We start from the raw sequence: 72089 nt of genomic DNA, 5'->3' as shown, positions 1-72089 counted from the left end.
GCCAGCTACTTTGTATCATGTATATTTTCTGTAGTTTTCCATTTATTCAGCAACCAGTGTAATAGGTCTGTTGACAGTCACTTGGGGGCATGTGGGATTCCTATGAGTGAGCAGCTAAATAACGATGATCAGAAACCCCTGTATAGTTGAGTGAAACAGTTAACAACACCCATGGGGTGCCTCTTGTCCAATCGAATTACTTAGTCAGAACCAACTGTTGATGATATAAGTATATGATCCCATGAAATTAAGAATTGTTGTGTTTTTGTTAACTTTGAATGAACCCTATATCTACATAGCGAGCAAGTCCTTTTCCACGGAGCCTGCAATATTCACTGCGATCATTCCACAAACGTCTTAGTAAGCTATGACCCTTAGCTTTACAGATTAAATTAAAAAATATATATCAAGGATCCTCATCACTGCTAGATGCAACTAAATCCTAAACTTTAAAGATGAAGAAAATAGGATTCTATCTCTGAATTCAATTGAGAGCTTCCTCTAGTTGTAAAGGTGATTCAATATCATAAGACCAAGTGAAATATGACGAAGGGGACGTTTCTAACAAGGAACTTGTTGTTTATTCCGGAGAAAAACATTTGGAAATCCAATTACAGCATAATTTAGAGCATAGTAAGTGCATTCATCTGATGAGGCACAGTTGATTAGGCGTAGCATTACATTTGCATGACCTTCAGTGGGTATTTCCTAACATTATAAAGAAATGGCTCCTGCAATGAGTCGTCAAAGGGTTTTGCCAACACAACAGAGAAACACATCCATGGATAGTTATCCAAATTTCCGTTACCACCAGAATAGAAAAATAGTTTGGGGGGCAGTATATTCTAGTGGTCAGGGATGTTTGAGTGGTTCTTGGTTTGAAAACCAAATGTCAGCAGTGTAGTGTAGCATCCTGACAACAAAAGGTATATATACTAGGTCACCTTGGGTGTCTTGAAAGGCGCCTCTAAATTAAATGTATTATTATTATTATTATTATTATTATTATTAATAAAAAAAATCACTGCAAAATCCCTTTGGATACAAGAGGCAACTTAAAGACTAAATAGTAGTAATAAAAAACTAAACCGATATACAATCAGTGGTTCTCATTGGAGGTCCCTCTGATTGAGGCACACCCACACACACACAAGCCAAGCATGAACAACAAAGGAAACAATAATGTGGTGTGGTGTACGCCATAGTATTCTGAGCCATGCCGTGCCAGCTCAGGGATAATCTGGATAAGCTGGGGATGAGCACTGAAGAAAGACAGAGCGCCCACCAACCCAACCCCCAACCCCTCAGCCCCCCCAGTACCCACATTCACCCCTGCAGCCTTGCCATGCATACCTAACCCCCTTCCCATAATGAGGATTGGACACATAACAAAAAAATAATCACCATTCTGTGACCCCCCCCTAGATGACAAACCCAAAAAGAGATTCTTATATTACAGAATCTTGACCTTGGTTCGCTGGTTTAAGATCATTAGTATAATCTCAGATGAGGCGGGCTCCTATGTCAGCTTGATGCACGACTTCACCGAATCAAACGTCCTTATCCGAGACACAGGACAGGCCATTACACAGGCATCACAGCCAAAGCTGTAAACCTGACGTGACTGTGTAACAGTAGCAGTAGTTCTCCATCTACTTATCAATCTTGTTGGATGGAGTACAAAGTTAGGTATAGACCTAGATTGACTTCCGCTGAATTGTGGTAGAATTTTGACTTATTTCGTTCACACCATGTGACCATAAGAAGATTTCAAGAAAATATCAGAAAATGCATCATTAATATTTATTTCGATACAGAATACATATTTGAAACGTAGTTTGCTCGATGCCTATTCTAGTGGTAAGCTTTGTTGGTCAAAACACATGAACAACAACACACACACATTATCGTTGCTTACTGCCCCTTAGACTGCATGAATGGCTGTCTTAGATATAACCGTATTTTGTATGCAGTACATTATCTTTATGTTGCTCCAACTAAATCAGGGAGAGTAGCAGTAAATAAACAACCATAAAGAATGAAAGGGTGTGTGTGTGTGTGTGTGTGTGTGTGTGTGTGTGTGTGTGTGTGTGTGTGTGTGTGTGTGTGTGTGTGTGTGTGTGTGTGTGTGTGTGTGTGTGTGTGTGTGTATGTGTGTGAGAGAGTCATAAGATAAGCAGATCCAAGACGTACCATCAACAACCTTTAATAGATCTCCACAAATGTTCATAAATAATGCAGGCAAGGAACATGCATTCTAGTGTTGCGAAGCTGTTATTCTAACATGCCACAAATAATTGTAACGCTCCGAGAGAAAGGGAGGATTGATGCAATGAAAAGCAGGGAGGGGGGTTGGTGGGGTATACTGGGTCATCCGCCGTGGTACACACTCAATCAGCGTGCAAAATCAGCATGTCAAATCAGCAGATTAAACAAATTAGGCCAGGGAGCGAGGCTACATTTCATAATGAAAAAGCAGTGGCTCTCCTTAAAAGAACCATCACCTTGTTCTTAATCAGGTGCTTCTGATCCTAATCGGCAACAGACATTGCTTCTCCTCCCCAGATAAAAAGAGCATTCATGACCTGAATCCAGATCATTCAACAACAACAACAAAAACCCACCTAAAACCCCAGTGAGCATAGGCCAACAGCTAATGTACCGCCCGTTACAGACGCACATTACAGATGCAGGAAGGCACCGGCGCCGAAAACCAAAGTGGATGATGTATGCGTCAGGTACCCGGAGATAAGGTCTGTCGTGGTTTGCTGTAAGCCTGTAATAGCCTTGGGAGTAATAGACCACACTTCTCCCCGTGTGCTTGGTAACGGTAGGCCAGGCAGAGTTGACTAAACAAACAGACCGTACAGCGGCGAAACAGGCACAGAAAAACCACACACACTGAGGCATCAGCAGAAAGGCTGTGACCTTTCGGGATGATGCATGGTGCGGAACAGCATGCATTAGTCATATGTTTCCCGTCTATAGGCAGGGGGGGCATTTCAATTAACTAGCGTAATTGAAAAGCAGAATTCCCCGCCCCCCTGCCCCCTCCTCCTCCTCTCTGTTGTGCACTGTAGTTACTCTTTTATTGTGCGCTGTGTTAACGGCCCTGAACTTCTCTTAGATACAAGGTCGTCCATCTCAAATCAGCAACACAGTTACCGGTTTATATACTCAAAGGAAGCCATTGTATGTTTGAGCCGAAGAACAAAAGGTAAAACCAAGATCATTCCAGTCTTTCAGGCCTATGGGGAAATCATTTGTTTTCCCATAGTTTTACTGCTGAATTACACAGGACACATCCACGACGCGTCGCGTAGGCCGCACAGACTCCGCCTTTGTAGTGTGCGGGGGATTATTGCGAGTACTTTTCGTTTTGCCAAGTGATATTGCAGTTGGTAAAGCAGGGTTTAAATGTGTCGGCTGTGTCAACCGGTACTGGAGTCATGAGCTAGATTGTTTTTTTAAGTACAGGCTCATGGAAACACATTGATTTGAGTGATTGATTTGAATGTGCGATCTAAAAACACCCGTGAGGTCGCTCTGCGCTGTGTTTATTGAATCATTTTTGGAAATCGATTTGCTCTTGTTCCTCTACACGCTTCAATGGAGTTGTAACCTGTCTGAGGGCCCGGACACATAGTCCGCGGGTGGACAGAAACAAAACATACCAACCCGCCGTGCGACCATGGCGCAGCTCGGCTGTATTCTGGAGACACAACGTCGGTGACACAGCTTCGGTTTGGTTTCAACAGACGCACTCTTGCCGCGGGCATTCTGCTGGAGACGTGCCACTGTGGAGCGTTTAGTGTAGGCGTACATAATCCAATTAAGGCTTCTCAATCTATGCCTGGAGGGCTTGGAACATGAGCCACAAAGCAAGGCCCTGATGGAGGCTGATAGAGCCAGTTTCATAGATGTCACAAAGTAATGGTTTAACTTCAGTATATATTTATATAAGTACAGACATGTGTCTCGTCAGTAATCATAAAATAATGATCATACACATTCACTTTTTTTTTCTGCACGAGATTGTGCCAGCACATTCAATTGGTGTAAAAAAAGGACCTTAACCCTGATCTTAATAAAACTGACCAAACAGTTCAATGAGACGATACAGTTGGTTGAATAAAACAGCCTCCAAGGACAGCATAATGTAATGTGATTGTTATGTTGCGACACACAATCTGTGGGCCTACATCTTAATATTATTGTTGAAATTCCATTGGTTGCTACCCCTGTTTTAAAAGGCCACTGCAGAGCTTCCACAGCCTTGGGTTTGGTCAAATAAAGAATATGTGTGCGTTTTTCCCCCATTTGGTCCTGTGTTACTTTTTCATAACAAAGAAGCCTGACCTTCCAACAAGTCTGATGTCGACCAATCGAATGTTTGACATCTTGGTCCTTTCCTGCTTTCTGAATAAATTACGTCAATAAATTAATTCTACAGATCAGAGAATTGTATTCGATTGAGGGCGTATTAATATATATAATACGCCTCAATCGGAATACGAATTCCATCCAAAATAGAAGAGGTGGTGTAGTCCGCTATAATCAACATGTTATTCCGATTGGTTTGGGGTGGGTGCGGCTACTTTTTAACTAAATGGCATCAGCCGCTGCAGTAGTTTGCAATTAGTCCGTCTGTACTTTTATGCACACCGAACTAGACCGCTGTCAAGGAAAGTGATTTTTTGGCCTGATGCACGTCTTTCTTATTACTCCGCAAGTAGTCTGGTAACTCATCAACCCCAGCGTGTCCGGTTGCTAAGCGACGTCAACGTCTTAGGCAGACTATTTCTCTGCTGATCAACACTACGAATGGTAATTGTAAAAAGACACACCATGTGAAGATATTGTTTCGTTTTGGCAAGGAGCCGTGTAATAAGCGGGATAATGTATATAACGTCGCCGGTCATTATCGTAAATAATACCCTTCAGGGTGATGCAAGACACCACCGCTTCCCGCCGGGGTCCGGTTCGCCCTGTCTGCGTTCTGTACCACATTATCCCTTACATCTATCATATAAGTCCAGACCAACATAACGGTTGTGCGTGAGAGTCATACGGACGTACGCTTACCTGTTTTGTTAACGCCACATGAACAGTACATTAGAAATCGAATCGGATCAGTGTCGACAGCCGCGTTTACATGCACATTCTGATCCGTTGTATACACTCATATTTCATTTCTCCCGTCTTTTCTCCACAAGCTGAGGACTGTCGGCCAGCGCTTCCGAACCTGTCGCCATCTCGTTGCGTCTCACTCTCACTCGCTCAGTGAACTGCCTGCTGAGCTGTGTGCGAGGGTCTGAGGGTCACGTCCTGGGGCAAGCCCACTGACTAGCCCCTGCGTGCAAGGAGTATGACTGAGAGTTGATGCTGCTTGTGTATGTGCAAGTCCTTTCGTTCAAAGTTTTTTTTCTTTCATATTTTCTCATTTCTTTTTAATAAAAGTATTCTTTTTTTTTTTTTATAGAAGTATAGATGCAAAGAAAATTGCGCATTGTATCGTTTTTTGCGTGAGGGTATCGTGATAACTTTCTAGTATCGGTATACCGTGCAACACTATTTTGAAGTACAGTTCAATGTGCTTAGTAAGGCACTTGGCTGCCGCTACCAAGATACTACAAGTCGTTAGCCCGGGAGAGGCGGTAGCCAGGGGCAAGGGTGGGCTCAGCCCACCCAAATGTGCGCCCTGCCCACCCAATCAAAATTTAAAAAAATGTTTTTATGTTTTATTTTTCAGGTGGTAGTCCAGACCCACTATCGGACGGACCTGTTCGTTCACTGTTCAAGAAAATGTCGAATAAAATTCAGCCAATTAATTAATATTATAGAATATACCATTACCATGCATTGCTTCTAATTGGGTGGGCAGGACAGCCTGCCTCCAAGTTACCCACCCGCTTATAGTGGTCACTGGTCAGCGTTGCCAGGTCCGCTTTTTATAAGCGACTTTGGGCTTGTTGTCACTTATGGTGATTGGTGACACGGTACTTTAAGCAGCAACGTTTTGCATTTCATGTTGGACGTGGACACACGCGCAGACACACACAGACACAGACACAGACACAGACACAGACACACACACACACACACACACACACACACACACACACACACACACACACACACACACACACACACACACACACACACACACACACACACACACACACACACAATGCATTGACTGTAAAGGAAATAGACCTATTTAAGTCACCATTTGAGGCATCAAATAAAATTTGCCAATCAAACACTTACATCACAATCATTTATTTTATATATATATATATATATATATATGCACACACTATATATCTAAATAGGCCTAGTGTGTATAGTATATATATAGCTCTGGATCTCCATCCAGGTTGCCCAGTCCCAAAGCTTTCTCTTCTATCAGCTCTGGCTGACTACTGATACGCATTTTCCGGTTGATATAAGGTGCGATTTAAAAAAAGAAGATAAATTATGAATGTATATTATGTATATTATATGTTATTCATGAACATTTTGGAAACAAAACATGCAAGAATTTTGGCCCATCTTGGCCCATATTGCCCAGCCCTATTCTACCGTATCTTTTTTTTTTAAACTTTTTTTTCGCCTTGCAATTTCACTACTTTTGTCTGGAAAATTCCTTAATATCAGTATTTCTCCCAGCAGAATTTCACGATTTTCATTGAGATACTGTGACATTTCGTCAAGTTCTGAGGTGTCTTTGTGAAGTTGTTATGCAATTTATTCTGTATATTTTATCTATATTCTTTTCTAAGAATTAGAAAATTAAATATGTAGCTTTTCATAGAAGGTGGCAGATGGTTGTAACACTGATGTGGAAAGCTGCTGGTAGCAGTGCTATCGCGGTAAACCCCTACGGCGACACATTAGTGCCATAATTCACTAATGTGATAAAAGATGCATTCGGGCGTATTATATTATTCCACACGCGTAGATATTAACTGCGCGCGCGCAAATTACCTCAGCGAGCGCAAAACCTCTCGCGAAAGATGTTTTTACGCTCTCGCTCAAATTTAATTTTGGCACTATGTGGGAGGGAACCAAGGCAGGGCGGGCTTTCCTATGATTGGCCGTTTCTGAAGCGCGATATTTGATTGACAGCCCTCCTCAGCCCTCCTCTCATTCAATTCTGAATTGTACAGTAAATGGCTGAAACGATAGTTACGTATTGTAACTCCAGATTCTATGAGTATAGGCGCAGCCTTTTAAGTGTCGGCCTCATTGTCCTTTAAATAGCTGAAGAAAAGCTGTTTATTGGGAGCAGAATCTCCACCGGCGCCCGACTATATCTGCGAAATGCGGACATCGTTGAGGCACGCCGCACGCGGACGTAATTGAGGCCCACGCTGTTGGTGGTGGGGGATTACAATTTTTTAGCCTAGGGATAACCCAATAGCGATAGCCTTAATAGGCTGCGCCTATACTCATAGAATCTAGAGTTACAATAAGTAACTATCGTTTCAGCCATTTACTGTGCAACTCAGAATTGAATGAGAGGAGGGCTGAGGAGGGCTGTCAATCAAATATCGCGCTTCAGAAACGGCCAATCATATGAAAGCCCGCCCTGCCTTGGTTCCCTCCCCCATAGTGCCAAAATTAAATTCGAGCGAGAGCGTAAAACATCTTTCGCGAGAGGTTTTGCGCGCGCTGAGGTAATTTGCGCGCGCGAGAGGCTGTTTTGCGCGCGCTGAGGTAATTTGCGCTCGCGAGAGGCTGTTTTGCGCGCGCTGAGGTAATTTGCGCGCGCGAGAGGCTGTTTTGTGCGCGCAGAGATCATTTGCGCGCTCGCAGTTAATATCTACGTGTGTGGAATAATATAATACGCCCGGATGCATCTTTTATCACATTAGTGAATTATGGCACTAATGTGTCGCCATAAACCCCCCCCATACAGCAGTGATGTGTCTAAAAGCTTACATTACAGTAAATGTGCCGAAAAGCAGGCACGGAGATCTTGCAAGGGCATAAAAAATTTGCGCGAGCATCACAGGTTTCTCTGCCCAGTGCCCACCTATTATTTCTATCTGCCCCCCCCTAATCAGCACACTTCTCTTCTGCTGTCCTTGCTTTATATTCTTTCGTCTTTATTATTGTCTGTCTGTGTCTGTCTGTCTGCCTGTCTGTCTCTGGAGTGGGCATTCTGTTGAGCTTATCATGTCAGGCCTACTGCCTAGAACCGGCCCTGCGTTAGCCTGAAATGATACAAACACTCAGACGGTATTTGTGTCATATTGTCATTGTATATCTATAGCCCTCTTAAAATGGCCAAAGGAGAGCTTCCCTTTCAGCGCATCAGCTTATTTTTTGCTTGTGTCACCATCAGTGCCCAGATAAAACACCACCAGCGCTTATCATGTGTCTCCCTGTTGAGATTGCATGGCCCTGTCCTGTCTTCCCCCCCCCCCCCCCCCCCCTCACTCAACAGAATGCCCACTCCAGAGAGACAGACAGGCAGACAGACACAGACAGACAATAATAAAGACGAAAGAATATAAAGCAAGGACAGCAGAAGAGAAGTGTGCTGATGATCCTTGGTTGACTACAGTGCACTAGTGATGTCAGAGAAGTTCAACGGGGCTGTTTGACAGATGGACCGCTCTGGTCATGTCCAGACTGAGCTCATGGTCATGTGACAGGTGGATTAGCATTAGCCTAACTGAAAGGGAAGGGGAGCAGCGACATGTGTTGGCGTGTGCGTATGCGTGTGCGTGTGTGTGTGTGTATGTATGTCAGTTTTTGTGTGTGTAGGACCACATGCTTCCTTCCAGTTTCCTTTAGAATAAAAATGTTTGTCCCTTACTAGAAATTACCTCCCCATTTCATCCCTCCACACGCACACACTAAAAAATACATCCATACATGGGTGCACACACACACACACACACACACACACACACACACACACACACACACACACACACACACACACACACACACACACACACACACACACACACACACACACACACACACACACACACACACCACAACTTCACCACACCTCAATACACCTCTATCTTCCTGTTTCCGTTAATTCTCTCATATGGCCCACATTCAAACATATGTCGCTTTACGAGACGGAGGGATACATCTGTGCTCCTCTGACACACACAAACAACCCCCCCCCCCCCCACACACACACACACACACACACACAGACACGCACATATCATGACAGAGTTCACTCTTTACACCTGAATGACACTCTTTCACATGGCTAGGCCTCTTCCTCTCAGGCGTCTCTGCGAGCCAGATCAGAACCATTTGTGTTTTCGCTATCACCACGACAACTTTGTGACACAGTGCGGCTGACACAGGAGCAAGATTTAATTCACTGCCTGGTTCAACACAATTCTCACGCCCCTCCCCCACTTTGTGCACACACGCGCAAACGCGCACACACACACACGTTAGGGGACTTGTAAAGGGTGTGTCCTTTTACAAGAAATCACCTCCCCATTTCATCCCTCCATGCAAACAAACACACAAACAAATTGGCCAACATGCGCCCACACACACACACACACACACACACACACACACACACACACACACACACACACACACACACACACACACACACACACACACACACACACACACACACACACACACACACACATAAACACATCTGCCGTATCAGTCCTCCTGAATTCTCTATCTGTGTGTGTGTGTGTGTGTGTGTGTGTGTGCATGTGCGTGTGTTGTTACATATGTTGTTGTTGTTGATTTCACTCTAGCTTGTCCACATCTACTGATTCCCTCCCCCTTCTCTCTCCCCCTCTCTATCTCCTCCCTCTCTGTCTCTCTGTCTCTCTGTTTAACAGAGAGACAGAGAGACAGAGACAGAGTCTGTTTCTCTGTCTCTCTCTGACTCTCGGTCACCCTCCCTCTCTCTCCCTCTGTGTCTCTCTGTCTCTCTGTCTCTCTCTCCCAAGTAGATTGACCTAATGTCAGAAGTCAGGAGAGTCCGAGCAAGCCAATCCCCGGCTGGCTAGCACACAGTGTTCCCGTGCCAGCCTCAAACATCCGTGCTTTCACAGACACGCAAGCGGCGCCATCTTGTCGGCAACAGCAATTTGTACCAAGTGAGGACAGAAGTGCGCAAACACACCTGCACGCACAAACACACACACACACACACATAACCACACACACACACACAGAAACACACACAAACCAAATGCGCGGACCAGTGAAGGGTTGACAGTATTCAGAGATACACACGGGTCACTATTTTTGTTTGATTCTTTTGAAATAATAAATAAGGGGTTTCCTACATAAAGAAATAAGTATTCATATATAATTTGATAGTAGCTGATTTATATTGTTTGGCTGGTAGCATTGCCCAGGCCCAGACCCATTATTACGTGCCACAAAACCAGAGGAGCTGCCCGAACCCTGGACCAGGGGCGGATCTAGCCATTTTGGGGCCCTAGGCAAAATATAGACATGGGGCCCTCATTTTTGAAACACGTACACAAAACAAATAACCATCCCAATACTCTTAGAATCGCAATAAACCCATAGTGCACTGCCACTCAACTCTCCACAGTAAAATCAGTTTCATATATATATTTTCTTTTTTTCAGTTTTTTTTTTTTTTTTTTTGGTTGGGGCCCTAGGCACTTGCCTAGGTTTGCCTAATGGAAGATCCGCCACTGCCCTGGACCTGCTGTGGGCTAATTCAGGCGGATGAAGACTCACTTTAGTCAATTTAGGGGGGCGGGGCTAATTTTACTGTCTTTAGGTCCTAAATAAACAACCCTCACAGCTAAATCCATGCCACCTAAACCTCTCTGACTGCCTCTGGGTCTCGCTTGTCCATCCGTCTGTCTTTCTCTCACCGTTCTGTCTGCATCTGTGTGTCTGTCTGCCAGTCAATCTGTGTGTCTGTCTCTCTCTCCTGTTTGTCTGCCTCTCTGTCTGATTGTCCGTCTGTGTGTGCAAATCGATTCAGACACTGTAACAAAACACAAATAAACAACAAGTGTCTCCTTTGGCTCTGAACACAGAAGCAAACCCATTCCCAAGTCATACTTGAACTGTGTGTGTGTGTGTGTGTGTGTGTGTGTGTGTGTGTGTGTGTGTGTGTGTGTGTGTGTGTGTGTGTGTGTGTGTGTGTGTGTGTGTGTGTGTGTGTGTGTGTGTGTGAGTCTGGGGGGGAGGGGATAAGGGAACAATCTCCGATGCGGGGGAGAAACATCAAATGCGCTGGTGACATTTAACGGCAGTTTGCGAGGAAGCAGGCATTAAGGTCTTGATTCGAGAGAGAGAAGGGGGTTTTATTTGGCCATGACATTAACATTTGTATTGACCTTTTACAAAACAAGGTCACCCCGTTCAAATCTTTCAATCCGAAAAATATAAATAAATATCCATTTCATCTTTCAGCAACATTACATTTGAGCTAAACAAATCATAAAACAACACTAACCATCAATAATTCCAAATATATGCCTGTCCCCTTGTAATAGACTGTTGCTAATTTCTGTGACGGACAGTAATAGAAAGTAATTGACATGGCGGTCTATTGAATGTCAAGTTTACCTGTTACTATGCGTTCTCTTAAAGTGCCACAACGTGCAAGCGCAACAATAACAACAAATAATATAAAAAAAAACGACGTCAGGCTTTCACCTGTCAAACTTTTTTTTCTTACGGATATATTGTAAGCGCACGGAACAACGAATAACGGTAAACCGCAGGTTGGTCCTACAAAACGCTTCTCTTCCCGCCCCGGTTATCTTCTTTTATGGCGCTATTTCTTCTGATAATGGTGAGACTTTGCCTCATGCACGCACGCTGCAATGATGTGTATGATAATGTACGTGCACATGCGCAGTAGGTTCTCTCGCCTTGACAGGCAAAGCCGAAAAGGTCGATTTACAGCCTGTTGCGTTATGTACAGAGCCCGTAAATTATATAACGGATCTAACACAAATGAATAAGAAGACAATTGCAACGTGTTGTTGTTGCTGCTGCCGCCCGCATTGAACACGTTTTATAAAACACAGCCCGTCATGAGAAACACAGTTTGATCGGGTTTGAGAGGGCAGCAGAAAACACCGACTGGAGAGCAGTTTGTTTACAAAGCGCATGCAGCTCGTAGTGCTGTCAGGACATTCTTGGGCAACATGACACATGATCATCACCAGCATATGAAAAGAACAACAACAAAATGAAAGGTCTTTCAAGTGTCCGATCTTACCTCTATGGACGTTGTAACGCTTTGTCCTTTATCCTAAAGTTGAGTGCAAGAGGGACTCTGTCAGGCGCTAGTTTCCAACAGTTTGCTACGCAGTTCTTCTCAACTAGCTCTCTCGCGCTCTCTCTCTCTCTCTCTCTCTCTGGCTGTCACTCGCCTTCTGTCGATCCTCCAAAAACCGCCCACTTCCGGCGTCTTGTCACTGATGGTGATATGAGAAATAACAAATATTTCTACTGATTTCTTCAATAGGTCAATTTAGAATAATTCTGGATTTAAATGATAGAGCTTATGGTGGTCTAATTGAGTTAAAAAAAACTGGTGAAAGCTACTAGTCGTGCACTTTTACTTCCAGTAAAAACATTTACTTCTATAGTCAAAGCCTACTATTAGTAGCCTATTACATATTTTAGAATAATATTAATGATAATTGTTGTTATAACAACAATAATAACTATAATGCTACTAATAATAAGAATAATATGATTATTCGTTATATTATGATTGCACTGGAATTAGAATTAGAATTATTATTACTAATCTGCTCACCCAATCAACTGTTTTACATCCATTTGCCTGGTCTTTCCTAAACCACTGACTAGAATGAAATGAAACAGTTCGTTTTTGTTATTTGTAGCATAGCGACACCTGCTGGCAGATGGATTGACAGAGACACCGTTACTATGGAGTGATAATGTTTGACAAAATAAACAGCGTATGGACCTTTGCATTGTTGATGTAAAATAATGAGGTAAAATAAAATATATCTATCCCTCTTGCTGTCTCAGTAGAGCAACCACAATACTGAAAGACCAATCCAACCTGTTATTCATCTCTCTGACATGCTGCCCTCAGGTAGACGCTTCAGGTACATCAAATTAGGAACAAACAGAGAGCTTCTATCCATACAAGCAATAAAATAACTGACCACTGCCAACAATGTATGGTACTTGTGTGTTCTAAAGTAACCCTTATAGAACAATGCATATACAGTACGTGTACGTTGCAACTGCTTCTTTGCACGTTTATATTCCTAACTGCACTACTTGCATATAGGGAACCTGCAATGTCATTTTAATTTCAGCAAATTACCACAAGTGCAATATCCCAGATGCTACCACATTGTTGTCATTTTTATATCTTACTGTTTTTATGAGTGAAAGTGACGATATTTTATTCGTATATAAGTACATTCAATAAGTCTACTTCTAACTTTTGGGCTATTTTAAATTGCTGTTTGATGGTTGTGAATTCGTGTTTAGGACTGCCACTAAATTTCACTGTACTCTCTGTAATGACAATGAAGGAATTACATTATATAATATTCTGTCATGTGGTAGGCAACCATAGAGCATTAGCTCACCCTTTAGCCTCTCCCTTACTTGTGTACACACACACACACACACACACACACACACACACACACACACACACACACACACACACACACACACACACACACACACACACACACACACTACACTTCGCTGCAGGCTGCAGTGCAATTGGGGCTGAATCAATCCTCACACCCCATTGGTTGCTGGCCACTACCAGAGGCTGCCAGTTGCTTCCTGAAACAGCTGAGTCAGCAGCTGACATTAAACACATTTCATCTCCACATCCCTTCCTCTCCGACCAAGAGGCCCTAACCCTGAGTGTGAGTGTAGATAGATAGATAGATCCTTTAATAATCCTTTACAGGAAATTACAGTGTCACAACAGCGTGGACAGACATTACAAACATAACAAACACACATTCCCTCATATGCTAAAATACTTAAATACTACAATAAATACAATAATAAATACTAAATACTATAAGGTGCAAAGAGTGTGAGTGTGAGCGTGAGCGTGAGCGTGAGCGTGAGCGTGAGCGTGAGCGTGAGCGAGGGAGAGAGATCAGAGTGACAAAGGCACTATAACAATTTAGTTTACTTGTCATCCTCAAGGTTCAGGATACATCTTCTCTAAATGCTAATTCAAACTGGAATTGGGTATCAATGCATTAAATCCACATCAACATCCACATCACCTTTAAGGTTGGTTAGGCTTAGGCATCTCTCCCCTTCTTCCAGTATTTACTGTAAAAAAATCCTGGGCAAAGTCCATGCACTTCAAATACCATGGCATAATTGATGTTCCGTTAGAGACGTAATGTTTATTTTCTTATTTGAAATACAATACAGTTAAAGCATAATTTACACAGTTAATTTCTGAACACACACAATGTAATTGCATGAATTGACGTCTCGTAAATGTGTTTCTTGCATGTTGTAAAAATGTAAATACATAAATTGATGTACTCATCACCGAGATCGCAAAGGAAAAATATCCATGATATCTATACTAATTGAGCATAAATTACAGACATTCTGACACATACAATTAAATGATTCGTATAACCGATCACATCCGATGAATTCAGGTGTTTGCGAAAAAACATACATTGGAAAACACCCTGGCATGTGCAATTCTATAACTGCGATAATGTCAATACATTTTCTGTTGCAGTCCTATTTATTGAATCAATAGGGCTATAAAACATTTAGTTATAGATTATGCTTGAACACTGTCCAATTACTTTTTGTCTGATAAAATGGGAGGGCTCAATCTGTGATCTTCAATCCAAATTGTGTTAACGGCCTTCCAAAGGGAAGGCTATTACATATCTAACATCCATGGTTAGGGAATAAGACCAAATATAGACATTAAGAAATGTACGTTTCTTGTCATAAATAATGTTTGAAAGAGAGAAAATCTGATCACACGAATAAGAAGATGGGGGGGCGGGGGGCAGGTTTACAGACTAACTATGGAAGGAATTCAATGCCACAGTGATCGATGCCTAGAGCCACAGTAAAAAAAGAATACGATTTGAATACATGTGCTACAGTTGCATAAAAAAGGAAAATCAAACAATTTTTTCAAACCAACCACTCAAAGAGACACTTTTGATTGGTCAAATACGAAACGAAACGGAATCCATTCAATTAAAAATCGACCAATGGGGAAGGAGGAAAAAGGACATAGCTTTGGTGAGCACGGTTAAAATGCTTCAGAAACACATTAGAAATCCCGAATGCAGAAACACGTTCCCTGTATAGTAATAAATTACTATAATGTGGGATGGTAATATCCTGCAAGTTTGGAATTGCAGTATTCTGTGCATTACCTTGCCATCAGTTTTACACAAGAGAAACTTCAAAACGGCCATTTTGAAAATCTATACATACTTTTTTAGAACCCCAAGTGTATATCTTAACAGTAAGGTAGACAACAAGGAGATGACCAACGGGGCGAGCAGGACCATGCAGAGGAAGATACAAACTCCAACATGAGCTCTCTGTCGCAACATTGGCTCAAACACTTGTAATTTAATACAAGAGATTCCCCTTTAAAAAGGGCAGAAAAAGCACGGGAAATCCACATGTTAAGCCAGAGTACAGGTGGCTTCACATCGGCGACGCCACATCAGAGCTCAGCTCCATGTCCAGAGTGAGGGAATCTGTGGAGGAAACACAGAAACCGGTTTATAGTTGGGACTTTAGGTTAAAAAATAGGCTTTGCCAGAGCCCGGACGGGCAAGGCAGTCCCTGACACATGTGCCAGTTTTATTACGACTTAAGTGTTAACCATTTAGCATACTCTATTATCCAGAGCCACTGAGAGTGGTGCTATAATGAACTGGGCACACATTTCAAGTGAACGTTTCTACACGGCCCCTCTCTGAACACTCATTCTCCCCGAGGGAGGACGGAGAGGTCAAGGAGGGGGAAGAGGAGGAGGAGGAGGAGGAGGAGGAGGAGGAGGAGGAGGAGGAGGAGGAGGAGGAACATCTGTGCTCTGGAAGACTCACCCAAGGGCCCTGGGTTGGACTCTGCTTCATTATGCATCAGGGAGTCCAAGGTACGAGGGGACATGGGAAACAGGTCGCTGGTGTTCCCCGAGTTGGTGCTATGGACAAAACAAGAACCCAGACACATCATTTCATGCATGTAAATCATACACAGACGGATAAGAAATGGTTTATGGTTAGCATCAACACCGGTTTATGTTAATGGCGTGATCTCCACACCAACGCGATTACAATCTCAGTTGTCTATCTGTTTTTTTTAACCAGAAGTGACAGCTGATTCAAACTGATAAGGTTGCTAGCATGCTAAATCTCCCATTGCTATGGGCTACACTTCTCTTGTTACCGTCCTCCACATGCATACATACAGACTGATAGTTAGCAATAGGGTTACATCTTCTATTCTGGTTCTCACAAGTGTGACGTGCCCTCATTTTAACAACGTGTGAGCTTCAAGTAATCAACTGCAAACTTCACTTTCACAAACACTCATTCATCTAGCTAGATGGAGGACAGGTTATGTGTGTAAAAGTGGCAAAAAGACAGTTGGGCAGTTAGTTTCAGGTAGAAGGCAGGACTTTGACAAACGTCAAGGCAAGTATATTTCAAATTCGACCCTTGTTAATGAATGGGCCATATGCCAGTGAAACTACAAACGTTTTGAGTAGTATATTTTAAAAGCTTGAATTAACTGAATAAATTAAATAAACTGCAATACATAGAAGCAATCACCAAAATGTCTGAGAATTTAGGCTGTTATTATAACGGGTTATTAAGCAAATAGGCCTCGAAGGGCATGTGGTTCAAGCCTCATGCATTTACATTTACGGCATATAGAAGACGCTTGTATCCAAAGCGACTTACATCGGTTAATACACACATTGACCGACGGGAGAGTCAACGGTGCAAGGCGACAGCCAGCTCGTCAGGAGCAGTTAGGGTTAAGTGTCTTGCTCAGGGACAGATCAACACTCAGCTAGGAGGAGCAGGGGATTGAACTAGCAACCTTTCGGTTACAAGACTACTGCTCTACCTCCTGAGCTAAGCCGACCCTATGCATGCTCATGCATCATCAAACACACAAACACATCAGTGCACAACAGTTCCCCCTCTTCATCTGGTTAACGCGGCCTAGGTCTAAGTGCAATGAGCCTGTGACGTGAAACTGGTAAAATAAAAAACAGTGACATTGGTAACCCTCTGTGAAAGACAATTCAGAAAACGAATAGAGAGAAAAGCACTGGTTTAAGAAGAGTGTGGATAAAGATTTGTAAAAAAGACAATTCTCCGTAATGGGAAGTCTCCATGCAAGCTTTCAATTGTTAGTTTGGGTGAATCCCTAATAGTAAATTCGGAAATATGCCGTAAAACGTATTCATTGATTGTCACGGTTTCATCGGTTTATATCATTGTGGGATTGTTGAGATTTATGATAGGGGAAATGAAAAGGGCAATGGCAAAAAAAAAGGGTGACTCGAGGAAGATGAAGAAGAAATCATCAGTGGAAAATGACATGGGGTACTCTGGGAGACTGTTTGGGTGAAAGGTTCCTGAAATGGGGTTGGGTAAGATCCAAAGAGACAGTAGGAGTAAGGAGGTGAGTAGGACACTGTGGTGTTGGTGAGAGTTGGGTGGTGAAAGGGAGTGCAACGACACCCTCACAAAACAGGGACACACACACACACACAAACACACACATACACACACACACACACACACACGCACAAACACGCCATCTACAGAAGCGCATACCCTGGGAATGCGTTCCCAAGCAGATCACTGTCCGGGAAGTCCATGAACACGGAGGGACACCTATGGAAACAGGTGAGGATCTCACTGAGGGGAACGTCGCAACACAACAAATAGCAATCAACCCCCCCCCCCCCCCTCCCCCCACCCCTCCACGCCAGCACTGCACGACACCCAGTTATCACCCCAAAAACGCCCGACGCAGACGGCCCTTGTGAGTGTGCACAACGCCATCGGCACCATTGCATTTAGACCTGGCTCACCCGAGGCAGGGGGCACCCCAAAAGGATAGATTTACTTATTTAAAAAAACAAGCGTTTACACCCAAATGTACATGTATTCCCAAGTCAAATGTCTTTAAAGTTCTAACAGTGGATTGCGGAGAAAGGTGGAAGAGGCTGTTGATTATAAAAACGATGAAACATTCCGTGAATGTGTTTCCAAGTGTTCTCTAGTCTCCATAATGGGGCCTTTGTCCTGTTCTCCCCTCCAAGATAGAACTGAACGCTAATGGTGAATGTCTCCATGCCACTTCGTCAAGGCTCCCTTCAAGTGTTCACACCATAAACTCCAGTCATGTAGACGCACGGGGGCATGACAGTGCTACACTGAGCAAAGCTCTTGTTCCCTTGAGGTCTTGCGTCATAGACCTGAGGGCAGTTGCAACCGTGACTCAGTCCAGATTGAAGTCAAACTTGTTTTTGCGTAACAAGTTTTTTGAATCCTTTCCAAGGCTAAATTACATGAATGTTTATTTTCATATGTTTGACATGAATTGAGAGAAACTAATCATTCTTTGTGTCGCTAACGCTTAAAATTAATACTTTGGAACCCTTGAGGGAGAAAATATTGAAATCATGTGTACATGTTAATTCCTTTCGTCTCTATCGGTTAAAATAAGATGAATAAGATGGGGGGAGGCCCCATTTAATGGACAATTATGTCTGCACTCAACACTGGACAATCATGTGGTTTTCGGTCGCCTAGCAACAATAAATGCCATCCCTTCAGCACGCATGGCGCTTCACCCAGCGGCGTGCTTGGTAAAGCACGCCCACCCGCCTGTACGGTACTCGCCACTCTCTTCCGCAAGACCAGAATAAAACACACTCACACGCACAATGATGGAAACCACAGAGCAGAGCTGAAATGCTTACTCAGGGAAAGGAGAACAGGAAGAACAACTACAAAAGAAGGATCGCCTCGTAACCGAAGGAGCTCACATGCTGTTCACAGAGGAAGAGCGTCATGCTTACGATTCATGTAAGCATCAGACTTTAAGGGGACGGGGTGGATTACTCACGGGGTAACGCAGATGAACTTGGTCTTCAGGTACGGCTGAATGGCTGGAATGACAAGGGGAGAGAGGCAGGCTTTGAAGAGTAGTTTCATTCGGGGGGAAGTAAATCAAAAACATAAAAGAAACCGCATGAAGGGTTTTTTATTCGGTTCTATAATGCACAACCCTAGGGAACCCACTCATGAACTACATGATATTCCATGCGGGGAAGGAGCAAAGGTATTTTAAGAGGTCGATTGTGTAGACTTGAGCAGCTCACCTGTAAAGTTTGTTTTGAATAGAAAAATACATATAGAGACAGTACAAAGGTATTTCTATACCCTGCTTTAATATTGTCAAGTCAAAATGCTTAACCCCAGGGAACCCACTCATACACTACATGATTAAATACATTTTCTCTGTGGGGAATGGATGATGCCAAGGCCAGGTATTTTAAAAGGTCCAGTGTGTAGAAATTGTAGCTTGTAGCTCACAAGTAAAGGTCATTTTAAATAGAATGCAATCACATGTCATCATGGTAAATAATACCCATCAATTTCCGTTTAGCGGAAATTTCTTAGACATTATTGTACTATTATTTTTGCATTATTTAGAATTTGTATTTTACTTTTCTTCAAGGGAGGGTATCTGTTCCCAGGTAAAGGCACTGTCTGCATTACGTTGATATAGAAATATAATAAACAGCCTTTCAATTAAAACAAAGTAAAAAAAAAAAAGGAGCTCACTGTTCATGGGGTCTCCTCCCACGTCCGGCTCCGGGACTGCCTCGGGCCGGCAGTACTTCCCGAAGGCGTCCTCCTTGGGGATCTCGGGGAAGAGGTAGACGAGCGGCGAGACCAGGATGTTGGTGGCGTCCATGATCTTGTAGCCCATGATGATCTCAGCGAAGGACATGCTGTTGAGCTGCTGCTTGGTGTACGGCTCCACTGATTGGATCTGGGTCTTCCCTGCGACACAAACCTCCGTTCCTTTAGTTGTTGTCTTTGGGGTGGTTTGCCGGTGTCACAAGGTGTTGTGGACTGTGTGTTGGATGATGTGCTGCTTTAAGCAGCCTCACCTGCCCCGCCCCCCCCCCCCCTCGAGTCTGGCAGATTGAGCTGTGCGATTGGGTGAGGCTGTACACACCATCCATGCACACAGGCTAGATCATGCCTCACCGCGCAAACACACACACACACACACTCAAGGAGCGCTCTGACATGGCAGGATGGAGCACTTGCTCTGTGTCTAATATTACTTCAAACTCTACAATAATGTGATTTACTCATCATCAAGCGGTGTGCTGGTGTGAGACGAGCCCAGTAAAGACCCGTGTTCGACAGGGATAACGACTACATGGGGGTTCACCACGCGGAGGTCAGGGTGGAGACAAAGGCCACAATGGAAAACAGAAACACTTTGTCAACGTGGCGGCATCTGAAGACGCTATAAACACACTTTTTAAATAAAGTAAGTGTCAAATAAGTGAGCAGTTAGGGTTAACTGCTCTACCTCCTGAGCTAAGCCGACCCATACTGTCTAGAGTATTTTTTAGAGTATGTTTTTCCCTTGGTTAGAGGGAATAGCGGGTATGTGTCTGTCTCTCTGTGTTACCTTTCTTGTTTAGCTGGAAAGACCTTACTCGTAACAAAAGGCAACTCTGCGGGCCGATGTCTTTTTGTTTAAAGTATTAAGAAGAAAGTGAATCTCATAACTGTTGATTGACTGGACTGTTGTATGAATGACTGATGACGATGAATCCCCTTATACGTCTTCTAAAAACTACTGATCGGCCTGAATGGTGCATGACTGATGGATCAATCATCTAATCCGCTCTCTAAAAAACAGATGATCGGCCTGACCTGTCCATCACTGTCGATCAATCATCTAATTGGCTCTCTAAAAACCGGATGGACGGATGACGGAGAGCCTCACCGTTGATGTCCTTCTCCACCCAGGTGAAGGTGATGCCGCCCTCCTTGCTGCTCTCACTGAAGCGGAGCAGGAAGGTGCCTGGGGGCTTGGGGCTCAGGATGGCCCTCTCCCTCTCTTTGCTGATGAAGCCCATGATGTACCTGCACGAGTGGAACACACCGAGAGTCTGGTCACGAGACGCAAGGGAGTCAAACGCCTAATCAGCAGCCACAGATGGGACCACGGGATGCTGGAGCTTACTCAAACAAACGCAATCAACGAGATTGTAAAACTAAGCTGAAACTGCACAAGGGAAATCTGCACTTTTCTACCTAAGACTGCAATATTGGGTATAAAATCATTGTATTATTGTATTCAAACATTGATGTAAAGTCTCATGTGTGTCACAGATAAGGCGACAGACTTACATTTTTGTTTGTAATAGGGATGGGTCAGAATATTCGATTATTCGTTCCCGAGGGTCAAAGTCGATTTTTAACATTTGGGCCGTTAACATTTTTTCCCATTCAAATAAACAAGAATTAACGGATGGAACTAATGTTGGACAGGTATTATCCCTCTCACTTGCCATAGAAAATAAATGAAGACCATTCATTTATAGGGGGACTATTTGTTTATCAACACGGTGGATGTGCGTGCAGAATTATCACCATAGGAAAATTTGTTTGGTTGCCAACCGATTGGCATGGTTATCTCCGTGTGTTTAATTTGCAGTTGCGTTGTTAACTAGCGATGTTGTCAGCTTACTGTTACATTCAACTGTAATCAGAAAACGTGGTTATATGCTATAGACCCTATAGTATCTGTGGTATAAAGGCTGGGACGAATTTCAAATGATAAATACGTACTCTTTATGTTGAAAGTATAGACCGTTGCGATTCAGCCTTTATACCGCAAATACAATAGCATCTTACTGCGTTTTTGGATTACAGTTTAATGCATTTTTCAAAATTTACCAGCTCTCGTTTTGACTACCTTAGCAAGTATTTGTTGTTTTGCGTTTAAGATATTAAATGATTTCTTGCCGATGATCCATGGCTGCCTTTGTGAATGTCGGCACACATCGAATAATCGATTATTCGTTCATACCACCCACCGATTATTCGACCACGAATAATTTGAGTTATTCCCATCCCTGGTTTGTAATAACATCATGTTCTGATCCATCTGGGATCAATACGAGTTTGAGGACACAAAAGGACCCCCAGCCGCGTCGTCTTACCCCTCGTTCCACAGAGCCAGGATGTACTTCTTCACCAGGTCGATGATGTTGTCCAACCACACCCAGAAGGAGAAGCCTTTCCCTGCCATGTTCTCCTAGAGGAGGGGGGGGGGGGGGGGAACCAAAAAGTCTGGTGAAACCTCAGGTCCACCTATACAGTCGTGTACCGATGAAAGACGGTCGACTCTTGGGTGAACTTCAGATAAATTACCTTACAGAACTTGGCCCAGGTGATCTGGCAGCCAGAGTAGTTAACGCACGGCCCTGAATCCGAAACAAACGCCGTGTCAACATTGTAATCATCTTCATCGCTACCGCGCGCACACTTTAAATCTTTTGATTTTCACACAGTTAACGATAAACAAAAACATGATTATGATTCCAGACATTCGCTGTGGGGTTCTTAGCTCTCGCTCCCTCGCGTCCTCTCACCTAGGAGCTTCTCTGCCAGGGTGGTGAGCTGCTCAATAGTCAGGCCTCTCTTGGTTGTGGAGGAGAACTGCCAGCTCAACACCTCTGCCACCTGGTCCCAGGTACCCACGGGGGGCTTGGTGAAAAAGTTGACGTTCTGGAGGGACACACACATATAAACACACACACACACACACACACACACACACACACACACACACACACACACACACACACACACACACACACACACACACACACACACACACACACACACACACACACACACACACAATCCAGAAATGAATGTAAAAATAAAACAAACAAACCTCTTTATGCTTGCTAGGAATCAAAGCAACAACATATTTGCAGTATTCACCAAATAATGCAAAGTAAAGAAATTTTTTTAAGCATGCTTTTGGTATGAGATACTGTTACTATAAATAGTGTTCTTTAGACAAATGTGAACAAAAAGTAAATTAACCAGAGTTCTCTTTATGTCGAGGAACACACTGAATAATAATAATTATTTTAAAGACATTCAAAATACACACATTTTCTATAAGGCCAGTTCAGCCCCCGCAACACAAGAGGGCGCTGTCGTACCTTGGGGTGATTGGTGAGCATGTTGTACCACAAGATGGAGGCCCAGGCGTTGGGCATCTGGCAGATGTTGGAGATGACCACAACTGGCAAGGAGTGGGTCTGCAATATCAAATCAATATCGATACAATTAGACATGAACAACTTAACCTCTAAAGATTGCGGTTACAGTTACAGTAAAATTGCCGAGGTGGACGAGTTATGTTACATCAATATAAAAAGGGGTTATCTCCTTCCCCTGGGTGTTAACTGCACCTTGTACGTTTTCCCATTAGCAGCCTCTAGTGGCTTGAATAGTAGCTACAGATCGAACACGGAGGTGGGACAAAAGTGGACCAGGATAAAACACGGTAAGGTAACAAGGAAAAAAAACTTCCCCGGATGGATTGGATGGCCACATTTCATTCTTGAGAAAAAATATTTGTGAAAGGAGTACATGGCTTCCCGCTTCAAAGCAGACAGCGCCTCTGACAAAAGCATGCACCCTGGGCTACAAAGCAGGTCATTCAGATAAGATTACACGCGCGATGAACAGTGCACTTCTCCCTTTACATCAAACAGAGACGCCCCCATGCAACACAGCAAGATGACACAACTGCTAGCTCAGTATTACCTTTCATTTCCTGTATGTAACGACGACTGCATTGACAACGTGTTCTTTGTAGTGTGGTGTGCCGGCGCACGCACGCATGCAAACACACACACACACACACACACACACACACACACACACACACACACACACACACACACACACACACACACACACACACACACACACACACACACACACACACACACACACACACACACACACACGCACGCACACACGTATACACACACAGCTCTAGATTCAGATCACGTGTCTTGCACGCAGGACTGTGCTAGAGCAGACATTCACTTGGTCACGGCAGCATGAACAGCACAGCCAGCGTGGGTGCACGGTTAAATAGACTGAAGCAGGTGGAGTCCGACCGTCAGCTCAGTAGGATGCTGTGTCGACACACGGTTGGATGCTTCAATTCACGGTTACTTTAAATACTGAATGACTTGTGAATACTTATTAGCATGTGGTTGATCAAACCAATCGTAGTAGTCGGTTCTGGCTATACTAAAACATCTGTTTCCAAAGTCATAAGTCAAAATGACTTGCTCGTAGGCAGAATCGGCACAACAAAGGGATTTGGACCAGTTCGATTGGCAACGGATGTTTGAGTGAAACCCGGAAAGAGGGTTACAATGGTTTAATCACCAAGACCGGTATTGTCTGCTACATAAGTGCTCTACCATTCTCTTATTTACCAATAAGAGCATACACAAAATGTTTGTACTTTCATTTCGAAGCAGCTAAGAACCCAGAGCACATTAGAATGAGTGGCACACCATTCAGTGGGAATCAATCCACCGCCTCCGGCATGGCGTGACCCTCTGTCAGGGTTAATGCCTTGCTCTACCAGTTGAGATAGGCAATGCAGTAGCATCGTCTATCTCTCACCAGTCGCCCATCGTAGCCTCATGGCTCGTAACAACCACTGGGGTGAATGTGATCCCTGGTCCCTTGTGTGGGTTGAAATGATATCAAAACGACTCCTTCACTACAAGGAGGCCCCAGCTGCCACTGAACCAAATACCCACAGTGTGTGGTCCTGACTCCACAATAGTGGAACAAGCTCCCCACTGACGTCATGACAGTATAAACACGACAATTTCCGCAGTAGCCTGAAAACTCATCTGCTCAGACTGCATCTGGAAAGATGCATCTGCCCATGGGAAAAAAACGATTATATATTATATATATATTATGATTATATATATATATATATATATATATATACCCTATGTCTATCTCTTCATTCTAAAATGTCATGAGTACTTGCAATTTATGTGCTGTCACTTTATGGTTAAATGCACTTCATTTAAGTCACTTTGGCTAAGAGGGTCAGCTTAATAAATGCATTGTAAAAAGAAGGAACCGAGTATGTATGGACCGCATGTTTCCACTATTCCGATACCGAGGGGTCCTCCCTTCTGCCCCTCGTCCTCACCTCCAGATCTATCTTCAGGCCCTGGTGGTAGACCTCTGTCTCGAAGGTGATGAGGTGGAGCTCCTCGGTGACGATCAGCGAAGCCTGCAGAGAGAATACAGTTCAGGTCAGAAGTTCAGGTCTGCATGTAAATGAGGCGTTTATATACAAGAAATTATAATAATCAACAAGAACATCCTTTTGTTCTTGCAGAGGATACAAGCTGGATTTACCAACAAAGAATTCACTGCTAGTCATGTCTCATTCTTTTTTTTCAAGGTCTTATAATGTCTCAATTGCCGGAAGTGTAAAGGGAGACGGAAGGAGTGGGTTGAAAGAGAGAGGACTCTGTATTAGGACAAGGTTGCTTTAGGGTTAACATGTACATGTCTGTATGTGTGTGTGTGTGTGTGCGCGCGCGTGTGTTCGTGTGCACTCACGTCGCTATTTGTCCGGCCGCCATTGCCGCACCTCTGCTCTCTTAACGTCTGCAAGGAAACGGAGAAGTCGTTAGTCATTAGAGGAGGAACACTATTAAAAACAGGCTCCCATTCCAGGCAGCTAATAATAGGTGCATTGGCCTCACCAAGTGTTTGAATTCGGCAGACAGGCTGCCATTGTTCGACTCTTCCATGTTCATGACTTTGGTGTTGGTGCCCAGGATGTTGAACTTCCTTGACCTGAAAAACAATAACTGAATAAAAATCTTTTTGCACACAATTTGTTCTCTAACCATGGAGTTAATGGAAGGTGACAAATATATTTGTAACATGTTCAATCCAAAAAAGAACAAAAATGTAGAATCTTACCCTCGAATTGCAGCCACATCCCCCGATTCCCTGAAAATGAATACAGGAGAAAAATATTATTGAAAATCGATTAGTTCTTGGTCCTACTTGTAATCATGATATCGAGTGTGATGTGTGTGAGGCTTAACTCACTTATCAATACAGACTTTGATCTTCAGCTGGTAATTCAGTTCAGGAAACTTTACCAGTAACCTGCACAAATAAATGTTGTATCATCAAACATTACCCTGTATTTTCTTAAATGTTTGGGATGGTAGAAACCGTCTATTATTGAAAAACAATACAACGCCTCCTCATGAATACCTGACTTTGTTGGTGAACTGCACTCCTGTTTTGATGACTAGCGGTCTGTCTGGATGCATTGGCATACAGGGCTGTCTTTCGACCACAAAGGCACTGGAACAGATGGTATAAATATTTGATTTAACCACACGCACAAGCACACACACACAAACCAGAGATAAAACAGAAGAACATCTTGAAAACAATCCAGGATCATACCAAAAAATATGGTACTATGTGTGGCAAAACTACACATAGTACCCCAATATAGGTTGTGAGACAATCCTGATCAGACAGGTCCACATCGTGTTCTATCATCAGTCTGGCCATAAGCCCCATTGAAAACCTCTCCTAAACACGTCAAACTGACGAGTTTAAGTTCATGAAGAACATTGCCGCACAGAATTTCAACAAACAATGTTGAACATTGTTTGTTGATCATTGGCAAGGCCGTCACTCGGTTATTTACAAAGATCGGCCTTGATTAAACAACGTAAGGCCGTACAAATATTTTGGAAATCAATTGCATAACCCTATCCCGAACCCTTGCATAAGGCTACAAACATTCACTCGGCCCCCTTTGCTAACCTCTTCATGAGGTTCCTGAACAGGTCGACGATCTTCTCCTCCAGGGCTGGCCGGTGCTGGATGATGGGGTCTCCCTTGTAGGAGACCTTCTGCTGCAGCTCCTCCAGCTTCTTGATCTGCTGGCGGATCTGGAGCTGGGACTCGGCAAGAGACGTAATCCTGCGGGGAAGTAGAGGGGGAAGAGATAAGATTCATGCCTTTGACATGTTGATCCACATTCTGCCACTCTGGTATAAGGAGGGGTCTGATTAATCGATTATGCGATTATGGGTGCCTGATGGTCAAAATCGATGTTTAACATTTGGAAGGTTACTTTTTTTTTTATTCACCTTGAAATAAACACTAAGTAACGGACGTAACTAATGTTGGTTCTGCGGCACTATTTTCTTTCGGCGATTCATGCATAGAAAAACAATGTCAATGTCAGCACACATTGAATAATGTATTTATAAAGGAGTATAAATAAATCCTGCCCCCTTACGGGGGCAGGATATTCCAGCAGTTGTTTATGAGTCACTTTGGAGCAAAGAGCCCGATAAAGTAAATTCCAAATTGTAAACAATCTTTTAGAAAATGCCCACACATTTCTATTTTTGACATTGTTCCATTCAAATAAATGTCAAAGCGGCAAATCATGTATTGTGGCTCCCCGACCGAAAAGCTTTGTCACCGTCTTGAACGGGTTCAGGGTTACCATGTCTCCAGGCGGTCCAGGCAGATGTTGGGCGGCCCGCCGATACAGGCGATCTGCTGCCTCCGCTTCCAGTCGGCCAGCTCCTCGTCCGTCAGGTTCTTCTGAACAAAGTCCATGGCCGTCAGCAGACCCCCCATCTCCGTCACGATTTGCTGGAAGAAGAACAGAGCGACGCCAGTCAGTCCACCCACCCTCAAGAGAGGACGTTTCTTTCTTCATGATCTCATTAGTCAATTATTGTTCTCAGTTCCTTGTAGTCTCATTTCCACCTTTTTTTTTTTTCACCTAATTGAAGGGATTTTTCAATTTTTTCTTCAATTTTTGAAGAAAAAATTTAACAATTATTGTATTGGCAGTACAGGAAAAAGCAACAGGGAAGCGGGTTGAAGAAGAGGGGGAATGAGATGTAGCAGTAGACAGATGGGAATCGAACCTGAGTCGGTATAATATTGCCTACGTGGTTAGCGCATTAAACCACCAAACTGACCCTTCACTACACACTTGGCTTACAACTTCTCCTTCTACTTATTTTCAGTTGTAAGGTTAACCAATAATTGAGTGCATTTCTGTAATTGTACGTCCCTTCAATAAGGTTTGATGCTGTTATTGCTTAATGTACATCAACCAAAGATGAATGGCTTTCACGACGACATTCTGCCTTCACACTAGCTGACTTGTCATCTGGAGAAACTCGAGCCTAGGATCTTTTCCCTCCCATCTCCCTCCCCTCATTAGAAGTCAGGTCAATACATTGACTTGGCTCTGGTTACACCCCAGCAGCCTTCCGGACTGAACGGCGTGGCTAATCGTACCCTCCTCAGCTGGTCCAGGGCACTCAGCATCTGCTCCAGCTGGGCCATCTTCTGCCTTGTGGCCGCAGCCTGGCTGTTGCCGTTCAGGTCCTGGGACAGCTCTGAAGAGCACGAGAGGGTGGAGACATTGTTTACTTTCTTTGAAAATCTATAGGCTGAAAATCTGTCCCCCAAGTCCGTTGTTTCATCAGGATTAAATTAAAACCCATTAAAGCAATGCACACCTCCTTGGCTTTTTAGGGTCTTGTAGTTAAAGTCAAAGTCGTCCTGTAGATTCTCAAGCATTTTCATCTTCTGCTCCATGTCCTGCAAACGACACATAGGCATTTCAAATCCATTATGTTCTCTGTTCAAACATGGGAGTCAATGTATGGGTGACACACTTTGATACACACAAATAAATAAATATAAATATCGGTTATATATTGATGGTCTTTTCAGCAAAATGGACAGGCCCTACCTGCACCCTCTTCCTGATGTCCTGGAGGTTGTGCTCTAGGATCTGCTGTTTCTCCGTAACCACGGTCCCGGAGGGATGCGCCGCCTGGCCGTCCTGCAGAGGCAATATCATCATCATCATCATCATCATCATCACCATCATCATCATCAACACCACCACCACCAGTTAATCCTTCACAATGATATACTATGTATATAAAGTAAATATATATACGGTCATAAAAGTATCAAAATGATCTCTAGACTATGTAAATAGAGCAAAGTGCGGTGCAGGATTATTTATATAAGACGTGTTTTCATACGAGTTGATATTTCTTTCTAATGATCTACCTTATCTACATCAAGGTCCAGGTGCTAACCTTGGGGATGCTTCTGTCCAAATCCAAAGATATGTGAAACATTATCCACACAAATGTACCTTTTCGCTATTATTTTGACTATAGCAATCGGATCTATGACTTATAACTGAAAATGTAACAGCTAATAACAGCCAACACGACACAAGTGTTGCACTTGGGTTTGCTATTTGTTCCCGTCTATTCTGAAATGCCCCTTTGTCTAAAATTAGGGAAACGTAACTAATTTCTCAGTTCAATAACTGGACCGATTTCCCCGATTAAAATACACTGCACGACTTCAGGCCTGGCATTGAACACTGGCATCTACAAATCCCTATGGGTCCAGATGACGACATCCCTATGGCTCCAGACGAACCCTACCCCCGTCCGTCCCATCACACACACCTGAGCCGCGGTGGTGGCCGTCTGCAGCAACCTCTGCTCCTCCCACAGGCAGCGCGCCACGATGCGCGCGATCTCCATGGGCTTCTCCAGGTACTTGCTCTGGAGGTGCTGCTTGATGCGGCGAAGGTTGTGCTGGTACAGGACGTTGTTCTCCTGCAGGAAGCGGCTGTACTGCTGGTCGATCTCGCCCAGCAGGTTGTGGAACACCAGGGTGGCGTGGGACTCCTTGTTGGCGGCGTAGGCCCTGGAGATCACAACACCACGGATGTGGTCAGGGTTTAACAAATGGGGTATTCTGAGTGCCATCCATTCTGGGTGGATTGGGGCCGAGATACAGCCAAATAGAATTACAAAAATAAAGCATTGTACAGCATATAGAATAAAGAAAGATTGATGAAGACATAAAAAAAAAGGATACAATATTTGTATATGTAAACATTTTTCAAATATATGGTGAAAGAAATGTGCGGTTGAGAAATTTTGTACAGTTGCATAAATGGCCAGGGGTGCCTATTTATTTAGTTGTAATTACGGCTAGTGGTGAAGGTTGCATTTGTTTGCCAATAAGCAAAACCTTTGGAGTAGTTCTACTGGCTGAGCATACAATTCCTTATCATGGTGCCTTTTGGCACTTTAGGGTTGTATGATGAATGTTGATAAACTTCCTGGGAACTTCCTGGCTCACTACCAGTAAAAGTGACCTATGTGAAACTCGAAAAAACACACCATGTACCGGAGAGAATGCCAAAGCATTGTTATTAATATGATAATTGACCACGACTATTTGGTCATATTGAGTAATTTAGCCGATACTTTCAGCAAAAGAAAAGAACAATGAAAACAGAAAAAAGTCAATAACGTTAAGGTAAGGGTGGTGATCAACTTCCAGGGAACTTCATGGTTCACTACCAGTAAATGTGACCTATGTGAAACCTGAAAAACACACCATGTACCGGAGAGAAGGCCAAAGCATTGTTATTGATATGATAATTGACCATGACCACTTGGTCATATTGAGTAATTTAGCCGATACTTTCAGCCAAAGAAAAGTACAATGAAAACAGAAACAAGTCAATAACGTTAAAGTAAGGTGTATGGTCTCTTTTACAGTCAAGGATGACTGCCTACAAGTTAGACTGCTGGGGACACTGAGGGATCGAACACAGTCCCTTTCGGCTGGGAGTCGTACACCCTAATCCCCATAACTGATCCCATATCTGGGGGCCAGTGGCACATATCTGAGGAACACCTACCAGTCCTGGCTCTCGATCCAGGGAGCGAGGAACTGCCGTAGCTCCATGGGGAAGCTGTCGCTGTACAGGTGGTAGAGCTGTTCCAGGTACCTGGTCTCCAGCTGCTGCAGCTGGTTCCACTGAGCCATCGTGACCCCTGGAGCCTCTTCAAACCACCACACGGCCAAAAGGAGGATTATTAAGTTGTTTTCTTCTTAAGAAACGCTGTGACTTTAAATGAGGTGGACCATTCATGCCAAACAGCATGTTTCGCACATGTGAAACAGACCCAATCAGACAGCTGCTCTTTCGTAAGAAACTACCGCTTGCCAAGAACCAAAAAAAAAGGACGCTTCTTGATTAGCAATGCTACTTCTACTTCCTTTTCACTGAAAGCTCCGCCTCCTCCAAGAAATACCGGCCTTCCCAGCTGTCAACTAGCCTACCTGATCGGCTGATGGATTAGATGTCATCCCCCTCCCCCAGATATCTTATATTACTCTCATAAAAAATCTATAGCAGCGAGACAAATACACAGTTTGTCGCTGTTGTCCTTAGTGACACGGTTGAGTGATGTATTCCAGAGAACAATGTTGCAATGTTTTTTTTTTTGTTACAACAGTTCACCTGTTTACATTAAAATATGTACTACTATTACAGGCGAGGGGTTATTCTACAAAATTGTTGCCAAAAAAAGGACTCTAATGCATTGCAACATTGGTACGATTACTAAGAGAAGCAATGAGTTGTTTTATACTTTTAGAAGACAAGGCATATCTAGGCCTACACACCCATCACACAAATAACTGAAAACATACAAGGCAGCTACAGATGTATCCTTCTTTTCCCATTACTACTAAAATTGACACTGAAGGTTCGACAGCACACGTGTTAAGAATATTTGAGCAAATAATAACAACAACACGGACACACAAATAAAAACACTACACTATTAAGCAGCAACAACACTGATATTACAGATTTGTAAATAGATTTGTAAACATAGTTTTCGCATCCTAATTTCGTTTCAAGAGGAACGTGTGTTGAATAAAAAAGGCCAAGAACAATAATTGAGGGACTTCAAGCCGGTTGCTTTTTAGTTGAACTTGTGACATGTTAAAATTTCACAGACTTCTTGTTGGATTCCCAGATCTGTTTTCTGCATCAATCTGTATCAATCTACAACACGCCGATCTAAGCATTTAAAACATTAGGTCCCGATGATTACTGCTAATTACGGTGGTTAAAACCTTGCACCTATGCTGTTGACATATTGTCATCAATAGTCATCTTCAAATAAACAATGGTGGGTAATCTTCATATTTACCAAAGTCATGGTAAGACCCCACTATAAGGCCACAACCATGTCAACAATGAGGATAGTTCAGTACTGGCAGTCTGCAACTGCACTGCAATCATAACCATAGTTTTGAAGATGATGTCCAGTCAAGACATCATACTGAGGCTCTCTCCCCATCAGGTTAGCTACATCCAGCTTTAGGACACGATACCCTGCAGCAGGTACCGAGATGGGCGTGACGACTATAGTCAGCCAACAAGATCATAATAAACAGGATAAACACTGTACTTAAATATATGAAATATAAAATGATTCAGCTACTAGGCTTATTATAGTAGTCGAATACACACAGAAAAAAAAACGTACAAAATTTAAAGGAAAGTGCACTTGTATACAGCAGCACTGACGTCAATGATAAACAAACATAAGCAAGCAAGAACATAAATCAAACCAGATTTTCCGCCAACTAGGTCTATAACACAACTTTATACGTGAACCTTTGATGACAAGTTTGGATGGCATCAATGGCCTACTTGCCACTATTGAAAATGCACGGCGTCGACTCGACTGCAATGCAATGGATACTCTAGAAAGAGGCTGAACTAATTTTCAGCATTGAACGAAATGAAAAACATACACACAGATAACAATGAACAGTAGGCTATAACTTCATGACACGTACCTGGCTTGTTTTTCCTCGGTTGGAAAGTTGGTCAGCAACGAATAAATGTGGAATGCAGATTGGTGTAAATAAGGGGCCTAAAATCCTAGATCTATGTTTGTTTTTATACTAAATAAAAATCAGTCTCGTCGTATTTGATACACGGCGAAGACTTCTCCTGTGCGCATAGTTCTTTTTCCAGCCCACCCCTGCATTGCAGCCGCTCCAACCATCCACGACCCGTCAATTCAAAGATTGGCGTGTACAGAAACCAATCACGAACCACAAGATTGTTCCGGCCTATCATTGTTTCGTTTATTGCCGTCGAAGGCGGGATAATATATCTAAGGGGCGGGGCATTCTCTTGCTTTCGCAATGGCGCTGTTCTAGGATGTCACTCCCTCCGCGTGTGCCTGAAATGGCTCGAAGTCTATCAGCTACGGCGGGAGGGTGTAGCGTTAAACAGAATAGCCAGTCTGGAAGTCATCTGAATTACTGGCAGTGTTACGTCATCACGGGTTTATACGCCGAAGCATGGACACTTTCACTTACAAACAACACCTAATAAATAAAAAGCAGGGACCTTTTTACAACCAGCACCACGAAGAATCAAAGAAAATATAAACTTTATTTTTTATTTTTTTAATATTATTTTTCAAATGACACTCAATTATATATGACTATAAAATTACAAGAAATACATAAATATTCAACTTAAAAACGGCTAACTAGGAAGCATATCTGTTTATGTTGTTGAGAAGAATATTGTCTCTGAATGTCAAGCAATAACAAACAGCACTGTTGATTGCCCACAACCACATTGTCTGAACAGTACGCTGTCGGCTCATGGCTGTAACTAGGGCAAGTCAATTAGGCCTACGTCTCCAAAAAACATCATGGTGTTGTATTCAAAGCATGGCAAGAATGTATCCTTGATTCAATTTAATCAATTCATGCCATATTTTAACACTCCACCTAACCTAAACAAACGTATGGCCTATTCAATACTGATTCATACATAGTCCTATGTAGCAAAGGGTACTTTCCCCCACCCCCTCTCACTCACGTCTTCAAGGTCAGGCCCGCTACCATCACATGGTGACAGTCAATCAACAATAATGACTTGGGATCATTATTCTCATTATTCTATTATTCATGATTCTCGGGATACAGTGGGGAGGCACCCAATATTCATCCGGGCTCGGTTCCGAAGTGTGCGTCGGTTGGCTTCTCAGAAATCTGGACCAGAACCAGGTCTTTTAAGTTCCTCCCCCTTTTCCAGCCTTGTATCTGATTTGAGCGTCATTGTTTCGATTTGAAGCCTTTTAAGTGGTAAGGGCCTCTTGTTTGTACTCTAGGTGTGCTTGAGCTAGATCATTCCCCCATATCTACTCCAAAACTCATATTTGGATGAAAGCATCTCCTGTAAATTAATGAAAATTAATAAATGTAAACAGATTCTGAATTAATATTGGAATTAATATATTGACAACATTCATGCACTTCTTCGATAACCTTTGAGAAGCTTTCAAATTAAAAGAAAGATCTGCACACGGTATATGGTATTTAGTTATTTAATGTTTTCAGCAGCATTCATAATGTCTTAAGCACCATGCACTCCACAGCATAATTCATTATTTATCATTGACCTGGTGGCTTGAAATAATAATATCCAGCAGGATGTTGACATTATCTTTCTACATTCTGCTTTCTCCGGTTATTATAAGCACAATATGTGTCACACGTTTTTCACTGAGTTTTGAAATTCTCTGGACATGACATTATTACATACGAGCGCCAATTCAATTCACAATCTCTGGTGTTTCACTTCTGGTTCTTTCAGATGTATCTAGTGCCTAGCATGACATTTTACTTCTATACATTGACATAGATTATCATTAAGCTGTCACCTGGTCCTGAAATACAAGAAAAATGGCAATTATTTTTCTTCCTGTAATTACATTTAACACGTCATGAGGGTTTAATAGTAATGTTAAACTCACATAGCACCGAATTATGAAGTGCTAACAGCACACTGTATTTCCATGTATACGACTGTTGAATACAAACGTGCTAATACTAACTTAAAGTGCATTAGCATGCACAGTGAAAAAGCACTACTAATTATGACATCACATCTAAATGCTACGGATGCCACTAGTTGCGATTAGACACAATCAGTAGAAGTTAATGAAATAATATAGTACAACTCCAAACATTGCTTCTTATAAAACGCTTCTTACATCAGTAGTTTCATATAAAGAGATCATAATCTGCCGTCTGAATTCATTATTTGTTATTTTTAATACTATATATATATAAAGCCTAACCTATACTTTTTTAAGGCAGGGTGTTAAAAAGGAAAATCTCCATTGCACCATGTCTTCTGTCCTATGTCCTCCTTTAATATGACATCTTCTTGACAAGCGGTCAGAGACAGCTCTAGGTTCCAGTGGGGCCTCTAGAGCAGGAGGTATCACAGGACATAACAGTAATGTGTTAATAAATGCTTCAGTAAAGGAAAAACAAACATCAACAATTCCCTTGTCTTCCACTCCTGCCTCCTTTCAAACCCAAAACCATACCTTTTTTGTTACAAATCCCTTTTTTTATTCAGCCATGCATTTATGACTGTATACAATTCATTGCAATTCAAACCCTGCCATTAACACCCTCTATTTTCCTATAGGTGCATATTTTACAAGAGCTTTTTCTACAAGCATAATATATTTTCTACCATTTTCTCCATGTCCATCCGTTTCTTATTTTTCCTAACATTCCTAGAATCTACATAAATAGCATATCTGCTGCAGCGAATGATGATGGCAGTCCACTGAAAAATGGTTATAAAGCCTTAAACACAGTGTATTTTATTTTCAACTAATGGCATGCATAAGAGGAGCAAATTGTGAAAATATAAACCATCCTTGTAGTGTAAGAAAAAAACAAAACATGAATATGTGATTGCATAAATTGTGATCATGTCCAGAAAGTTTAGTTTGACTAAAATTGTGTCCTTATGATTTCCAACCACTTGTGACTTCCCCACATCTTTCGTTCTCCCAACCTTCTATGTCATCCCTCTCTGTAACCACATCGATGACGGACGAGGACCAATGGCAGTTTCTAATTGCCGCGCACTTTTAGGTGGTTGTCCTCCACCACCACCAGCTGAGAGTCCTCCTTCACCTGCAAAAGGGCATCCCTTTCCGGGCTGTCTACCCTCACCAGCTCCCCCTCCTCCACAACCACGCCGCCTCTCTCGCCCTCCCCCAGACCCTCCTCGGATTCCTCCTCCACGTCCTCTTCGTCGTGTTGCACCACCACCACCTCCTCCTCCTCTTCCTCCTCCTCCCCGTCGCGGTACTTCTTCACGTGGAAGGTGAAGGGTGGCACACGGTACACGTACGTCTTGGGGTGGCCGCGCTTGGCCTTCTCCTTGGCCTTCTCCTTGGCCACCTTGATCTTCTCCTTGCGCTCCAGGTTGGGGGTCATGCGGGAGCTCAGCTTGCCCATCTTCTTCTCCAGGCTGTGCTTGGTCTTCTCCAGGTTCTTGCGGGTCCGCAGTTTCGTCTTCTCCAGGTTCTCGCGGGTCCTCTGCTTGGTCTTGGCCAGGTTCTCCTTGGTCTTCAGCTTGGTCTTCTCCATCTCCTCCTTGGAGAAGGCCTTCTTCAGGTGGTCCACGCGCTGCTTGCCGCTGCGCTTGATGCGCTCGGCGCGGGACTCCTCGACGATCTCCTCGATCTCCACCTCCTCGTCTGAGTTGACGTGGTCGGGGGCGCCTTCGGGGATCTGCCCCAGGCCGTCCGCCGCCACCCCGGCCTCGCACACCGCCTCGGGGGACTTGGACTTTGTGGGTTTGGGGGGCTTTGTTTCGTCCTGGGGAGGGGATCGGAAAAACAGAGCGCAGGGGTTAGCCCAAGAATGAAGCTGAAGATTATAGCACTTTTAATATTTGAAACACTGGCCAAATACCAGCACAAATGGAAGTATGTATTCTACCAAGGTTTACAAAGCTGTAGTAAAGTTCCCATAACTAAAATGACATTCTCCTGACACAATGATTACGAGAACAATTTAATGACAGTAAACGGTAGGAGGCAAAGGTCAACAAAATGGAAATTCCTACTGGTCTAGAAATGACTCATTCATAAACCTTGTTATGTACATGCTAGGTGCATCACGTTCTGCTCTTAGAGCCCCATCTAGTGGTCCACCAGTAAAACACTGTCCCTCGTTGAAAGCACACAACCCCACATACATTAACACACAGGCATAGGCGCACCCACACACAATATGAGTGCAAGACAAGCCGAGCACAATTATATCTTGACCCGAGCGCAAATATTACATTTTGACAATGACAAGCGACGACCAGCCCTTTATCGTGGCTTAATAAGCTAATGTAGGTTTATATGTTTGCAATGTATTTATTGTTTGCACCTTATTAACCAGCTCATGTGGATTATTTCATAATGGTCAATGTAAAATAGTTGCATGTCTGAATAATCTGTTGATAAGATGTTGCATTATCCTTCTTGAAATCCTTCTTGGCTCTGAGCTTCATCTTTTATTAGCAACTCCAAGATTTTAAAAGAGGATGAGGCGTTTGGGTGTAGTAGAATCTAGTACAATCTCAGTTGATCCAGACCATTTTCTTTGTCTGGATCAACCAGAGGTCTTGAAATAGGCAGTGAGGGCAAAAACAGATATTCCGACATGGGATGGAAATATCAAAGAACATTGTCAGAAAAGTCAGTATTTCAACTTGGCGGCACAACTGTGGTGCATTAGGCAATCAGAGCCCACAAGGACGTACATGTGACATCCCCACACACACTCAGGGAGAGCGCTAACATACCAGCAGGTAAGACCTGCTCTGCCTGTACCAAGTTTCCAGCTCGCCAATTAACATGTCGGCGGAACCGACCAGGCCTTGTATTTGCCTTGTCCTGTTGTCCTGCCACTGAGTACTAGTCTTCAAGGTTGTTATTTTCAGCCAGTTTGCTAATCGAGTTAATATTTTCCGCCAGTTCGATTGGTTGCATATTACTGTGACAGTTCATGGAACTTATAATAGCAGTAAGTGGACCTATAGAACACCTTACCGGAACACATGCATACCCCTCCTGGCTGTTTCTGCATGGGCTGTGGTCGCAATAACAGTGCAGAGTTCTATATGTGCCATCTGTATGTCTAATAATAAGACTTGTGAACCAATAATCTGTTATTTGTAATTCTATCTTGTAATTCTATAGATTGCCTTGCCTTTTAAAAAGAGCCATCATAAAGAGTGTAGGCCTAAATATCAGGCAGGGATCGCATGTATGTGTGTGTGTGTGTGTGTGTGTGTGTGTGTGTGTGTGTGTGTGTGTGTGTGTGTGTGTGTGTGTGTGTGTGTGTGTGTGTGTGTGTGTGTGTGTGTGTGTGTGTGTGTGTGTCTCCGCAAGTTTGCATGTATGTGTAAACTTCCGCCGGGCCGCTTTCGATATCTATCGGAATCAGCTGACAGACGCTATGTCTGACCCTGTTGCTCTATTACCAAAATGTATTGTTGCCACATTTCTTTCCTCCCGCCTATATACAGAGAGAACGTAATCTCGGGCAGTAAAAGAAATCGCCACATGATCCAGTCATTAAACGGACATTGCCTCCTTATCTGGCGCTGAGTATGGGCCTGGCGCTGCCAACCAACTCTGTGTATTTTGGGCTTGCCGTGCGCTCTCCCTGGATGCCATTGAGCGATCCTTGGTCCCCTGCCAGGCCAGCACTCAGTCCTGGCCAATCAGCCCCCCCCCCTCTCTCAGCCCCTCAGCCCCAACCCAACAGCCTCCCTATTTGCCAAGCAACAAATAAACACGGGGGCCCCTGTCACCGTGGCAACACCCTCCAACAAATAATAGTCGACATATCGACAACAATACCCCCGCCGCATAGCTCTAACGGGAATATGACGGCTAGAACAAACAGGACAACCTCTGATAAACCGACCTCGTAGACTACGATGGACAAGGCAATGTGAATCAGGTTCAACGGCACCACCAGTCTGTTCATCTGTCTGGCTCAGCTTGTACGAATGTATACACGAATGTTTGCCCGCATGTTCAGCTTGTGTCAGACCCGATGGAAACTGATGAATGACGTCTCTGACCAACTGTTCAGTGATACGGCGAACATGTTATTCTATTGTATGCGGCGAGCAGAGTACAGAGTACATGCAGTACATTTACATGTAGGCCCTTTATCAGATGCTTTTATCCAAAGCCACTCACAATAAGTACATTTGTCAGAAGAAAATACAGTAGGTGATGGGTCTTTTTCCACACACACACACACACACACACACACACACACACACACACACACACACACACACACACACACACACACACACACACACACACACACACACACACACACACACACACACACAGTCCTATGCATGTCAAAAATGCAATCAATCATACAGTGCAGGCATCCAACATTTATCTGGGTCGGAGAGAGGAACTGCCTTAGAGAGCGGTGTTTTGGATGCTGTTAGGGTCCCAACGCGCCAATAGAGGGGAGAGGAACGGTTACGGCACCATATAAAGATGAAAGACTGTGGCCTTTGGAGACTGGAATGGTACATAGTCTTAAGCTTGTAAGCGGGCCTATGTGGTACTATCCCCTTTGACAGTCACATGGGAATATGTATACAATGAAGCCCAATATAAACATAACATTAAGTATATAGGCATAGGTAGTGTAGTAATAGTGTTTAGTATAGATTGGTATTATACTCGATTCCAAAAGAAGATATTTGTACTTTATTCTATTATGAACACAATAAAGAAACTCATAAAAAAACGACTCGTGGATTCTCACATGCATATGCTTTGACAAACACATTATCCACACATTGAATTGTGTGAAAAACATGGATTTTCAAACATGTTAATTGACTCCCTGGTAACTCGAAAATATCTAATATCTCAAGAAAAAGGGGCAGTTGTCAGCTGCTGACAACTTTTTTCATTAGATACTTAGGTAAGATCAGAAGCAGCAGACAGAACAATGAAACTGACACTCACACTTGTTCCAAGGGACTTTCTCTGAGTAATCCTAAAAGCATCTACTGATCCATTTTTTTTTACAACAAAAGAAAAAAGCTCAACGGACAGAGAGAGAGAGAGTGATGAGAGACATGGAAAGTCCATTCGTGCCCATGTGTTACCTTCAAAGTTCCTCACTCCACGCCCCCCCCCCCCAAACACACACACACAGACTACAGACCCACACAGAGAGCTCTGGAAAAGTCTGCTTCACATGTGTGCATTCTGACAGGTGCAAGGAATGGAGTGGTGTGATGAGGCACGGTTCTCCCGCTGGTCAATGAGAGAGACCTCTGTTGGTAATCATGACGGCTAGTATTTCCTCCATGAGTGGCTATGAGACACACTTTGTGTGTGTTTGTGTTTCCCTTCAGGGATCTTGTGTTTATATGTGGTAATGCTTTGCAGATTTTAGCGAAGATATAAAAAAAGATTGTGGTCCACTTAGGAAATAAGTGATTCCGAAATGGACTACAATTACAAGTGCTGACTGGTGTTACGTTTTGTAACCCATAATAAAATAATATTGTTTTGTAATAAAATAGATAAAAATACAGATGTGGAGAAAACCGGCCTTATGAAGGCATACGATCAACATTACAGTTATTTTTATTTCTGTAAATAATCTGTCTCAGCCTCAGAAAATGTGTACTGTTTTGGCGTTATCAGGCAGAACTTTCCCATGACTCATACAGCTGTTGTCATGGGAAACATAGCTTTTCCTGTGCTCCTGACATTCCCCCAGACCCTGCCACCTCTCTAATGATCTCCAATATACACGCTTCCGATACAATACTGTTGCTTAGCAGTAAAAACACAAAGTGATATGGCATGGCCATGGAAAGCACATGGAAATCAAATAACTAAATTTGAATTATAAATTAATGACTAACTAGAAATGTGAAACCAATTCCTGACAATGGCAGATAGGGGACTGCCTGTTATAATGCATTTAGTGTTTTCAGGCTTCATAAATGACAGATATAGAAAAGCAGAGTCATTTATGGATTTGATACTATGATTTTAATTTAGCAAAATCACATGAATTTCCTTTGGGGTGCGAGGGCAGTGGGGGGAGAGAGAAACAGAGAGACAGAAAGAAAGAGCTGTGAGAGATACTCTCGCTTCCAAAATACCGCTATCCTGACTTGTCCCCTTAACAAGTCCCTCACACCGTCTTGATGAAAGGCTGTTTGGGTGAGTCACACACCGCAGCAGCTGCCCGGGCTTGTCTGTGCAGCTGTGCACTTAGCTGGTCCAGGGGAGAGGGGGGGGGAGGCAATATTGCACCCAAATCTAACACCCCAGGGACAGTGAAGGACTATATGAGAAGAATATGGATAGGAAGAGAAAGTGGGAGATCCTGCAGTGCTGCAGATTGCACCCCCAAAATCAGAGCTGATTGGCAAAGACTTAAAAAGAATGCACACCTTAGCTGCTTTTTATGCTAATATGGCTTGAGTTTTTAATTTATTTCGTAAACAGTGATAGAAAATATATAGTTGAGGCTGCATATTATACACAAGCAGGACAGCATTGTGGTTTGGGTATTACACTCGAGGCTGAAATGTATATTGGTCGATACCCAAGGTCCACAGTCTACCTGTAGGCATCCATGTGCAAGATTTCTGACCACCAGCTGGGTAGATACATAAAAGCTAAATATAGGTGATGTTGCACCATCACATTACATTTCAGGGGGAATCCTCCAGGGAAGAGGCTAAGCTATCACATTTGTGAGGATTCTCCCCATAAGGAGAACGGTTGTGTGTGTGTGTGTGTGTGTGTGTGTGTGTGTGTGTGTGTGTGTGTGTGTGTGTGTGTGTGTGTGTGTGTGTGTGTGTGTGTGTGTGTGTGTGTGTGTGTGTGTGTGTGTGTGTGTGTGTGTGTGCGTGTGTGTGTGTGTGTGAAAACAAAGAGCGGCCTCTTGGGCCCTCACAGAGGACTGACTTAACTGTGGTGTAATGGAAGTTCTGCTGCAAACAGACGGGCTCATTCACCCAGTCACCCGGGGTGATGTCATGGCTGGAGTGCCGTGCGTATGCCACGGTGAGCGCCCAGTTCCTCGGTTTTCCTTTTCGCGGTCAATTGCGAACTCACAGCCAGGAATTTGAGTGCACGGGGAAAGCCCTTTTCCACGGGTAAGCTCTTCCAGGTCTGAAACCACTGGAATCCTACCATAGCCACATGCAAAGAAACAACATTGACTTTTCCGACCCTGCATCCCTGCAAGATCTAGCAGCTCAGGGTGGATTATATATATATATACATGGTAAAGGTACCCCTCACTTATGATACTGATTTACACACATTGATGCCAACATATTATGTAATGTTGGAAGAAGGTTTTGGGCTACCATTAAGAACTCTGAATTCAAACTTTCAATTGGGTCAGTTTTTATGTAATCCTAGTTAATCTAAATCAAAATATATAGATAAAAAATATTGCCCTCTATGCTGATCATTAGTGATTTTTCACAATAATATTAATTAAAGATTTTATTAAAATGATACCACCACTCCGACTACTACTTCTACCACTTGAAATTAAGAACATTTAGTATCAAAATATATAGAGAAAAATATAGATACGTAAATTAATTTCAAGATGAGGAAAAGAGGTAAATCAATCTGCATTGTGAACTGATATCGAAAAACCCAACGTCAGAGCTAATGGAGAACCTAACACAGGGATTCCATGTTTGCTCGTTAGCATTAACGGCTAATGAGCTATCATTCCTGGCCAACAATACCTGCAAGGAGCCAGCCCACCACAATGCCCTCCTTTGTTCCCCCACGGGTTACTGTGTAAGCAGGAGATTATTAGTGGAAATAATGACTGGCCCTCCTCATGAGGCTTTCGTGTGGAGACAGAGTGAGCTGCCTTCCCGTTGCTGCAGCTTATAAAGTGAAGAACTCAGAAGAATGTCCAGAACTGTTTAAGTTAAATAACTGAATACGAACGTACTCGATTTGTATGCAAGATAGTTTATTAAAACTTAAAGCAACCATAATCTTTATTTTTATCTGCATTACCGCTATACCACATCATATAATTTCTGATGAAATCATTCATAACGTCAATTTTGCTAAACTTAATCTGAAGGCACCCGTGCCTGTTATAGACGTAGGCCTAGTCTTACTGACAGCAGATAACTCACAGGCCCAGTGCCGGGAACACATAACGTGCGTAGCACTGCATAACAGAGTATAGCATAGCACAGCCGAGCAGTGGGGATCCTCACGCAATGGCTGCACTTCAAAGGCCGGTTTCTCCAGACTGGCTGTTTCCCACATGAACACACCAGACCTGTCTAACGTTTTCTCCAATATACACATTATCATACAACATCAATGACACAGATATTCAACGACTCAATGTCATGATATTTTACTACGGATACATTTAAGCACGCGCCTCAAAAGAAGAATTGTCATAGCTTTTTATACAATTAATGCACCCTGTAATGCAACTTCCTAAGCCTCATTTCAATGGACAGACTGATGGCAAAACAAATACAAATCCCTGTTTGATACTGTATTGGCTGCAGAAGGTAACCCACAGCACCGCACATGAACACGAGCTCCGAAGGACACACACATGCGGTCAAACAATAACTGGTGCTGCGGATGACTAAACTCAAACCCCAGGCAGTGAAATGGGGCACCGCTGCGTGCCATTTCATAGCTTCCCGACCAGGGTAGTATTTAGACTCAACACACCCAAGTGGGTTCCTTTCGACAGACTTTACACGTCGTTGGCTGATAAGGCGTCTACTACCCAGGCTGTGGGTTGGTGTGTGTGTGTGTGCATGTTTGTGTATGTGTGTGTGTGTGTGTGTGTGTGTGTGTGTGTGTGTGTGTGTGTGTGTGTGTGTGTGTGTGTGTGTGTGTGTGTGTGTGTGTGTGTCTGTGTGTCTGTGTGTGTGTGTGCGTGTGTGCGCATCCCTACCTCCACAAATCATATCAAGTGGATGAAGGAAACATTGCTATGTGGCCCGCCCAAGAGGACTTTTTTCTTTTCTGTCTACATCAACTGGTCACCTGATCCTTCACCCAGCTGGTAGATCCCGTCTGCAGAGGTGAAATGAGGTAAAATGGACAGGGGGGGGGGGGGGGGATGTAGGGAATAGGGGTGGTGGTGGGGAGGGTGGTTCCTGGAATGAGGGGGGCCCATAACATATATTGAGTTAAATAAACTCTCAAGTTCTCAAGCGCACAAATGTTCAAGTGTGATTCTGCAAATGTCCACGGGCACGTATGGTTTGATAGTGTCAGGAATCCGCTTGATGTACATTAACTATGCTCGTCAACACGGAAGTGGGTGTGCTAGATTCCTTGGCATGTATAACACATGTGCAGCGCAATGTTTGCTTCTTAAACACTTATACGCCCCACTGTGCACCCTTTAATAGTATTTCCACTTGCCCCTAGCGCACTCTGAGGTGTGCACTGTGCAGCCGTTGCATGACAAACACACATACTGTACTAGCTGAATGTGTAGCTTGTAGCTAGCTAAAATATCAGAGCTCCCATTTCGGGTGCACATGTTCCCAACGACACTGCCAGGGCAGGGGGAAAGGCTAAGGAAACACTGTCAGCAAATCACTTGATATATTGTGTATTCGCACAGCAGGCGTGTGCTAGGACAGTTCCCACTTATGATTTGAAATAGTGCAGTGCAAAACAAGAACATTGACATCAACTCCCAAATACAAAAAAACACAAAAACATGGATTAGGCCTAGATGTCAACCAATTTAAAAAGAACAGGGGATACAAACTGGAAAGCTCTTGTTTTGTAAAGCACTATTCATTTCCTTATGTTCGAAGGGTGCTTAATAAATATATTATTTTGTACACTGGGTTAAATCTGAAGCAAGAGACCATTTTCTACAAAAACTCTTCTTGTTGTTTTAAAAATGTTTTTTCCTTTATCCTTTGTAAAACTGTTGATTGTTTTTTCCCAACTTTTTTCCCAAGAGACAACAGTGGGCTCCAATTGCTGAACAACTGACTCTGCCAATAGAAACCTAAAAGGCATGTCCGTGTTTTCTGAGGGACTAACAGGATAAGCGTCTTAAAATAACACAGGACCACATAAGCAATAAGGAAGAAATCAAAACAGGAACTTTGAAGGGAAGCATGCGGATGAACAATGAATCAGAGTTAAAATAAAGTAATTAAGGGTGGATCAGACATCCATATTTCATCTACTACTATATGTGGTATTTGTTATCATGCATTGCACATCGCACAATTTCGCAATTTCACAATTTTCGCTCTACGTTATTGGAACGAATCCCAGCATGAACTCGTTATCATATGGAGATCTATTCTGGACATACAAGACGACCCTGAGAACTGTACACTACTAGTCCACATTGACTCTACATAGTAGCTGACACGCAGCAGTGAAATCTAGACCCTGCCAGATAGTTTTCCCTCCGTGAGGAGCCGGGGTTGGGCGGGCGGGGGGGGGGGTCTGAGGTATCAGTAGCGAGAGAGAACGGGAGGAAGGGGAACTAACAGGGTGTACGTTATACACTATAGTGTACTAAGCCACAGGGGGAACCCAAGCCAGAGTACACCCATTAGATCACACTTACAATAAGTAGTGTGTCCAAAGTGACTTACAAGTTAGGCTGAGAACAATTAACACGTTGGGGTAACCAAAACATGTTTCTTAAACACAACTGGACTGAAGTGCATTGTGCCTTCTGTAGGTTCCCAAAAATATACTCTCAAGTACACTTCTGAAAAAACAGGATTTGAGTTAGGAGAACAAAGAATATCAGGAAAGTTTACCTAGCTTCACCGGCTGATGAAACCAACATAAATAAAATGAAACATAGTGTATCAAGGATACTATTCTTTTGACGGCATCATTTATAAATTCATAATTATGTAATGCCTCCTTGCTCCAATCCTTAATCTCCTAATTACTATTGGCAAGAGGAGCTTTGGAAGTCTCTCCTACAGTAAGCTGTGAGTAGGGACAGATAGGTAAAGCAATAGAGAGGGTATGTGGCAAGCATACCCGTCCAAGGAGAGAGGGAGACAGAGAGAGAGAGAGAGATAGACAGAGAAAGAAGAGAGAGAGAGAGAGATGCCAAAGCGATGAATCACCAAGCTAACTTGGTGCGGTTGTTTATTAGCGTTAGTTTCTCTGACCTGCTTGAATTGGTAGCCTCCTCAAAACGTTCTAACAGGGAGTGACCCTCTGTGTCAAAAACTGAGGGACATCCAATGCACTCACTGGAACACCGACTACGTTCAACTAATACTCATATATAATATAATGGCATGGAATATAATACATTTTATGGAAAGAAATCAGTAATTTTGGACCGTATTTCAATGCACAAGAATTATAGTTTAAGTTATTTGTACTTAAGTTAATCAAAGATGATATACATACTGATAATAAATACTATTATAGTATAATAAATAATGCATTGCACATAATAAATTCAATGTCCCTTTGGAATGTTTATTTGCAAACATAGCAAAGATTTTCCGATTGGGATCGGTCTCACAGAACACATTCTTGGAGTGGGTTTGGTGGGTCAGTGCTGTCCTGGGATGGAGTGCTTGACCCAGTGCCACAGGGCTGGGGAATGGAAGTGTAGGAAGGAACTGGTACTTGGTTACTGAGATGGTCATCCCCCTGATCGAGGTGGACACATGGTGGGGAGGGGACCTTGATTTCCTGCCATCAGCAATGTTTCGGGGGCCTAGACAGGATTTCTTCCATGTCAAATTGACATGAAAGAATCAAGTGCAGTGTGGAATAGAGACGGATGGTAATACAAGGGTTGGTCCAAGGGAAGTGGACCCCGGGGGTCAGGTGATGACAGGCTGGTTGGACCGGGTGCTGTCCCGGTTCTATACATCAGCTGCTGCTACGCTTAAGACCATGGTCTGGTTAAGACCCACGGATGTCAAAGTATTATGGTGAGATTAGGGTTGGGTGGGATACATTTCTGTTTAGGTTTATATATATATATTTATAAATCAATACATATACACTGATTCAACACAGTATAAATAACTTTCAATTTATTTATCGCTGCATTTCGTTACATCTATTTCTTTATTTATCCATCTACATCTCTATTTATCTACTTATATTTATATTTATTTATCTATCTATCTATCTTACTATCTCTCTATCTCTCTATCCCCCTTTCTATTTATCTCTCTGTCTCAGGCATGGTGCAGGCATGGTGTTGCCGCACCTTGCTGTTGCTAAGGAACCATGCTAGCATCCCTCTATACTGATGTAATTATAAAACATTACTGTTAGAATCTTACCCTGGGGAGGGGAGGCCGGAAAGATGTGGTTATTCTGAGAAACTAGCATAGTGACATGAGACATAAAAGTCAATGTAGGACACTCACACCTGCATGCACATTCGCTTGCGTGTGCGCACGCACGCACGCACACACGCATGCTCACACACACACACACACACACACACACACACACACACACACACACACACACACACACACACACACACACACACACACACACACACACACACACACACACACACACACACACACACACACACACACAAACACATAAATACATATTTGTGTTATGCCTCGCATAAGTTCAGGGGCGATATAAACTACGATAGTCTATCACTACGTTAACTTAAAAGTAAACACAACTTCAGTCACCTTGTCACTTAGGCCTATTTGACTCACATGGATCGAAAGCAATTATTACGTGCATTCATCTCTCACTGATGCCTCTCCCTCTCCTCGCATTCTTTTAGCGCTTTCGTTCCACCGGGCTCTTTCTTCGTCAGCCATTAAAAACTGACACCTGGGGGCCGTCCCTTGGGAATAAATAGGCCGGAGCTTGGAGTCTATCACTGCAGCACAAACCAATCTATTCAGACAACTGCTTAAATGTCAAAATAGGCTGCATTCACAAAGGTATAGCCAATGATACAGGCATGAAAAGTTGAAGAATGACTACAAACAAATATGAATTGCATGATTCAACACTGCAATTCATGATTCGATAAATGATATCCATAATGATTTTACAGAAAATTCTGGACCCTTTTTCTCTAAATGTCAATGGGTGGTGTTTAACAAACATTGGAAGGCACCTGCTTCACTTCAGTAATTATTAAGGTCTTGCCTCTGATTGAATTACTGCTAAATGCCAAAAGTGTAATTTGGAGCCTCTGTGGACATGCCAGCATAGCTGGTGGCCAGTTGGTATACTTGCAGACACTGGCCTTAAACTAACCACCCATCAGAAGAGTTACACTTAGGGATTATATTATATACTCTTAATAATTAGATTTTCTTATTATCTATGATCTCGTAATATCTCATTACATATATACAGATACGAATAAAGGAATGGATATAATATAAATAAATAAAATCAAGTATTTATTCACTTTCTTAGTTCAGGAGACGAGCTAAGGCCTAACTTTATCTTGGATGAGCATACCTACTCTTGATATTACTTCTGTTCTATGAGGCCTGACCCAAACACACAGTTTCGTACAAACAACTTCATTGTCATGTATGCACACGCACAGTTGCTTTCATGATTTTTTTAACAAAAATGCTCCACTCAATCACGCAACCCATAGGCTTTAGCAGTTCTGCAAATAGTGATTATCCTCTACTGTAATAAAAGGTAGTTATAGTGCAGATAGTAGGACACAGGGCTCTTTCTAAACAACACTCAGTTGTGAAAGGGTGATGCCGTGGCAGCAGCAGCAAGCTGGACCGTAGCTCCGATGTTACAGCATGCCACGCTCAGAAAAGACCAGCTCCCCCAGTCACACTCAGAGGTTGTAGATTCATCAGCCACTCACTCGCAGTCCATTTTCCACACACGACACTTTTAGATCCACTAGGAAGCTCCGAGCTATGGAAAGCTGAGATGGTAAGCTTCATGCAGCTTATCCACGGCAACACAATATAATACGTTCCAAACGTAGAAGAAACCACCATCAGCTTTCCATTGTTAATTTTTTTTTTTTTTTTTTTTTTTAATTAACAAACCAGTCATAATTGAATAAAAAAATGAACAGAACTTGTACTTAATATATGGTTATATTTAGTGCCAGCTCTGGATACATGATTACTATACATTTATAGTTCAAGATGGCTCTACTCAGTTGCAGTTTTGTGCCACTTTAAGCAAACTGTGAGTATAGGTAATGCCCCATACACACCAGCATGCCAGAATTTATAGCTCTGTGCCTTTGATCACTGGCCTTGCTTCTTAATATAGTCTTATTGAGCTACCACCAGGTTTAACTGTTAGTTTAAAAAGGAAAACGTCACGACTTGCCTTTCTCTGTCCTATAAGAGGGTTGCTATGACATCTAGTCATCTAGTGTGGAATGGAATAATTGACTCGTTCGGATCAATTTGGAACACTAAAATGCAGCGCTATATAAGGGCTATCCAAAAGGGCGACAATCCTCCGCTCCAATGGCACCTCATTTGTGTTTCACGCTTCTGTCACACTTTCCCATTGCATTGTGGGAAATGCAGCAACACCTAACTCATTAGAATTCCCAATAACCTAATAGCTGTTTTTAACAGTCACCGCTATAATCGACCACAGTCAGACACACAGAGATTCTGTCATCGAGGGGTTTCAAGTGAAACGGCTATGTCAACCAACACGACAACCTGAACGTTATTTCCCCCCCCCCCCCCACAGTCCGCTCACCTGATAGAGGAGTATCTTGAAGTGTCGTCTCTTGAGCAGCTCGTTCTCGTTGCTCTCCAGCTTCTTGATCTGCCCCGCCTGCTTCTCCAGGTTGCTCCGCACCGACTTCACGTTGACGCTCACCTTGCGCACCTTCTCCAGCATCTTGTCCACACTGTGTGCCGTGCCGCTGTGGCTCTTGGCCAGCTTGGCCAGCTCCCCCTGGATCCCCGACACAGCCTTCTCCATGGCCTCCTGCCGGGTCTCCAGGCTGCCCTGGGTCGTCTGGATCTGGTCCACCACACCGATGATCTTGTCCAGCAGGGACAGCACCATGACGCCGTTCACCTGCGCCTCGCTCTTGCCGTGGGGCCCGGAGGCCGCTTCCAGCTCTGCCCCTCGGATGACCACTTCGTCATCTTCCTCTTCCTCATCGTCGTCGTCGTCATCGTAGTCTACAGCGGGAGCGCTGGCGGCGGCGACCAGGGCCACCTCGTCGTCACTGTAGGACGCGTCGGCCAGAATCGACCGGTCCAGCTTCACCATTGAGTCAGCCATGGTCTCTGGAAGAATGCTCGGTGCTCGCACGCTCACGCGGGATAAAAATACAGCGCAACACAAAAATTACAGAGCCCACCCTGCAACTCAACAACTCAGCTTTCACCTCCTCTTCTCTCTTATTGGACAGCCTCTGGGCCAAAGGAACAGTACACTCACTTCTAATCTGCTGTTTACTTTCTGTCCCACACTCTGTTCTGTCCTGTAGAAACTTCTCTGTCTCTTTCTATCTCTGTCTCTATGCCTGTCTCTTGGAGCAGGAGAGGCAGCAGGCTCTGTATCACGGCTGAGGCATGTGTGACCCAACTCGAATGCCTCCGCTCCCCAGCTCCCACCCAGTAGAACTTTCCCCTTCCAAGCCCCTTCCCACTGCTCCCCTTGTGGCTGAGGGCTCCACCCCCTTTCCCTGCCCAGGCAGTGGGCACAGTATCCGCAAGTACCAGTCCATGCACATTGGTGGTCACTTGCTGGAAAAACCTGTTGGTCTCCATCAAATGAAAGAGATTGCCGGGACACATGGTACAAACACTTATACACACATGGGCATGCAAAAACAGACACACACATACACATGCATGTGCACGCATATGTGCAAATACACACACACACGCACGCACGCACGCACGCACGCACGCACACACACACACACACACACAGGTAAGCTCCATGGATCTCCAGCAGATGGCCTACTTTTCAATGTTACTATTTACTAGTAAATAACTTGGAAAACGATGTACTAATTCCAAGGCGTAACAAATATGACTACATTCACAATAGGCTGCATCCGAAAGGGGTAACATTAATATTTTTGAATACTTCCTTAAAACTCAAGAGTCGACTTTTAAAAAATGAAAAAACAAAATGTACAAAAAAATGTGCATTGTTCAGTTTGGATTTTGGCACGCAATATCTGCTTACCTGAAATGAATTATGCATCAACAGAATGTAGTCATCATTTGTAACCCAAAACATGCTAGCCACAAGACGGAGACTTCACTGAAGTGGAGCAGGTCTGGTCAGATATAGAATACAAAATAGCTAGCTCCTTTCGAAAGACTCTTGTTGATTTAAGTTTCCTAATTTATTTGCTGATGTTTTAGGGATAACTAAAAGCTTTGGAAGGAAGCATTTGTATAAACGATAAAGCCGAAATGTAAAATATTGATAGATAAAAAAGGAGCTTGACAAAATACGCATGGAGAACTACAACTATGGCGCGGGCGGCTGCCCCCGCCGCTTCTCTTCCGGTTCACCTGCTTGAGAGCTAGCTTAGGCAGTCACTAGTGTTGCGGTGGTCAGCTGAGGAGCGAAAGACGTCAACAGCACTGAACAATCTTAAGGATATCTACAGAACTGTGAGTGAATCGAAGTACAGTTTTATTTATTTGGGCAGGCACGTACTGCTTATTTGTTTTCGCGTGTAAAGAGACGTGACATTCGTATCTATTATTTCTCAACAGGTGGTCCCTCATTAGGAGTTAGATTGGCCATTTACGTAGCCTCAAAATCACTTATCTACGTTATTACTTATACACCGCGATACTGTCAAATACATATCACCGACCAGCTAAAACAGTCGCATACTAGTAATGATAATAAGGAAGTCTATTTGATTAACTTGTTGGTTCGGAAACAAATAGGAAACGCACCATTTATTTCATGTTATGAATGCAGAGTTGACATCTTATCTTTGACAGGTAAAGCTACACCTAACAAGTCGTTTATTTTCTACTTAATCGATTTTACTTTGTGTCGGATTCAGTACATCTCCTGTAAACTTTTCTACTTAAGTTGTATATCTACTTTATTAATCATCAAAAAAACTTGTTCACGAAGACGTGTATATTAACCGGATTCCGTGTCGGACGGTCTAATAGAATGTGAGATAAACCCTTAACGCTGGTCACGTGGTGCTTTATAATCCATGATGAGCCTAGGGTGCTTGTTTTACAGTAGGTGTTATGGAGTTCGTCTCGATCCTACCCAAAGGCAACCTTGTCTAATTCATGTTACAGGCCAATTCATTCACGAATTTCCACGTTTGCTTCAACCTCTGTTCTTTGTAAATAATTCAGTTTTAAGCCAACTCTGTTCTTTGTAAATAATTCAGTTTTAAGCATTAACGGTGCAGCCAGCAAGTCAAAATAAGTTGGACCAGACTTTTAATTTATTTATCTTCACGATTACATTTAGTTAACATCTCCGAGAACTTCATTAGAGAAAGCTCAACTTGTCAACTTTTCACAATAGTGCTAAAACGATCATATGACTGAGGCTGACCCCTTCATTAGAGGTACTGGCCCACATAATTAGCAGTCAAGTGTGGAATGCGTTATATTCCCACCTGCTTCAACCAGTAATTCATATACCGCCACCGGAAGCCTTTTTAGCTTTTGTTTTGTGTTGCGTTAATGTCAAAATGAGGCCTAATATATCTTGCAAGTCATGCCTTTTTTCATGTTTTGACTCATTGTCTTTTTTTATTATTTAGTCTGCTTATCTTCTGGCTTGAGTTCGCCGTTGGAGATCTCCGCCATCATGGGGGACCTCTTTAGAAGTGAAGAGATGACCCTGGCGCAGCTCTTCCTCCAGTCAGAGGCTGCCTACTGCTGTGTTAGTGAACTCGGAGAGATTGGGATGGTGCAATTTCGTGATGTGAGTCAACGCCTGTATCATCCGTCTGCTGTCGTCATCGCGACCCACAACGTTACAAAATATAAACTGCTTTTAAGTTATTTTGTTGGTTATGGAGAATTGAGTTTGTCACTGTTTGCTATTTGAGAATAGTCGTGCCTGAGAAATTAATATGGCTGTTGTGCAGTGGAAAACGTGCTTTGCTATCACATCAGTGGCATTCTGGGAGCTAAGCGCATACCTTCTACATCGTGTTCATCATGTGTTCTCACAGCTGAGCCCTCAGTCCGTGCATGTGGACGTTCCTTCAGGATTGCCCTGAGGAAGCCATTGTGTGCGAAATATGTAACATATATAGGGATTCAAAAGGGTCATTATGTTGCTTTCAGATAATGTGGATTCATAGAAATGTGCTAAATATTTGTCATTTTTTGACTGTGAAGCTTGAACATAATGAAAACAGCCGGTAAAGCACATAGCCTCTTATTACTACAAATAGGTTGATTCTCTCCTTGTATTAGTCTTCAGGTTTCATCAGCATAAATTAGGCATGTTTACGAAATGCTATGTCTATGTACTTTTTAACATGTATGTTAACTTCCACTCTTGCCCCCAGCTCAACCCAGATGTCAATGTGTTCCAACGCAAGTTTGTCAACGAAGTGCGACGTTGTGAGGAAATGGATCGCAAGCTGAGTAAGTCAACCATGACCCGATCAAGTCCCAACACCTAAAACCTATTTAGTCATAAAGTGTCTCCCTGTTATTTCCTCATGCACATGCTGGTCACTGGCCTGGCACGCACCGAATGCCAAATAACATGTTACAATAAAAACTGCAACATTAGGTGGGCGCAATTAATGGTTTCCTCTCCTTCCTCAAAACAGGATTTGTGGAAAAGGAGATAAAGAGGGCCCACATCGGCGTCATCGACACAGGGGAGAATCCGGAGGTGCCCTTCCCGAGGGACATGATAGACCTGGAGGTGACGGCTCTCGACCGGCCACTGCAGCAACCAGACATGACAAGGCACATCTTACAGGCCCTCTGACCGCGTCTATCCCCTCCTCCCCTCCTCCCCGTCCCCACAGGCCACGTTTGAGAAACTAGAGAACGAGTTGAAGGAGATCAACACTAACCAGGAAGCACTGAAGAAGAACTTCCTGGAACTGACGGAGCTCAAGCACATCCTGCGACGCACTCAGCAGTTTTTCGATGAGGTTGGCAACTCCTTCCTTAATCGCACTGAACGCAAACACTGACCATTCTCTGACTTGTATTGTGGGGAATAGAATAATAATCTGCGTTATTAAAAATGTATAAAAATATTAATGATAATACTACTAGTAATAATAATAATAATGTACTATTCTATATATTCCTAATGATGTATAATGTACTATTCTAAGGGTCCCTTTCCCCTTCCCCTTGCACTGCCTATAGACTGAGCTTAAAGAACACCCACTGTTCATGTGATCTCGCATAGCCTTAAGCTCATTCGGTCCAGCTAGTCCGGTCATGTGATTTGAAGCCCACCTACTCTTATCCATTCATCCATTCACGTCATGTGACCAGTACTGAAGCAAATACAGATACCATTTGCTTCTCAGAGCCACATTCCATAACTAACTACTGTACCATATAGCCATAATTTTACACCTCCGTGTTCCAGCCCACTGCGTTCGAAAGTAGTCCTCTGTTGAACCCCAGTTAGCCTTCTTATATTCTTTCTGTTTTTACAAGCAGTTTAAACATGTCATTGTGGTAAATGATTTAACCTCAACATGTCGCTTTGTCAGTCATTACATTTAAACTGGTTGAATCAGTACCTGAAAGCAAAAATGGCGCCACGCTTTCCTAACTATAATTGATTTTGCCCGTTCCTTTCTCACAACCATTTTCTCCTGCTTCCAAGGTGTCAAGTTTTTCTCTGCGGCTTACATCTGTGGAAAGAGATCCCATGAGTGGACACACTCCATCGTTCTCTTGTGGTCCAATAGTTTGTTCCTAGATTTGCACATTTTCTGTTAACCTGTAGCTTGAGTTATTTTGACCAGATATGCCTTGCGATGTGCAAGATTCTGTGCAAGACATGACTTGGCATCATCTTGTGTGATCTTCCCTTGACCATGCTCATATTGAACCTCCCCTGAATGCTCGTGTATCAGGCAGAACAACTGCACAGTGAAAGGCTGCTGTGGAACTAGTGTTGCATAGTAGTCATTACTGTAATAGTATTACTATACCATTGTCACTAATGGGCACAGGGTTTCCATCTGCAGATGGAGGACCCCAGTCTACTGGAGGAGTCGAACATACCCCTGGAGCCCACTGAGGCTAACCGCGGAGTACCTCTCAGACTAGGGTACGGTTCCCATCATGGTCTTCCATGATCATGGCGGGATTATGTATTTATTTTTATTTCCCTTGGGCCATCCTTCTCTATGACTGTATACCAGCCAATCAGGAGTCTAGCATGGTGCTGCTTGGCTTGGTTAAGCCACTATTATTGGTTTAGGTAAATGGCACAGAATAAGTGCCGTTTCTAGTATTACATGTTATGTTAATTTTTGTTAGATAATAATACTGTCTACGCAAATACACATACACTGTCTTATTAGCTGTGCTTTGTGAATTGTCCACCTTTAATCATAGCCTACTTTGTGTAAGGGACTACTAGCTATTTGACAGATCCCTTCCAGTTTATTTGTGGACAAAACGATCGTCATCAGGTTGTGTGTGTATTTTGAATGATTATGAGATCAGACATATATCACCTTCGTTATAAAATTAAATAAAAACCGCCCCAAACCAGAGGTGGTAACTGGTTGTTGTTAGCTACATAATGGTAGCTCGGGGCCTTAGACAGATCCCAACACGGCTTATAAATGACATAATTCATGATTTCTTTGACCACAGTATTTAACCAGTCTCTTAAACATAAGATATTGAACCTTTATTTTACAGATTTAGCATCTATTTTCTTTGTTTTTCGCCTGTCGCAGGTTTGTCGCCGGAGTCATCGGAAGGGAGCGCATTCCAACATTTGAGCGGATGCTGTGGCGAGTTTGCCGTGGCAACGTGTTCCTGAAGCAGGCTGACATCGAAGATCCACTGGAAGACCCGGCTTCGGTGGGTACCCATTGAGACTAGGCTGGCCCAGCTTCCAGGAGATGTATCGATTTACCATCATCTGTATCACCTCAAATCCAACCACCAATACCACCATAACATGCATGAGATCAGATACATTTTATTAATCCCAGGTTGGAAAGGTGAGTGGCACAGCTGAAGTAAAGCCCAGCAGTAAGATTTAGATTTTCAAATATGGTCAAATGTGCAAAATGTGTATCTTATGTAACTGCTTTTGCCTCATCAGCTTGAAATTAGGGTCAAGTGAATTCACATTCCAACTAAACCCAATCAATCCTAACCGTGGACCAATTCCACAGGGTGACCAGGTGTACAAGTCGGTGTTCATCATCTTCTTCCAGGGTGACCAGCTGAAGAATCGCGTCAGGAAGATATGCGAGGGGTAAGGGATGTTCCTCTCATTGGACATCACAGGGTTCTTAGTTACTTAGTAGTTTATGTACTTGGTTGATTATAGTTTTTATTTATTTATTTATTTATATGTACTACCTCAATGTGATGTTTTTGCACTGGACAAGGACTGCACTTAATTTCGTTGTACTTTACGTTACAATGACAATAAAGATATTCTATTCTATTCTATTCTATTCACAATCCCTTCCCTCTTCATTGATGTGCCCGTGTTTGCGGTTGTTTTTAATCCAGGTTCCGGGCTTCCTTGTACCCATGTCCCGAGACGCCACAGGAGAGAAAGGAGATGGCGGCAGGAGTGAACGCTCGCATTGACGACCTCCAGATGGTATGAGGGACGATTGATGGAGGGATGGATGGATGGATATATTGATGTTTTGTTTACCTCCTAAGTATAAGTATGGTATTAAGATATACCTAAGTATGGTATTTCTAAGTGTTTCATTCACAGACTTGAGGGTCTGTACACACCCCCTCCCGCCCCCCAAAAACGCTCATACCCAGTCACACATACCAATCAATAAACTGTCATCATTTAAGTGGACGGAAGCTCTTAAATTTGCAAATCTGTAATACAGTTGCATGCAGTTTCCAGAGAGTTCAGCACAGTTCACAGAGTTTGCAATCTAGGTCAGAGTTAATGTATAAATATTGGAAGCAACTAAGCCTGTGTCTTAAAACTGGTGGTCAAAATCTGGTACCTGATCTATGGAAGCCCCCAGGCAAGGCACATTTGAACTGCCCTTACAGCTTGCCTGGTTGACACAATCGTCAGTGTTTGAATGCACTTGTGCTATATAGTGCTGGTATTTAATAAATCCAAATGTGGGTTTTTGTACTTCATACATCTAAGTTAATATTGGTACATCTATTTGCTGCTTTAAACCAGCAGTGATAGTTTCACATCTGCTCTTTCTAACCTTCACACGCACACAGCTAAGTGTGACTTTGATCATTAAAGGAAAGTGTCTAGAGATGCATATTAGGGTGAATGCAAAGACACGAGCCATGGTAACGACGTGAGCAACACGCCATGGCAACATGGCGACGTGTGCCTGGGAGGATAGTGTCCAATAATATTATCACCTCCTCGCTGTCTGCATTTGGCTATGCCGGGACATTTGCCCCCTAGAGTCGTTGGTTGGTGTATTACAACTGAAAACAAGACTGTGTGTGTGTGTGTGTGTGTGTGTGTGTGTGTGTGTGTGTGTGTGTGTGTGTGTGTGTGTGTGTGTGTGTGTGTGTGTGTGTGTGTGTGTGTGTGTGTGTGTGTGTGTGTGTGTGTGTGTGTGTGTGTGTGTGTGAGAGAGAGAGAAATACAACAGTATATCAAAAATTCAATGCCAACAGAATAAAGGGACTTGCATAAATAATGGGAAACTCTAACTAAACAGGATAGGACTCCCTGCACTAAAGATCCTTTGAGGGTATGCACTCAAGTCATCTCTGAGGAGTTGATGCTTCAACTCTGCTCTCTACATTGTACACTGTAGTGGCATCGCAGCGTAAACACCCCCTCTTCTAGAGGGCCCAGCCGTCCCTGCCTAACAGCAGCAGAGTGCCTTTTTATTTCATTTTCATGTTTGCCCAAGATAATAACGCGTAGGGTGCTGTATCCGATTGTTTTTTCTGATAACAGATTTGGCTCTTTGAATGGGACTTTTTTGAATGTTTTATTTAACATGATTTAGTATTTTACATGATGGTAGCTAGCTACCAGACAATAGACACCGCCACAGCCTAGAGCCCTCCGTCCAACAGAGAGTGTACGAGGCAGTCAACTGCCAAAGCAGCCGCTGGTCCTCACTAATCTCTGCTAAGCGCCACGGCTTTGCTTGGCACTCTTGTCAGACGGCATCTCAGTCGGCATTGTGTTTCAACAAGACTTGTATTTGCGTCTTGTCAGTCCTCCAAAAACACAGCATGGGAGTGTGCTGACAAAAGCCTGTGGACCTTTTATCGAGTTACCGAACACAAAGCAACGATAGCTTTGGCCGCGGACAACGGCCCCCGTGGGGTTGTTGGCGCGTTTGTTTTAATTGCTCCCTCTCCGCCGGATGGGTGAAAGGAGACAGAAGAAGGAACACATGCGAGGGCAGGCATTGTATGGCCCTTGTATGGCTCGGAAAACAAGCGCACCCTTTCTCTTAATTTCCCAGATTGGAGTGGATCAGCTGCCTGTGGGCATGGAGGTTTAGATCATGTTCCAGACACTCCTGCTCACTCCCTTGCTGTTAACATACACACTCACACACAGGCATGCAGACCTAGCATAGCTCCAAAGCCACCGCCGCACTCAGCCGGTGGGCTAAACTCCCCAGAGCAGGCCAAAGTCCCCGAGCAGGCTTACACATGCCTATGGTACTTGGCTTTATGCGAGTGGGTCACGTGTAGGCTCGGTTTTTAGGATGATGTCTTGTGGTGCATTTGAGTGTCTCTCTCACACACACACACACACACACACACACACACACACACACACACACACACACACACACACACACACACACACACACACACACACACACACACACACACACACACACACACACACACACACACCCATACACACACACACACACACACACCCTTTCACTCTTTATGGTTGTGTTTGGGATACCCGTGTGGGACAGAAGGGCTGCATTTCCTTTCGTCCCGTCATGGCCTCAAGTTGTTGTTTGCTTGGCTGTTGTCATGGCGTCACTATGTGGACACATGTGGCCTATATGCAAGCCAGTCGTATGTAAAGGTTCAGCCGTGTTACTCATAGCAGTGGCTCCAGCCAGCTAGGGGATGGCTGGTCCGGGTCAGAGATGAAGCATCTGAGCTATGTGCTGATCTCTCATGGGAAGGAGTGAGCCCAGAAGGATGTGGTGGATTATTTCCCAAGTGTCTTTATACATTTATCCCATTGACAACATATTTATAGAAGTAAGTCAGCGATACAGTCACTCTGCTTAAGTGCAATGCAATATGTAAGCGTAATACAAATCGTACCGCTCTGCGCTCTGCGCAAGATACTGATACACAAGACTGACGGGTCCAGATTCCTTAGGTCACATGATGTCTTTCTCAGAGAAGTTAAGCACATGTTAGTGTATGCTTTTTTTGACGCACAGGTCTTTAATGACATGCGGTAGGAATTAGGCCTCTTGCTCTAAGAGGCCTACACTATGGGTTCAAACCCAGTAACCGTTGGGACTTGACTAGACTTCCCAACTACCTTGGGTAATTGCCCCAAATGTAGCAGCATGGCTATAATCCCTTTTATTTTTGATGAATGAATGAATAATATCTTTGCAAAGAAACAAATTAATCTGACTCCAACGATAGCCGCATTAGCTGCTGACATGCTAAACCGTGGCCTTCGCTGCACCCATCCATCCATATGTCGTCCATCCATCGGTTAACCTCCTCTCACCCTGCCCCAAAAGGTGCTGAACCAGACGGAGGACCACCGGCAGCGGGTGCTGCAGGCGGCCGCCAAGTCGGTCCGCGTGTGGTTCATCAAGGTGCGGAAGATGAAGGCCATCTACCACACGCTCAACCTGTGCAACATCGACGTCACCCAGAAGTGTCTGATCGCCGAGGTGTGGTGCCCCATCTCCGACCTGGACTCCATCCAGTTCGCCCTGCGGAGGGGAACGGTACGGAACACACTCACTCACTCACTCACTCACTCACTCACTCACTCACTCACTCACTCACTCACTCACTCACTCACTCACTCACTCACTCACTCACTCACTCACTCACTCACTCACTCACTCACTCACACTTCATTCATCCGTCTTAACGGGGTTTGGATGATTTAATAGAAGGTCTTTGGAATACTGCATTACACTCGTCGTTTTAATGAATGTTTATCGCTGCCCTTTGCTGAGCAAAGTTCCCTGCTTTGAGAGTGGACACAGAAGAGTGTTTATTTAGTTGATATTTAGTTGGCTGGAAACGCCAGCTTTCCTTGTGTATACTATGGTGTGGGTGGTACTTGTTGCTAAGTGAGGGAAGAAACCAAAGCCATTTGCAACTGTTCCCCAACATTTACATTTCTTAAGTGTTATTTACATATCCAGTCGTAATACAATATTACATAATATATTACATACATAATGTTATATGCAAAACAAGCATTGTGTGTAGGTCCTGTTTGTTCAGCTTTGAGTGAATTTGCTCAAAGTTTATGTGCATCAAACTAATTTTAATTAAGACGTGTAACAGAAAAATATAACCTGTTACATATATGACCTGATTCCCCCCCCCTCCTCTTTTGATTGACAGGAGAAGAGCGGCTCCACCGTCCCCTCCATCCTCAACAGGATGCAGACCAAGCAGACCCCCCCCACCTACAACAAGACCAACAAGTTCACCTCGGGCTTCCAGAACATCGTGGACGCCTACGGGGTCGGCAACTACCGCGAGATGAACCCAGGTGTGTGTCTGAGCTGACCCGCTCTCTCCTAGCCCAGCCCAACCCCATCCCCAGCGCCTCGGGTTTCACACGAGCCCCGTGGCCCATAATGACTCGGGCCTGTTTGCTCAGCTGTCCCCGAGATAGGACACACAATCCCTCCGCCCAACCTCTCTTTACTCAGCCATCCATTCATCCATTCATCCATCCATCCATCCACCCACCCCCGCATCACGGCCCCTGTGAGCTGTGTACGTGTGTCTCCGTGTGGTTCTGTGGGCACGTTCATTATGAGTGATTTGTCATTTGTGGGGGGGACATACAGTCATGAACTAAAGATATCCATGTGTATCAATTATCGATAATAATGTAAGATAGAGAAAAGGGAAGTACTAGTATGAGTCAGATACGGTAGCCCGGGTAAACCTCGGCCAACAGCCTAATGATCCGCACTTTGAAATAATTGCCACACATGGATATCGAGTGTGAAACACCGTCCTTTTTGATTGCGATTATGCATTTTCAATCATAACCCCCCCCCAACCCCACAGCGCCCTACACCATCATCACCTTCCCCTTCCTCTTCGCCGTCATGTTCGGGGACATGGGCCACGGGGCGCTCATGACCTGCGCCGCCCTCTACCTGGTGTTGAGGGAGAGCCGGCTGGCCGCCCAGAAGAACGACAACGAGGTAGACGAGCACCACACACGCACACACGTACGCACTCACGGATATTGTGCCCATGTGGGACAGAAGGACTGCATTTCCTTTCCACCCCTTCGTGTTCTCAAGAGGTTGTTTGCTTGGCTGTTGTCATGGCCCTCACTATGAGGACCCATGTGGTCTATGTTAAGGCCAGCTGTATGTATAGGTTTACTCACTCACTCACTCACTCACTCACTCACTCACTCACTCACTCACTCACTCACTCACTCACTCACTCACTCACTCACTCACTCACTCACTCACTCACTCACTCACACTCACGCCCCCCCCCCCCACACACCTCTTCCTCACAGCCATCTCCCTAGACCAGATAGGTATGGGGAACACGCCCACGAGGATTCTAGCTGTCTTGGTTCAGTCATTTAGATGGCCTGGTTTATAGGTTCTTGTATATTGATGTGGTCATCGCTATTGACATGATGATGATTCCAATGAAATCATCTATCATCGTCTATCTTTGTTTATTCCCCTCTCTGCCCATATATTACCCTTTCTTATTCTGCGTCCCTGGCTCTGTCCGTCCGTGTGTCTCTGCCAGATGTTCTGCATGGTGTTTGCGGGCCGCTACATCATCCTCTTGATGGGCCTGTTCTCCATCTATACGGGCATCATCTACAACGACTGCTTCTCCAAGTCCCTCAACGTCTTCGGCTCGGGCTGGAGCGTCAGGCCCATGTTCGACGCCCGAGTAGGCGGCAACTGGACGTACGTGTCCACAAAGCCACAACCTACCTCTCTCTTCTGGCAGTAGATTCTATTGAAACTGGTGCACTGTTTTTATTGTGTTCTTTTTCTACTTCCTTATTTCAGGTTTACAGTGCTCGAGGAAAATAAGCTTCTGCAGCTGGACCCGGTTGTGGAGGGGGTGTTTAAGGGACCCTACCCCTTAGGAATTGACCCAGTAATTACACGTTTTTTTTATGCATGTAATATTTGTGTCAATATTGCTCCTAGCGTGCTTGCTTTCAAGGCGGTTGTGTAGTGATGATTGGCTAGGTGTATGAGATGTGTGTTGTCATCCGATTGGCTTTGTTGTAGAGCCGTTACCTGCTCGCTAAACCATCGGTGTAAACAATTTCAATGCACGGCCATAATGTCACACCAGCGCGTTTTGTCGCCCACAGATCTGGAACATCGCCGCCAACAAGCTGACCTTCCTGAACTCCTTCAAGATGAAGATGTCTGTGATCCTGGGAGTCATCCACATGCTGTTTGGAATCATTCTCAGCCTCTTCAACCACCTGTGAGCCCCCAATCGCCCCATCAATCAATCCATTAATTCAGTTGCTCGTTAATTCGCTCAATTACTCACAATTGAATTACTTAACTCACTAATCCTTGTATTCACTCATTCATTCACTAATGTTCTCATTCTTGCATCCAAGTATTCACTCATTCATTCATTCATTTATTGACGCAGATGAAGACAGACAACTTGGGTACGGGATCTGACTCTCAACCCATTGTCACTGTAACCGTCTCCCATGATCCTCCAGGTACTTCAATAAGCCCCTGAACATCTACTTTGGCTTCATCCCGGAGATCGTCTTCATGGTCAGCCTGTTTGGCTACCTGGTGCTGCTCGTGTTCTACAAGTGGCTGGCTTATGACGCAAGCAACTCCCGTACCGCGCCCAGCATCCTCATCGCCTTCATCAACATGTTCCTGTTCAGCTACAGCGACGGCAGCGCCCAGCTTTACACGGGCCAGGTAACCTCTGAGCACCTTGTCATCCAACTCCTGTCAGCCCGTCTCATGGGATCGGTCTCCTGTTCTCTATCGCTGTGATTAGTTTCAGTATTTTTTCCGGAGGTATACGCACCCCTAGGGGTACTTTGAGGTATTGCATTGAGTACAGGGGAAAATGTCTTTAAATAGATCTGTCATTTTTGTTGTTCTGATTTGACTATGAAATTTTTTTTAAATGATTTCACTTTGATAAAATGTGTTGAATCCGATTCCATAAGAGTACATTCTGACGGTGCTAATAAATCCCTAAATCAAGCACAAGCCTTTTTTAGAGAACTAAACATATTTGTGCCACCCATGTAATGTTCATGATTACACCAAATATTACTAATCTGATTCAAATTAATTTTTTCCTTCGTCCAAAATGTTTTAAACAATATATATCTTACGATAGATCCTACATATATCACCATTTGAAAAAAGTTGGAACTATTAGCTAGAAGCTACAAGACGCTTTACTAGATGGTTTATCTTTGGACAGAGCGACCCACTGACCGCTGCTTGTCTGTGTTGGTTCTCTTCTGAACAAGTAGCAGGCGCTCCAGTCGTTCCTGGTGGTCATCGCGCTGATGTGTGTCCCCTGCATGCTGGTGGTGAAGCCCCTGATCCTGCGGAGGCAGTACCTGTGGAGGAAAAACCTGGTATGGAGCCATGACCTCTGTCCCCCCCACAAGGGCGTCGGAACATGTTGTTACTCATGGGGGGATTCATGTGTGGTCACTGGAAGAACTTTGAGGTTACATATGCCCATCATTCATACCCTAAACCCTAGGTGATACATTGTGTTTGCCCCTCATTTCCTGTCTGGGATTATTATAGTAGATCTTGCGTCTTTCTCTTAGTGTATCAACTTCCTCTCCCACCCACCCGCTGTGGGTTGGGCTTCATACACCAAAGATGAGTAGGACATCATCCACATATGCTTTTAATTGCCCAAAGTTATTTTTGGTTGACCTTGTTTGATTTGTGACATCAGACACTATTGTTCATGTGTGGTCTCCGGGAAACTGTGTTGTTAAATATCTACATCATTCATGCATAAAACCCCAGTTTACCCATTTAGTTTTCCCCTCATTTCCGTTCTTGGATAAACAAATGACATCTTAGTGGTTGACTATGAACCCTCTCCATCTCTCAGGGTGAGAGAGAGACATCCTTTCCCACATGCTCCCCCTAAATCGCTAAACGTTGTGTTTTGTTTGTCTCGCTCCACCTCGTTTGGATCCGTGACGTGGCGTTCCCGTGGACCCGCAGGGAACCCAGAACTTCGGGGGGATCCGGGTGGGCAACGGGCCCACGGAGGACGAGGCCGGGATCATCGAGCACGACCAGCTGGCCCTGAACACGGAGGAGGAGCCCGAGGTAAGGCGACCCTCTCCCCCGGCAGCCACACGACCAAAGCCCAGCCAGACGCCTGCCAGTGGCGACGTCGGAGACCTAGGAAGGCAGAGCACAACAGAAATGGCTATGTAGAAATAGTAGAATGGAATAGATACGCCGATGTAGAATCGGCGAGATAGAATAGAGACGCCAATGTTTAAAGGGTGAGATGTACTAGAATCATCCACTTAGAAATAGTGTGGCTCATAGAATCTGCAATAGAAATTGTGGAATAGAATAGACCCGACAACATAGAATCATTACAGGGAATGCAAACGCCATTGTAGAAATAGTGTGATTTAGTCTATTCTGGAACAGAATAGAAACGTCAATGTAGAAATATTGGACTAGAATCTCAGACATGGTGAAGTAGAGAGGGCATGCATAGGTAGAAGTGATGGACTTTAACATGAGACCATGGGGCATGAAGAAGTAGCAGCAAAGGTCTAGATAGAGTGTCTCTTAGTAATGTAGTCCTCCATCACAAAGGCCTCCCTCTGGTGTCCAATTCCCACCACGGTGCGGTGAGGAGGACAAACGATGTAAATTATGGATGCTGTCGACGGGTCGAAAACCAGCCAATCCAACTCCCTTACTCGCCATTCTTATAGGTTTCCGGTGACGAGATCAAAAAAGAAAATGGGGAGATATGTCTTTTTTCCCCAACATAGTTTTTGCTGATGTAAACATCCCACACAATAGCGTTACGATTCTTTAGAATATTTTTTAATTCAATTTAGTTTAACCGTGTCTTCAATCATCCAGAAGTGACCTCTCACTTCATCCTTACACCCAGCTCCTTGACCTTCCTAAGGTTTCCTTAACTCTGTGTGTGTTTTGTGTGTGGATACACGTTTTCGTATCCTCTTGCCTGTCTGTGTGTGTTTGTTAGTGTGCGTGTGTTGTGATTAACCATTCCTGACCATTTTGTTACTTGCTTTCAAGGCTCGTGTGGAGGAAGAGGTAGGTCAACGACTCATCCAAAAAAACAAAAACAGCAACCCCACAACAACCCCCCTTCCCCCCTCACCGTGTGTGTTGAGTGCATGTCCCAAGCATGTCTATTATTCCATCTGCTTCCAACAGATACCTGCTCCCTTTAGTCGAATGCCCCTTGGCTGTACTGGTGTGTGCTTCGGTGTGTGATTGGTGTGTTTTCTAGTGGCTTCTGTGTTAGTGGTGTACAGGATATAGTCCTTTTGTAGCCACACCCGGGCTGGCAGTGTGTCTGTTCCTGTCTGTTCCTGTCCGCTCCATCCGCTAAGAACAGTGCTTCCGTAGACGCCTCCGTATTAGAGCCAAGCGCCAATCCAATGGCTTGCATGCCAACCCTGGCACGGGCAGACGATTTGTATGGGTTCAAAGTTCAAAGGGATGATTATTGATGTAGAGCCTTAGACTCTGAGTTATAGTAGGAGTAGTCGGAAGGGGGGGACCTACTGATCTAACCCCATCCCTCCCTCAATTCCCCCTCGTCAACGGTCTCAATGACCTTTGACCTCTTTAATCCAAATCTTCCAAAAAAAATAATTTATATAAAACGGGCGTAATCTGCCCATGTTCTCTTCTGGATCCTCCATGCCATTGTTGTTGCTCTAGTATTCCCCAACACGATGGTGGATTGATTTTTTTTTTCATTTTGTTTCCTGTGGTTCTGTTTCCTCTCCTCCCCGCAGTTTAACTTTGGGGACGTGGCAGTGATCCAGGCCATCCACACCATAGAGTATTGCCTGGGCTGCATCTCCAACACGGCCTCCTACCTGCGCCTGTGGGCTCTGAGTCTGGCACACGCACGTACGTTCCGCACGCGCTCCTTCTCTCACGCATCACCAGCTTTTTCGACACGCACAGAGGCAACAGGGTGTTGACATGAAGGCGACAGGAAGTCAGCCGATCTCACTGAGAGATTGCGGAGGCGGGTAAACGCAGCATGCGGAAAAAAACCTTTGAGATAAGGTTGTGCTATCCGCACAACAGTTGTGGCCGAACCAATATGTGACATCTGGCACTTTCAGGAGGCCGCCGCCAAGGGCTACTGTTTAATCCTTGTGTATTCAATTTCATTTAATTGAACAAACACGAGAGTTAACGTGTAATTAATGAATTAAATTCATCAAACAGACAAGTTGTCAACACTTCCTGTGGCGAAACCTGGTGATACGCCTATAAACGCTACAAAACACACCCAGAGCCTGTCTGTGTCATCAGCCAGAACTCGCAACCTGAAATGTGTCTCTCAGAGCATGTGTTATCCCCATGGTACGACTGGTACTTCCAGTCATATATTAATACTGTAATTATTATGTCAGCAACAAACCGGAGCGACTTTACCGACGCATTTAATGGTGCCTTTCAGTGGGCAAACCTTTTTACGGAACACTCTTCAAGGCAATTGCATCATCATTCCCACCCTGTCACATACCATCCCTGATCACCTATGAGGGGCGTGGATATTTCGGTATCCGGCATTTGATTAGATTTTGATTCGTGCTATCGCGATTCGAATCCAAATCGATTCCCAATTCAAAGTAGATCCTCGATCCTTTACATTGGCCGGCTCGTTTCAGGATCTACTCCAATGCACTACGAAAGGCTGTGTAGCCAACTAGGGCATTGCGATTATGTCGTTTTTTTAAATGTGCAATTGAATATTGAAAATCAACTTTTCCATTAGTATTTCTGACTCTGCCGTCACTCATGTCATCTCCTGTCTTCTTCCATCCACCCCCCCCTCCCCCCCTCCCCCCCCTGTAGAGCTGTCGGAGGTCCTTTGGACCATGGTGCTGAAGTTCGGCCTCAGCTCCGCCAGCTTCGGCGGCGCCCCCCTGCTCTTCATCCTCTTCGCGGCCTTCGCCGTGCTGACCGTGTGCATCTTGCTCGTCATGGAGGGCCTCTCCGCCTTCCTCCACGCCCTACGACTGCACTGGTGAGAAAGCCCTGTCTGACTCAAGTCTCTCGCCCCCCCTTGTGGGGGAAGCCTTCTGTCAGGTTTTCCCCCTAAACAACATGCTTATCGCAATTTGCTTATCGGGTCTTTATCACTCGAGTTGGCCATTGTTTCTTTTAGTCAAAACCCGTTTATAGCATTTTATTGATGATACCCTTGTCTGGAGCCGTATCCCTTGCTCCTTATTTTATCTGCTTATATTTTCATATAGTGCATGATTGTTTCGCCTATACGTAGAAAAATAGAGAGCTATCTCACTTTCAAGGGGTGAGCCAAAGCGCACTTAACAATAAAACTCACAAATCACATGCACCTAAAAAGAAAGGTTCCAGACCCCTTTAGAAATCCCATCCCAACATTATCCACGGTGGAAAAATGTGGTCAGAATGGCAATCGGCTAGGGGAAATGAGACAAACCCTTGTCTCTAGCTCCCCCTGTAGGGGAGGGACTCTTAGGGCTCATTCAGACCGAATCATTAGGCATTAGCGCAAACTGAAAGGACAACTCTGACGATCAGCCTCTCTTCCATCATCACAGTAGCTCACTAAACAGCGGAATGCTACGATGCTAACATTACATGGTTAACGAGGTTCTTCTCCCCGCTGGCGTCTTCCGGCCTCACCTGATGGGCCACCGCAACATGAACTTGGGTTGCGATTAGGGCTGCTCGATTATGGAAGAAAATCATAAACATGATTATTTTGGTCAATGTTGAAATCACGATTATTCAAATGATTATTTTTGAGTTTGAAAATATGATGTATTTATTCAGCATGTCCCTCCCATAAACACTGAGTAACTGAGAACTTTGAAATTTTGCCTTAAAAAAAACACTAATTGATCAAATAGAAAATCTAAATCTAAACTAATGTACAGAATCCGAATATGTATCCAGCTTTTCTCGAAAACTCGATTATATTAGTTTTATTATTGTTTTACGCTAAAAATCGAAATCGAGATCGAAGCCTAGTTGCGATCCTCCAGAAGTTCCTTATTTTTTCCCAACCCCATGCGGACCCCACCGCCACGGCATAAACGCACTACCCCCTGTCGAATGACCGGTTGAACTGGAGTTTGATTAGGTCTGAACAAGCCCATGGGACTAGATTGGACTGACAGGGGCCTGTCTTTTTCCTGGCCTGGGGTCTGGAATATTCTGCTGATCTATGCTGCCGGTACTTTGGTTTTTAATTAAATGGGTTAATGATGCATTGCGGCTTGTCGCGGCATGCTCGTGGCACTGGGTTTATTATCTCAGCCGCTCAGCTTTTATTAACCCTGTTAAATATTACACACTCGGCCCATTAAGTTTTCTGTTATTATGCTTATTACGATTGGATTTCTGAAATTGTTTATTAGTTTGTGTATCACCACGATACTTGAACATCCAAACATGCCAAGATTAAAGATTCAAGCCCCCAGTGGCTCCAATCAGACCAAACAACCTGTTACTCATTCAACAACCACAGTAAAAAACCAAGTACAAGAATCCAGCACCGCCGCCTTTTACAGAAAGAGGTCACCCCAGCGCTGTAAAGCGGCATCAGGCCCAGCGCAGGCCGGTCTGGCTTCCTCTCGGCCCAGACCTTGGAACGACGGGCACGCAGGAGTCCCTCCAATAGCCGGTCAACAAGATGCTGATTAAAGTTATAAATAGACCATGATCCTTCCCCCCCCCCCGCATCGCACACACCAGCCACCAGGGAAACAGGGCTCGGGTTTCTTGGCCCTCGGATTAGGGTTGGGTCTAGAGGAGTGCGAGGAGCAGGCCCCCCCCCCCCCCCCCCCCCCTCCCTACACGTAGTCTCGTGTCCACCGGCCCCCCTGCTGAGGCCGTCTGTGTGGTGGGAGGGGCTTGTGTGTGTTTGTGTCTGGAGATGGTCCGTGTGTCGCAACTTTTTTGGATTTGGTTCTCCACTGCTAAATAAAGATTGTTATGGACCGTACTGTCCATGGGGGCAATGGTGGGGGTTGAGCAGGTTTGCAAACGTAGTTCGGAAAGGATTTCTGTGGACACATGGGGTTGTGTTGACCAGACGCGTAAACACAGTATCCGTCCCTTTTTCTTTGTACAGTCACATCTTGCTGCACCAAACTTGTCTTCTTAACCTGATTTGCCTGTTCTGATTGGTTTGTTCTTTGATCGTGTGTGTGTGTGTGTGTGTGTGTGTGTGTGTGTGTGTGTGTGTGTGTGTGTGTGTGTGTGTGTGTGTGTGTGTGTGTGTGTGTGTGTGTGTGTGTGTGTGTGTGTGTGTGTGTGTGTGTGTGTGTGCGCGCGCAGGGTGGAGTTCCAGAACAAGTTCTACACGGGACAAGGGTTCAAGTTCCTCCCGTTCGTGTTCGAGGGCATACTGGACGGAAAGTACGAGGACTGATCGGATGTGCCTTCCGATTATTATTGTTGTTATTATATTGTTATAAAAAAGTGTTGGTGTGTAGTTGATTCAAGTGTGACAATGTATTCTTCCACACCTTAATTAGAGGCTCTAGGGTTGTATGTATATCTTTATACAATACACACGCATCAAGGAAGGAAGAGAGATCGTTTTTACATCAAGCGAGACCCAATGTTGATTGCTTCTTACAAAAGATTACTTTGATATTGCGCCCCCTGGAGGCAAATACCTTAATACTTTATCCAACGTCTATCCAAGTGTTCTCGTCGTCTGTATATAGCTATGGAGTCCTATCAAGTATCTTTAGTCTGTCAACTGTCTAGACTCTCTAGTGCCGTGCTGTTGCTGTTGTCATCCTTTAGTTTTATTTAGATGGTTTTCTCATCTTAAATTATTTATATGATCTGTTTTTCCAACTGAAAAACCTATTCACCGCCTTCGTACACATTATGAGACTTATGTATGTCCACCCCTACTTTACTGTACACAAGAGTTGACATTTTCTCTCTCTGGGGATTGGTCAGTTTCAATGTGTCTGTTTAATCACACAACAAATCCCATCTCTCGCGTGTAAAAAAAGGTTAAAAGGGAAATCTCACTGAGGAAGATCCATGAGCGTTGACTGCTATGTTCAAACCATGAATGTTTGTAATGTGGCTTCAAAAGAAAAGTGTGTCATCCGTTTATCATCCGTGTGCAAAGGCCTACATGTGTTCAAGGTTTGCTGTTCCATCTTTGTCAATAAATTGAATGGATCAGTTTAACAGCTGAATTGTTATTTTTTCCCTTAAGATGCTGCCTCAAGAATTGTACATCGTAGGTGTGTATTGGTAATCATGGAAACATTTAGGAAGAACACGATTTGGCGCCCCCTTCTGGTTAAAGAGGGGTTAGAACCTTAGTAAATCCCTGTGAGTTGTCCTCCAGATGGAGCTGTTTATTAGGTTTGTTTAACTTAACATTCAGCCTTTCAATTGGATCGTTTAGTGAGGGACTGCTAACAACTAACATAACATGACAATAAAATAAATTCTTGATTCTTGAAGACATTCATCTCGTTTCTGATGGGTTTATTTTTCTATGAAAGTTAAAAATAGACATTGTGTTGAAGTAAACAGATTTTATTCAAAGGGCTAAATTAATGAATTAAATCCCATTTTAGTAATAAAGCTTATGCATTACATTAATCAGATAGTAGCCAACTGTATAATGGATATCTGCATCGCGCTTTTTATTTTTCTTATGGTTTTCTGATAAGCTGTAACGGCACTTTTTATTCCAGCCTTTTAGGTTTATAGTGTAGTAAGTTCTTGAATTCATTTTAGCCATCTAAATTGCCATAGTTCAACTTATAAACAGCCTCCAGTAATGCCTCACCAATACAGGTCTGTAACGCTCATAACCTCACTGGCATTCTAATCATAGGCCTAGCTACTTAAAAGGAGGCTATTGCTCTGATATTATTACCCTGACAAATACTGCGGTCCTTTTTTATCTTCATCTTTTTATCTTTCACAAAGCCTTCTGAAGTGGACCGATTTGATCTGTATGCTGTTCATCATTCCAGACACTAAGGTATTAGACTTAGTCTGAACACAAAGCATCATTATGCTTTGAGGTAGTCATCAATTCAAACCTAGGGCTGTTCTACACCGCATGACACACAGATACACACACACGCACGCACACACACACACACACTGTTTAGGATGGCCCAGGAACTAGAACATTGTGTTCACTGAAAAATAATTGAATCTAGCTGTGTTTGACACTGACCATGTCTGTTTCTATTGTCTTTCAATTGAGCCTCAAGTCATAGTGAAGCTGTTTATTTATTTCCCTTTGTAATTCAACAAGCAGCGTTAATTAGAAATGGCCCTGCCTGTCACAGTTACGAGTGTGCATCTGTGTGTGTGTGTGTGTCTGTCTGTGTGCAAGCTTGCATAATAGTCCTAGAGAGGTCCTACTGTGTTTATGGTCTCGTGGCCCTCTGTTCCCTGGGGTTCATGTTCCTCAGCAGTGAATCCGAG

General features: G+C 43.8%; 4 protein-coding genes across 14 annotated transcripts in view; 1 reads left to right on the top strand and 3 right to left on the bottom strand.

Annotated features, from left to right (window-relative positions):
- The window catches only part of stat5a (signal transducer and activator of transcription 5a), a 56173-nt gene extending 43783 nt beyond the window's left edge, over window positions 1–12390 (bottom strand). For all 6 annotated transcript variants that reach the window (XM_056579225.1, XM_056579242.1, XM_056579217.1 and 3 more), the window contains exon 1: window positions 12242–12390. The gene's annotated coding sequence lies outside the window, so the exon portion shown is untranslated. The remainder of the gene's footprint in view (window positions 1–12241) is intronic.
- A 1548-nt stretch (window positions 12391–13938) lies between these two features.
- stat3 (signal transducer and activator of transcription 3 (acute-phase response factor)) lies at window positions 13939–33123 on the bottom strand. Of its 3 annotated transcripts, none has more exons than XM_056579187.1 (24): window positions 32916–33123; window positions 30955–31099; window positions 29702–29945; window positions 28960–29052; window positions 28724–28805; window positions 28500–28600; window positions 27688–27839; window positions 26994–27152; window positions 26427–26519; window positions 26256–26315; window positions 26124–26153; window positions 25901–25994; window positions 25755–25802; window positions 25336–25419; window positions 23294–23392; window positions 22709–22844; window positions 22488–22540; window positions 22277–22371; window positions 21055–21194; window positions 19866–20087; window positions 19144–19186; window positions 17844–17927; window positions 16095–16192; window positions 13939–15743 (listed from the first exon to the last, which is right to left on the bottom strand). In XM_056579187.1, the coding sequence occupies exons 2-24, from the start codon at window positions 31080–31082 to the stop codon at window positions 15691–15693; spliced, it is 2391 nt and encodes a 796-aa protein (XP_056435162.1). In that variant the 5' UTR covers window positions 31083–31099; window positions 32916–33123; the 3' UTR covers window positions 13939–15690. The 3 variants fall into 3 exon arrangements, with proteins under 3 accessions (XP_056435162.1, XP_056435169.1, XP_056435179.1); XM_056579194.1 differs by having other exon boundaries at window positions 17844–17903; window positions 32916–33122; XM_056579204.1 differs by lacking the exon at window positions 17844–17927 and having other exon boundaries at window positions 32916–33122.
- A 456-nt stretch (window positions 33124–33579) lies between these two features.
- Window positions 33580–50580, bottom strand: cavin1a (caveolae associated protein 1a). Its single transcript, XM_056579179.1, has 2 exons — window positions 49715–50580; window positions 33580–36773 (listed from the first exon to the last, which is right to left on the bottom strand). Exons 1-2 carry the CDS (start codon window positions 50249–50251, stop codon window positions 36021–36023), a joined length of 1290 nt encoding a protein of 429 aa, XP_056435154.1. The 5' UTR covers window positions 50252–50580; the 3' UTR covers window positions 33580–36020.
- Window positions 50581–51495: 915 nt separating this feature from the next.
- atp6v0a1a (ATPase H+ transporting V0 subunit a1a) lies at window positions 51496–71125 on the top strand. 4 transcript variants are annotated; one of them, XM_056579141.1, is made up of 22 exons: window positions 51496–51606; window positions 52743–52906; window positions 53502–53580; window positions 53772–53869; window positions 53976–54104; window positions 55152–55249; window positions 55890–56016; window positions 56337–56419; window positions 56683–56776; window positions 59883–60095; window positions 60730–60880; window positions 61411–61550; window positions 62125–62291; window positions 62397–62487; window positions 62711–62829; window positions 63083–63296; window positions 63869–63976; window positions 64590–64697; window positions 65661–65678; window positions 66392–66509; window positions 67470–67641; window positions 69945–71125. In XM_056579141.1, the coding sequence occupies exons 2-22, from the start codon at window positions 52790–52792 to the stop codon at window positions 70036–70038; spliced, it is 2538 nt and encodes an 845-aa protein (XP_056435116.1). In that variant the 5' UTR covers window positions 51496–51606; window positions 52743–52789; the 3' UTR covers window positions 70039–71125. The 4 variants fall into 4 exon arrangements, with proteins under 4 accessions (XP_056435116.1, XP_056435125.1, XP_056435133.1 ...); XM_056579150.1 differs by having other exon boundaries at window positions 55167–55249; window positions 69945–71124; XM_056579158.1 differs by lacking the exon at window positions 65661–65678.
- Window positions 71126–72089: the final 964 nt, after the last annotated feature.

This window comes from Gadus chalcogrammus, chromosome 2, assembly GCF_026213295.1.
Source record: "Gadus chalcogrammus isolate NIFS_2021 chromosome 2, NIFS_Gcha_1.0, whole genome shotgun sequence".
Classification (NCBI taxonomy): domain Eukaryota; kingdom Metazoa; phylum Chordata; class Actinopteri; order Gadiformes; family Gadidae; genus Gadus; species Gadus chalcogrammus.
The sequence above is the reverse complement of the archived record's forward strand: the minus strand, read 5'-3'. Positions and strand labels throughout refer to the sequence as shown.

What these genes read in the sequence shown, in the direction of transcription:
- cavin1a (XM_056579179.1), bottom strand. Translation starts at nt 50,251, where the DNA reads ATGGCTGACTCAATGGTGAAGCTGGACCGGTCGATTCTGGCCGACGCG. An exon ending in TCAAGATACTCCTCTATCAG is followed by an intron (nt 36,774 to 49,714) that starts GTGAGCGGACTG and finishes TCCCCTCCCCAG; the next exon opens with GACGAAACAAAGCCCCCCAA.
- stat3 (XM_056579187.1), bottom strand. Translation starts at nt 31,082, where the DNA reads ATGGCTCAGTGGAACCAGCTGCAGCAGCTGGAGACCAGGTACCTGGAA. An exon ending in CGGCCACCACCGCGGCTCAG is followed by an intron (nt 29,053 to 29,701) that starts GTGTGTGTGATG and finishes TTGCCTCTGCAG; the next exon opens with GACGGCCAGGCGGCGCATCC. An exon ending in CTTGGGAACGCATTCCCAGG is followed by an intron (nt 16,193 to 17,843) that starts GTATGCGCTTCT and finishes TTTTGTCCATAG; the next exon opens with CACCAACTCGGGGAACACCA.
- atp6v0a1a (XM_056579141.1), top strand. Translation starts at nt 52,790, where the DNA reads ATGGGGGACCTCTTTAGAAGTGAAGAGATGACCCTGGCGCAGCTCTTC. An exon ending in CGAGTAGGCGGCAACTGGAC is followed by an intron (nt 62,292 to 62,396) that starts GTACGTGTCCAC and finishes TCCTTATTTCAG; the next exon opens with GTTTACAGTGCTCGAGGAAA. An exon ending in TCTGAGTCTGGCACACGCAC is followed by an intron (nt 66,510 to 67,469) that starts GTACGTTCCGCA and finishes CCCCCCCTGTAG; the next exon opens with AGCTGTCGGAGGTCCTTTGG.